Genomic DNA, 60,948 nt, shown 5'->3' with positions numbered 1-60,948 from the left:
CGATCCAATCTATAGCCGATCTCTTACCTTCCCTACCAGTGATCATGTAATCCAACCCTTTGGCTGAACAAGTATTAGGTTGAGGTGGCAGCGTCGCCTTATCCTCGGCCGCTCCAAAACCTGGTGAGCTTTAGATTGACACGTCAATAGCAGTTTTAGCACTCATGGTTGTGGTCAGGCCTGCTGATCGGCAAGTGGCTCGTAAAGTCCCAGCTCCAGGACGTGGTGAGGTGGTAGAAGACTTCCGTCTCCACTCACATGCCTGGATATGTTTTGTACACGTAAGCTTTTATTATTATTCAAACAAGGATGAGGATGAACTTGGCTTCAGCTATTCTGCTGCTGCAATTTAATATTGAAAAATTTCTCACATGGGAGGACCACATAATTTAAGCTTAACCTTGCCATATTCAAATCAAAGAATTTTAATCCAGCCAAAACCATCGATATACAATGCATAGAAGCTATATTCGTAAATGTGTAATGATCATGTAAACCTCTACAACGGCGATTCTCATACATTTCTGCCAATAAAGAATCATAATAAATTGCGTGGTCAAAATTATTATAATTTTAAAATATATATATTAAAAATATTTTATTAACAATAATTATATAGAAGATAGATAAACTTACAATGCAGTTATAGATCGAACACACTAGCTATTTGCAGCAACTAATAAGATATAAATATGTTTCAATCTAATGGTCACTGTGCTCATTCTTTTTTTTTTTTTTTTTTTGGCCATTCAACTAGAGTTGCCATTTGGTACTCTAGCTCTTTCCTAATTTTCATGCTATTAGAATGATGACAAAGGCTCAAGGAAATGAGGTACTAAGAGAAAAGTTTACAAAAAAGAAACATTCATTCAATCTTTTTCTTTTTAAATTTTTCTTACAGGAAACATCGATATTCTACATTTTAAACATTATTTAGACTAAGAAGTTCAATTTCTTGACCGTCACAACAGTTTACAACGGAGTTATTCTATCGGCGTTAGGTAATCTACGGTCCATAATTGAAGTCCCGGCATATCGAGCCAGCGGCCCCATAAATATTAATGAACGTTTCAAGCTTTCACCCTTTCTCTGTGCTCCCGAGGTGAGCTTCTTTGATTAAACGTCGCCGCGGAAAATGATAATTCACGCCCAAAACATCGCCGATTTTAAGCCCTTCCTCTCGCGCCCCTCCTCCCTTCCCCACGGCGGACCAAGAATCCAACTCTCCGACCATCCTTCGTCGGCGAGCCGCCCCACAAAGCCCCTCTGCGCTGGGCTCCCGAGAGATCCCGCCGCCGTAGATGCCGAGAGCCAGGCCGAGCCCCGCCAGATCCTCACCGGGAAGCGACGGGAGTTCCTTCTCCTCCCATCATTGGCTGCTGCGACGGGTCTCCTTCTTTCGATCCCCGCCGCCAGAGCGGAGCAGAGAGCCTCTGATTCCCCCGCCGCCGTCGCCGCCGCCGGAGCGGAGTCCGGGACCGCCACCGGAGGTGTGGAAAAGGAGAAGAAGGAGGAGGGGGAGGTGGCGATATCGTCCAGGGTTTATGACGCCACGGTGATCGGGGAGCCTCAGGCGGTGGGGAAGGACAAGAGCAGGGTGTGGGAGAAGTTGATGAGCGCTCGGGTTGTCTATTTAGGGGAGGCCGAGCAGGTTCCCGATCGAGACGATAGGGTTTTGGAGCTGGAGATTGTTAAAAATCTTAGAAGCCGATGCATTGAACGGCAGCGAACAATCTCTGTGGCTTTGGAAGCCTTCCCTTGCACTCTCCAAGAACAACTCAATCAGTTCATGGATGGAAGGTTTGCTTCACTGCATCGACCTTTTTTTTTTTCAATACTAACTCTTAAATGAATGCTTTTGAGAAATTATGATCATGATTCTTACTTTTGTGTTTGGATTCTGGTAATTTAATAGTGGATCTAATTAAGTATGTGGAATATCTTTGACGATATCATTGTTTAGATGTTTCATTGGAGACATAATTGATCAATGATATTGTATGAAGAAGTGTGCTGCTGAAGCCCTTTTTAGCTCTAAAATGGCTGGTTTGCTCACCTTTTTGTCAATGCGTCCTGTCCTTAGATTGTGATCAGATCTCAAAATAATCTTATCATAGAAAACAATTGTATTTAGTATCAATATCTTTAACAACTCAAGCTGATGAATTCTGTCAAGTAAAGGTACTTGGGAAATGCCTTGAGCAAATGCTTACTATGCTACAAGGTAATCATGGGATTTTGTTGGTGCCGTTGAAGAGTGCCTCTTTTGTCAAGGGGACGAGGATTTATTCTTTTAGTATGTCTTTACTAGGGGTGCAATCGAGCCGAGCCGAGCCGAGTCAAGTAGCTAAAAGCTTGAGCTTGACTTGACTCACGATTCTCGGACTCGAAACTCAGCTCGAGATCAACCGAGCCTTAATATCCTAAACTCGAGCTCGGTTTGATGAAAAATACGCAAAATTTGAGATCGACTCGATTCGAATATGAACCGAGGCATACTTGAGCTCGAATTTGAGCTCGAAATCGAGCCTTAGTCTACTAACCATATATATATTATAAATAAAAATAATATTATTAAAAATATATATAAATTTGAGTAGGTTTGCGAGCTTTCGGACCGAGTATCTTGCTACTCGAGCTTGACTCGAAAAACTATTCGAGCTAGTCGAGCTCAACTTGAGCTCAATAATAACTGAGTCGAGTTGAGCTTGGACTTGAGTCGAGCTCGAGTAGCTCGTGAGCGACTCGACTCGTTTGCACCACTAGTCCTTACATCACACATCATTTCAAAATCTTGTTGATAAGCTTGTAGGGCTTCTCTACTCTCATTGTTTGTGATTCTTTTCTGCTTTTTCGTCCCTCTTTTCCCCTGCTCTTTTTTCCTCCCTTAACTTCATGTTTAAAGTCACTAATCAAAGAAACACTTGATGCTTATTCGACACTCTAAATAGTTTTTTGGCAAGCTTTCAACCTTGTGGTAGCTTCATGCTTTATTTATGTTCTTAATCCATATTCTGTCTGTTAACAACTTTTCTCTGTTATTTTAAGAAACAAACTTAAATGGCTGATGATTAAGTGTTAAAGGACATGACAGCTCTTGGTCTTATAATATCTGATCTTTATGATCTTATAAACTCTCCAAGATATCTAGTTGGATTTAAAAGTTAAAACATTCAGCCAGTCCTGAGTCAGTTAATATGCTCATTATAAAAACAATATCTGATGACAGAATTGATGGCGGAGGCTTAAGATCTTATACCTCTCACTGGCCACCTCAGCGCTGGCAGGAATATGAACCTCTTTTAAATTACTGTCGTGATAATCAAATCAAGCTTGTTGCTTGTGGTACACCACTTGAGGTAATTCAAATACTTATTTGCCTTCATCAATATGTATATGAGAAAAATGTGGATGCTTATTGTCCATGCTACTCTTTCTTGTCTAAAAAATGTCGACCTCCACTGCTTTTTGATCTTTGATGATGTTATGGTGGCTATTTCTGAAACTAATCTTTCAATAATTATGCTATCTTAAGATGATTAGACAGTCCTAAAGAATAAAATTAAGGTAAATTGTGTCATTTTCTAGCATTTCATTCACTTATTAATTGACCTGTCTTTGTCTGATTTCATACCATGTCTTAAATAATAATACAACTTGATGGACAGCATTACAAAAGGGCATCTGGACAAGAAAACTAAGATAGCTATGGCGACAAAAGTAGTAGTTTAGCAGCTAGTCTGGTCCATGACCATAGGCAACTAACTTATCAAAGACCAACATCCTGACACCTGTAACACAAACATAAGAATGATAACCAAAATATATAAAAGAAAATGAGATTCAACCATGGTTCGCCAAACCACCTCGAATTGGATCCAATTTGGGGCGTGCTGGGATGGTTCAGCATTTGAAACGAGAAATCTGGAGAAGGGGGAGAGGGAGAAGGAAAGAAAGGAAGAGAGAGAAGGGGAAGGAAAAAGAGGAAGAGGGAGAGGGAGAGAGGGCCTCTAGAGGTCGCTGGAAGACAGCCAAGCTCGCTACGCCGCTGTTGAGCTTGGCGGAACCCGAAGAAGGGGGGAGGGAGGGAGGGGGAAGAAGAGGAAGATGAGACTACCGGAGGGCCAGTGGAGGAAAAAAAATTATTATCTTCTGATTCAGTAAAAGGCAAAAAGGGGGCAATGCTGCCGTGCCTTCGCTATGCTGATGAAGATTGGGAGAGGGGTTTCATCCTCCTCCTGATCAAAACAGGAGTTTCGACTCCTATTTCGTATTTTCATTGGGTTTATTGTATGAAATTGAAAAGACAATTACCAACTTCATTGTTTTTCTTTTCTTTTTTTTTTTTTTTGATTTTCAGTTGCCGACTTCATATGATAACAACCCCCTCCCCTCCAAAAAAAGAAACGAAATAGGGGCCGAAGCCTCTGTTTCAATCGGAAGAAAGGTAGAGCCCTTCCCTCGGCCTTCACTGGCATAGCGGAGATGTGGAGGCATCATTGGCCCTTTGGAGGCCTTTTCTCCTTCTCCCTCTCTTTCCCTCCCTCCCTCTTCCTTCAGGTTCCACCGAGCTCGGCTACCCTCCGACAGCATCCAAAGACTCTCTCTCCCTCTTCTTCTCCCTCTCTCTTCCTCTCCCATTCTCCTTTTGTCTCTCTTTGTGTTGGTTCAGGCTTGGTACAGAACGGCATGGGGGCATACAGAACCATACTGCTGGCCGATTGGTCCGGGCTCCGATACTGGCACGGCGAATCTTGGATTCAACATATTACTCATAGTTTTTTAAGAGTTGTCAACATTCTTTTACCCGAGATTCAGAACAACATCAAGAATGATGGCTGCCTATTGAGTGCAATAGGTTATGTTGGTAACATAGGTAACTGCACAAAAAAAAAAAAAAAAAAACTCCAGACAATATATTAATATGATATGCTGTGTTTCTGACAAAAAATTCCAGTGAAGTAAATATAGGCACTTAGTTTGAGAAAGAAATTAAAATGAAGCCTTACAAGGTCTGGTTCATCTACTCAATGTTCTAGCATCTCTTTGTTTTTACGGTGATTATGTGTTTTCATAATAGAAAATCAGAAACTCTGTTGTTTTATATGAAAACATGGACTTCGAAACTGTATATAAACTTAATCTCATCAATGTGAACTTAGGATGCATTTTTGTATTGATTTATTTCTACATTATGTTTCATGTGAGGGCGGGCCTTGGTGCAAGGATAAGGTTGCTCTATTGTGACCTTGGTGATACATGTTCAAAACATGGAAACAGTCTCTCTGCATGCGGGTACATCTCACCCTCAACAAACCCTGCAGTGATGAGCCTTGTGCACTGAGATACTTTTCCTAAGATATATCCTGCTTTTAAGGTTGTTCTACTTCGCATTGGACCATGTTGACCACTATCACAAAAGCTACCACACAGATAGCGACGGAGTAAAAGGGGAAGAAGTATTGAGTAACTTGATAGATGAGGATGTCTCTTCAGAGACTTCTGTTAGAACTTCATGGATTGGGAGAACTTGTCTGTTGTCTCTTGAGAAGGAAACAGGTGGTTAACTAGTGCCTTTTGTTTTTGAGAAAGTTGGGCTGCCTGATTTGTTAGTGGACTTGAGAATTTTCTCATCCATAAAATAAATTCAAGTGAATTGTTTTGCAATTCAACTTTCTTGGTGGTTTATTATCTGCTGCTGCTGTTGTTATAATTCATCATCTTTCTGATTCAGAAAATAAATTCAAGTGAATTGGTTTGCACTTCTGCCTTCTCAGTGAATTATTGTTGTTGTTGTTGTTGTTATAATGCATCATCTGAACTTCTGCTGGCCGCTGCAGAAAGGAAATCCTATTTTTCTGTTTGATTAAGAATTTTGATGTTTACAAGGCAATAAGCATGCCGAGGAAAATTACCTGGTTCTGTATTAGCAAGAAGAGGATATTACTTTGAGCAGGAAACCATGATTCATTTCCTGTTGCATATTGTTTTCATTTGTATCTTTTGGACATTTTATTCCTCTTGAAGGCTTTTTAATTATTTAAAATAATTCTCCATATCTGGATGACGTGGTCATGTTATGTTCTTCATCTTCTTCCTAGCATCCTGCTTTTTGACTTCTGAATTTGAACAGAAAACCTGTTTTTACTTCAAGCTTGTGCAGTATTTTATACATTGAAACAACATAGACATCACATGTAACATAATGGTGCTCATGTTAACTCTTGTGATGCTTGCTATTGATTTTGTTTCCATTCATCTATTACCAGCTCTTGCAAAATCTTGATAGGTGCACACGATCTTTTGACATAGAAGACTAGTTAAGTGTATGTTTATTTATTTGGTTTACCATATGAGTCATGAGAGAGAAGATACTAGCAACAGGAGACCATGTCATTAAAGGGATCCACTTCCTTAGATGCATCTGGAGAATTCTTTCAGACTAGAAGAAGTTTATATAGGCAGATGGATGAAATGTTATGCAAGCTGGTAATGGTTGGTACAATTGTGTAGCTCATACACATTGAATGGTGAATCTAAAATATGACTGTGGTTCTGGAGTTTCAACTTTGTTCAATTTGTCTCATTGTCCAATAACAGCATGACCAAACATGGGAACTTTATGGCTCTTGGACATCCTTCTATTTCTTCTTCCATATTTTCTGGATCCCAGATGAACCTAAGTAGGCTGGTTGTTACATGTGAACATTCTTGCTCTTATACTGCTTTCCGGTCCTTTTGAATATACTCGCTCTTGCTAATTTGGCCATCAGGTTATATGCAATCTACTTGTAAGCAGCATTAACTACTCATGTTAGAAGAAAATGACTTGTTTTCCTTGATATTTATGTATATTTGACTTCTTAGCAAACTTTCCAGCTCTCTTTCTGTTCACTTTTTTCCTTAACTGATTAGGTGTTCAGAACTGTTCAAGCTGAAGGGATTCGAGGCCTTTCCAAGACAGAACGGAAGTTATATGCTCCTCCAGCTGGTTCAGGTTTCATTTCTGGCTTCACATCCGTCCCAGGCAGGTCACTGATAGACAAGATTTCATCAAATCAATCTGTTACGTTCGGTCCTAGTTCATATCTATCTGCACAGGCAAGAGTTGTTGATGATTACACAATGTCTCAGAATATCATGCAAGCAATAATTGAGCGAGGTTCTGCAGGCATGCTTGTAGTTGTAACAGGTGCAAGCCATGTCATTTATGGATCGAGAGGGATTGGGATTCCTGCTAGAATATCCAGGAAGCTGCAAAAGAAAAACCAAGCTATCATATTGCTTGATCCTGAAAGGCAACAGATACGCAGAGAGGGTGAAATCCCTATTGCTGATTTCTTGTGGTACTCTGCTGCTAAACCTTGCAGCAGAAATTGCTTTGATCGTGCTGAAATCTCTCGAGTAATGAATGCAGCTGGTCAGAGGCGAGAAGCTTTACCTCAGGTACTTGACACCTGATAGTGCTTGTTGTTTTGGAGCCTTAACTTTGCTTGCTTTAGGTATCTAGTTGGCACTGCCGGCCCTGGGGCGGGTCAAAGCGGGCGACCGCCCCAGGCCCCTATTTTTTTTTTTTGTCAGGCGCCTGTCTGTACCAGCCGGGGCTCATGGTTTCTGAAAATTTAGCAGTTCTTCCTGACAGTGGTGAGGCCTTGGGTACAGTGGTGAGGCCCTGGGTACAGACAGGCCCCAGGCCTAAAAAATATCAGGACCGGCCCTGCTAGTTGGTTTACTTTGTATGGTTTGTTGGCAGTGATGAAGTGAAAATTTTGGTATTTTGATTTGTCCTGAATGTGTTGGGTGGCCACAATTTAGCTGGTCCTTTTGTAGTGGCTTTCTTTAAAAAGAGTTGATGCCTATCCAGTAACTTCTATATTTTTGTGCTGTTTATTGCTATTTTTGTAATGGGATCTTGTATTTAATCTACTCACAGGACCTTCAGAAAGGACTGGATCTTGGTGTGGTATCACCTGAAATACTGCAGAACTTTTTCGACCTTGAGCAATATCCTCTTATTTCAGAACTTATTCACCAGTTCCAAGTAAGTGGCTGTGCTGGAAGTTTTATCTTATTTTTTCTTCACTCTTTGTTATATCTGTTAGTTATTTGTAACCATGGTCCATAAAAAGATGCGTTAAATTATTGAACAATTCTAAATTTGTGAAATTCATTATTTGGGAAACTATGGGTATATATTTACCAGAATAACTAATATAGCATGTTGTTGTAGTGAGAAAATGCTCATGTACTAGCATCTACTTTTGTCCACTTACAGGGTTTCCGGGAAAGATTACTAGCAGATCCCAAATTTCTGCATAGATTAGCCATAGAAGAGGCTATATCAATAACAACCACCCTCTTAGCACAATATGAAAGACGCAAAGGACGTTTTCTTGAAGAAATTGACTATGTTCTTACTGATACGATCAGAGGTTCGGTTGTTGATTTCTTCACTGTGTGGCTTCCTGCCCCTACCTTGTCATTCCTCTCTTACGCTGATGATAGCTCTCCCCCTGAGAACTTGGAATTACTGAGTGGTCTACTAAGATCTTTCCCAGACAATGCCTTTCAAAAAAACACTGTTGGAAAGGACTGGAATCTGACTCAGAGATTTGCATCAGTATTTATTGGTGGCCTCAAACTTTCTGGAGTGGGGTTTATCTCTAGTGTTGGGGCTGGAGCTGCTTCAGATGTTTTATATGCTATCCGCCGAATTCTGAGGCCTGCATTCACTGTGAATGAAAAACGCAAAAGGTCTCCCATATTCAAGTCTGCAATTATATATGGATGTTTTCTTGGAACGTCAGCTAATCTGCGGTATCAGGTATTGCATCTTGCAGCCTCAGCTGGCATAGATTAAACTAATGTTGGCAAGATTAGTCAATTTATTGGTAGCTCTGATTTGTTTGTGTTTTACGATATCAGTACTAGCCAATATCCTCTGCTCCCTTATCTCTTCTTTTCATCTTTTAGGTTGGAAAATTATGTAACAATTCTTATCAATGGCATGTAAGGTTGTGATAGTTAATGGTTTTTGCCATGGTAGCTCAGCTGTTGGTGTATATCCATATTTGACCGTGATATATGCACTTGTGTCTAGAAGATGCAAGAAATATATGCCTTTAATTTCATGAGATTGGTTTGCAATCTCGTATCCACCCATTGCAACATATTGTAATTCACCTATGTTTTCTTAATATTAACCGCTGATCCTTCTGGTAAGTACTGATTGCTCAATCAGCCATGGGTTAGCTTAATGCTACTCTGCACCTAATGGTCAATGCTAGTCCTGTTCCGTTTAATATCCACTGTCGATTTGATTTCTTAGTTTTGTTTGTTGTCTCTGGATTTTGCCTGATCGACATCAGGCCTGGTGATGTAAATCTTTCCAGATTTTTCATTATAAATGACTTTTCATGGCATAAATTTTTATAAGATTGTTTTGTGGTTAATGATATTGACTATAATATACAGGTTATTGCTGGAATAGTGGAGCATCGGCTTTCAGATGGATTATTATCTTATCAACCATTACTTGCAAATATCTTGTCTTTCATTGTTCGCACAGTCAACTCATACTGGGGAACACAGGTTGGTCTTTTGTCAACCTTTTGACTGGGTAGTCTGCTTGCTGCCACTGTTTAATGTTTGAGCTTGTTTTGCAACATAGATCATGAATGATTTAAAGGTGTAAGTAATGACATGCCTGATGGCTGAGGCTATCTGACATATTTTCTCTCTGCATGTTCCTTGTAAATCATTTTTTATATGGAAAGTACAGTCATGATTGTTTGCCCATCTGGGGAGATCCTAATAATGAACTTTAATAGAAGATAGCTACAATGATCAATACATGATTTGATTTGGTGAGTTTAATTGTCTGACTATCAAATGTTTTCAGTTGACCCTCTTTGGTCCCTTGATGAAATGCTGTTTGATCTCATCTTTATGGCTAGTTCCTTCCATCTACCTAACAGAAAGGACAGAAATGACTGATCCTTTCTGTCAGGATGAACAGACTTAATTGGAATAAACAGAAGGTTCAGTGTGCTACAGAGATTGCAATTGCGAAAAGCTTATTTGTTTGGTTAATGCCCATCCCATAAAATTCAAAATACTGGCTAGAAAACAGTGCCTTCAACGGTCCAAAAACATAACAACCAAGAGAAATATTGAAAGTCAAGCATTTAACCGATGTTTCTGATAATTATGCTTGAACAGATTGACATTGATCTTTTTTATTTTTCAGTCTTTCTGGTATAGTCATGAATACATTTATTTCAATATATATAAAAAACTTTTAATCCATCTTATATTGTATTCTCACAAATGATGAAATCATTCATAATTATATTTCCTGTCTTAATTTCCTATTTCTCATATTGTTGCAGCAATGGGTCGATCTTGCACGATTCACAGGATTACAACCACATAAGAAAGAAGTGATCTCTGATCAGGTTTCTGAGACGCCTGACAGCCCACTACTGGAATGCAGCCCTGCTGAGATAAACAGTGGAGATGAAGGCAGTAGTCGGTCAGGTGACAGCCCTACTTAACAGGACAAGCCATTTAGTGATGCATCATCATCATCATTAACAAAAGTTTTTGGGGATAATCTGCCAGAAACTGCTATATTTGAGGTTGATTTTCTGAGGCCATGGGATCTGAGTTTGGCCTGATACGGTGTGCGAATATTTTGGTCAGATAAGTTGACACATCTTCGTTTGCTTGATATAGAAGTCTAAAACATCCACAGATTTAATTCATCTTTCAAGGATGATGGAAAAGTTTTCCCACAGTGAAAAAACTATCCTTTGGAGATGGTCTTGCTGCTTAAAGAAAAGATGGCAATTCTCAACTTTGTTGTTCTGTTTGTATACATTGCATTCCATAGTTCAAGACCTACGAGCATATCGGCGCAGTGGCATAGGGACATAATGAAAAATGCAGTCTCTGTTGTGGATACAATATAACTAGTAATGAATTATTTTTGTCAGGCTCACATCCGGTTCCTTTTTTTTTTTCTTTCAACCTTTCAGCCCAAAGTTAATTCTGCTTGAGTAGATTGACAATTCAGTTCTAAAATGACAACTAAGCAATGGACACTGCTTTTCTATATCAATTTCAAACAGATCAAATTAGATCGGTTTATTGGTAAAAGATTATTATAGAGTTTGTTCTTATGTAGATGGAAAAAAATATATGCGCATGAAATAAATTCAATTGACATGGCAGCGCCACTTTCCAACATTGTCTGAAAGGTTCTGCAGTTGCTAGTTACTCGCTCATCATCTAGAGATGGCTCTCTGAAATTCTTATCATAGCTTGAAGAAAGATTCTGTTGCTTTGGGACATAATTATGCCTCTTTTCTTTTCCTCATTGGACTTCTGCTGATCATTACTTCAACTGGCAGATATTTGGGTATGTCAGTTATTACAAGGACGACAAATAGATCTGGAATATCGTCAGGTATGGCCTAAAAAAGGAACTATAGTCTTTTGTATTGATTTCAACATGCGGTGGTAATGGTAATCAGGTGAAATGGGGCTTCCCTGGTGGTCACACCTTGGCACACTGTGTAATTTAAGCGTGGATGGGTCTCCCCCTCATCTCTCTCTCAAAAAATAAAAAGGGATAAAATAATATGAATTATTAAAGAGATTCCAAATTTCTGGTTTGGTGTATGTCTTTATAGCTAATATATTGGAATAAGTCAAATGTATTCGTCTGAGATCACATTCATGTGAACTCATATAGATAAAGTTCCACGTTTTTTTTCTCTTTTTTAAAAAGGCAGCTATACTTTATATATTTCGGCTTGAGGGGGCCTACCACACCCTAGGCCTCGTTGCCCAACGATAAATTTCTGAAAAAATTTTTTGTACACCGTATCCGATATAAAAACAAAGCAATGCTTTATTTGAAAATTTTTTGTATACGGCATCCGGTATAGAAACAAAACAATACCCCATCTGATTGGATTATATAGCTGTTACTTTTTCATATATATTTAATATTCATAATTTTATTTTTTTATTTAAAATTTTAAATGATGAAAATATTTTTTTTAAAAAAAATTATAACATCATGTGCTGTATAGGAAGTTATAATTTGGTCACAGAATATCATAAAGAAATAATATTTTTATCATTTAAAAATTTTATAAATTTTCAATGACAAAATATGCTTTTCTCTTTATGATTTTTGAAAGAAAAATTATGGTATATTGTGTAAAAAGTCATAATTTGATCGCAGAATGTCATAATATGGTCATAAGATGTCATAATCTTTTTAAAAGAGGAAGAACATTTGCGTCATTCAAAATTTCAAACGAAAATGCAAAACTGTAAGCATTAAATGCATGTCGGAAAGCAACATAAATTTTTAATGATGAAAATATATATTTTTTTATAATTTTTAAAAGAAAAAATTATGATATTTTGTGCAGAAAGTCAGAATTTGATTGCATGATGTCATAATACGGTCACAGGATGTCATAATTTTTTCAGAAGAGGGGAGGCATTTTTGTCATTCAAAATTTCAAACGAAAAAGCTAGCAGAACTACAGGCATTAAATGCGTATTGCAAAGCAGTGGCTACATGGCTTGATCAGATGGGATGGTATTTTTTTCTACATTGGATGAGATGTGTAAAGAATTTTCGTAAGTTTCTGAATTTTGATAGATTATGAATTATATTCGGATTTAATCTGTTTCCATTGAATTTGGCCCGTGGGCTTTTTCGTCAATATCCACATGCACAAGATAGAAAAGAGAAGAATCTCCCATGCACGTGATTCGGCTGTGGATCGGTGGAAAGTAATTACCGATTCTCCAGATTTCTTCTCTATCACGTGCATGGGAGATTCTGCAGCCGAGATCGATCGGCACCTTGAACAGGCTGGAAACAGTGGCATCACTATGTACGACTTTTGAGAGGGCCGTTTCAGGTTCATTGAACTCTCCAAAGATGTAGTGACCAGCCCTCGATTAAGATGATGGGCCTAATACTGAGACTCCCATTATACTTGATGAGCAACCACACAAGCATGTGGGTTCTGGAGGATCAGGGTTGGTTACTGAAACAAATGTAATTATACCCTACGCCAGATTAATCTCTTGCCATGGCAGCAGAAGTTAAAGAGGATCAAGCACTCCGTCTGCTCTCTTGAGAAAATCAAATTCGTTTCAAAATAATGTGGCCGTCCACTTGTACCATAAATAAATAAAAGAAATAACGCCTCCGTCTCTCCCGACTTGGGACAAGCTGCTCATCCTGAACAAGCATAAAATAACTAACAAAACCAGTAATATATGAGTAATCAATTAACAAATATTGATGATTCTTATTCAAAAAAAAAAAAAAATATTGATGATATAACAACCATCAATCTACCGTATGCGTAGAAGGTAAAAGATATCCTTGCGAGATATTTCGATTTTGAAACACCGCGCCTCCGCCGATGGAGGAAGGTGTCAACCGCTCTGGCTAAGCCCCACCGCAAGTACCAACCCACGAGGAACGGTCTTCTCGCCTACAAAGAAGTCACACGTGTAAAGAGAGCTAGAGCAACTGGTCATCCCATGGTGTCATGAGATGACGATAGGTGGCATTCTCACACAGCTCCCCAGTCTCAGCTGCATGCATACGTGCCAGAGGATCTGCCTCCATAAGAGAACCAGCATGTTAAGCCAGTCTTTGTTATTCTCCAGACTCGGGGAGGGAGACGTAAAAAGGAGGAGAAAAAGAAGAAAGGATGGCACAAATACACCAGCTTCCGGCGCAAGGACGGGCGGATCACCAGTACTTCAAGCTGTTGAGTGGCCACACCATCCCCGCGGTGGGGCTTGGCACCTGGAAGTCTGGTTCCAAGGCCTCCGAAGCCGTCTCCACCGCCATCATCGAGGTCCTCTCTCTCTCTCTCTCTTTCAATTTGTCGATGCATCTGTTTGAATCCGTCCAGAACCCAGCTAAGAATATCGCACAATGGTTACATGAGAATAATATGTTTGCACTTTTAACATATATACACTTCTTATAAATTATCAGTTTTTTTTAAAAGAATACTTTGGGGGTATTGTCTATTAGGATTACCTAGATTACATAATCAGAAGACAGTCCCACCTAGATTTGAATTCAGATCTCCTGCATCCAATACGGAGGGGAGGGGGAGCATCAGTTGGCCAAAACTACTGGTAATATTTAGAACTCTTGTTATAGTTGGCAATGCCCCTCAAGTTCTCAACGAAGGTAACCTTGAAGTTAACTTAATTCTTTTTTTTTTTCCCGTGGCTTTATATGTGAATATCAAGGAGAAATGCAGGCTGCAATGCATTCTAGTATCCTAACTTGTGGGCTGTTTGTGAACTGTGCATGAGCTGACAAAATGAAAGAAATTTAATAAGGACAAGCTTAATAATTGAGAGGAATAAATCAGGCTTATGGTGTACCTATTAAATAAATTAAAAGCCTTTTTTCCTGTAATTTAATCATATCAAGCACATACTCATGCCTTCCCGGAAAAAAAAAAAAAAAAAAAATCAAGCACATACTCATGCCATGTATATATTCACTTGTGAGTACAGGCAGGATATAGACATGTGGATACAGCATCACAGTATGGAATTGAGAAAGAGGTAATTATCCAGTAACTCTCATGGCCATCAGGTTTCAGCTATCCACATAAGGACTTCCCTCAGGAACCAGCTGCCTGGGATTGCAGGTGGGACAAGGCCTCAGAGCTGCAATGCAGGCAGGGATAGAAAGAAAAGACCTGTTCATCACATCCAAGCTATGGTATGAATTCATCACAACTCCGCTCTCCTTTTTCCCCTCTTCCAAAAACGAAAAAGGGGTTAGTTTTTGTATATGTAAGTAGGCTATAAATAACTTAATGACAATTCCAAATAGAATGGGATTGATCAGCATGGTCAACAATCTACATGCTTTTTGACACAACTAAGGAATTTTCTTTATAGGCATTTTACAGTGGGTTTCATTCTGTGATCTTTCTTGAGAGAGCATCAGAGAGCAACTAAGCAAAAGCTTTGTACTGTGCAGGTGCACGGATTTGTCCCCTGATAGGGTCCGAGTCGCATTGAAGAATACACTCCAGGATCTACAACTTGATTACCTGGATCTTTACCTGGTATTAAAGCAGTCTTATAGATGAATAGGTTTAATTGTCCAACTAATCCATGTTTCTTATATAAGCTTAGGCAAAAAGAGACTACACTCCATTACACTTGCAAACCTAAGATTAGGGAACACTTCAGCAAGAGGCAAAGATCCGAAACACAGGAAAAAAAAAAAAAAAACATGGAGAATTCACCAAAATTGCAAGAGAAATTATGACAATTATCAGTCGTAAAAGAATTGACGGAAATACAGAATCTAATGATACATATTTTTAAGTATGAGACAACAAGAATGACAGGCGAATAATGAAAAAAAGCTGAAATCCAGTATATGTTTGTGAAGTATTGAAACATTTTACTGTGTAATTATGAGTAGTAGAAATACTCAGTCGATGGCAAATTATTCAAGAGTAGTCCAAGAGTTGTCCGATACTTCGGAAGACATTGTAAACATGTAATTAATCTGCATCAAGACTTGTAGGTTTGGATATATGGCTGAGTCATTGTTAGTGAAGCATCTTTATTGATTGCTTACGCTGGAATCCAATATATGGCTATCTGCTGCATTTGCATTAATTCCTACCATCATTTAGGTTACGTTTGGTAGCTGGCAATCTATCTAGATTGCTGGCAATTTAAAAAGGCCCCATCAGATTATCATATTTGGTATGCTTTTTAGATTGGTAATTCAGATTGTTAGATAATCCAGATTATCTGTCATAAGGTAATTTGGATTACCAAGAAGAGAAGTGGCTATCCAAATTACCTCCCATGAGGTAATCTTGTAATAATTTTTTTTGATAAAACTGCCCTCCTCTCCTCCCTCCTTCCCATGTGGCGTCACCCGTGCCTCCCCCTCCAACCCATGCCTCCCCCACAACCCCCCCAACTCCTCCGGCAGCCCCTGCCGCCTCTTACGCGGTCTTCATGGCCCTCGTCGAAGGTAGCGTGACGGGCGGCCGAGGGGTAGGAGGTGGTGGCTAGGGCAGCACGGGCGGTTGGGGTGCGGTTGGGGAGGGGTGGCAGTGCAACGAACAGTCGGACGGTCAAGGTGCAGTGGCCAGGACAGCGCAGGTGGTCGGGGGGTCGGGGAGGGGTGGCAGCGCAACAGGCGGCTAGAGGGCCGAGGTGCGGTGGTCAAGACAGTGCGGGTGGCAGGGGTGCGGTGTTGGAGGCATGACGGGCGGGGGGGAGGAGGGTCGAGGCATGGCGTGTGAGGAAAGGAGAAGAGAAAAAAATAAAAAAATAGTTTAAAAATAATAATTTTTATAAAAATAATAAAAAAATAATAAGTATTAAAAAATAATAATTTTTTTATATAATAATTTTTATCATTAAAAAAATTAAATAAATAGTTTAAAGATGTTAAACTAATAATTTGATTTAAAGATATTTTGAAAATTTGATGTTATATTACCAATAATTTGATTATCATACCAAATATGTTTCAGCAATTTTTCGATAATATTATTTATGTATACCAAACACAGTAATCAACATTACTGACAATCTATTTAGATTGTAGGTAATTCATATTATCACTGTTTGGCAATGTACCAAACGCAACCTTAGGCTCCAAATAATCTAGAATTTTTGCCAAGTTAATTTGAAGACACCTTGCACAACATAACAGCTTTATGATCATAAACCCTTTGATAAAATGGATTTAAGTGTTACAAACTATGTTACAGATCAATAATGATCAGAACAAGAAACAGGTATTCACTCCCAAAAAAAAAAAAGAATTAATAGAAAATAATAACCCATAAGAACGACTGTTAATAGTCGGGAAGTGTTGCTCTGTAGCTCTTAATGTGGCTTAGAAGCAAGTTTGGCAAGCGAAATCTGTATTTCATTCTAAAATGTGGATTATGAGAACTAAATATATTTTATTGTGGCAGATCCACTGGCCCTTTCGCTTGAAAGAAGGAGCACATAGGCCACCAGAAGCAGGAGAAGTACTAGACTTCGACATGGAAGGAGTGTGGAGAGAAATGGAACAGCTAGTGAAAGATGGACTTGTTAGGGATATTGGTGTTTGTAATTTCACACTCAAGAAGCTAGACAAGCTACTCCAAATTGCACAGACGAAGCCTTCAGTGTGCCAGGTACCCAGTCCTAATTTTTTGTGGATCCTTAAAGTGATGAGGCCCTTATCATGCTACTGGACTAATGTTATGTTTCCCTGGGCTTGAACACAGATGGAGATGCACCCTGGTTGGAGGAATGATAAAATGTTGGAGGCTTGTAAGAAGAATGGAATCCTAATCACTGTAAGTAAACTATGCATATAATATCCTGTTAAAATCAACAGACAACAAATAGAAACATAGAATGCCAGAAAAAGTAAAAAGAGTAGGAATCAAAGTTCAAGTTTCCAGCAGAGTCAAGAGTCACAAGTAAACAACATGGTCACATTCTTCTCAGGTAAGAGAGTTTTGACATGTATAGAACTAAAGTTTCCCACATGCAGGCTTACTCTCCGCTCGGATCACAGGATCATGGTCGTGATCTTATCCATGATCCTACTGTTACAAAGGTTTACCATCTCAGTCTGTGCTATTAGTAATCACGACATTAGTATATTTTGCTGCTTGAATGCTGCAAATTCTCTTGGTTCGATTTCTTACTCCCTCTACTACCATATGTAGGTAGCAAACAAGCTAAACAAGACCCAGGGGCAAATCCTGGTGAAATGGGCACTTCAGAGGGGGACCATTGTCATACCCAAATCAACAAATGCTGAAAGAATAAGGGGAAACATTCAGGTTTTCGGATGCGAAATCCCTGAAGTGGACTTTCGGGCTTTGAGCAGCATCAGGGATCAGGTCTATTTTTTGTAGTTGTAACATTGTTACCGTGGTGATTGAACTGATATAAGCTTTTTGGTGGTGCAGAGGAGGGTCTTGGATGGAGAAGATCTGTTTGTGAACAAGAGCCATGGTCCATACAGGAGCGCAGCTGACCTGTGGGACAATGAGGACTAGCTTGCTTGGTTTTCTTCTGTCTGAACGTTAAAGAATAAAATGCATGGTGCAGTGTGGATGTATAACATTTGTTTTATTTATTTATTTATTTTTTATTGTGATAACATTTATTATGTTATGTTATTTATTTCGTGCTTTGATATTATTATGTTAATGTGTGATCTTATAATATCTTTGAAATCTGGTGTTTTTTTTTCTTTTCTTTTTTTTTTTTTTTGATGTAATTGGAGGGATTAAAATTCCACCATTTCGTAAAAAGTTTGAGAATAACACAGGAGGATAGAAAGAAGGAGAAAGAAAGAAGAAGAAGGGGAAACAGGGAGAGGGTGGAGAGTTACCAAGAAGAGAGGAGGTTACTAAAACAACAACAAAGCCATCGTAACGGGGAAAATATGGTGCTTGTTATGGGTTGCCTAGGTGTATGATAGTTGAAATGCTGCAAAATCTCGCGGCAATGGACTACTAGATGATGCAACACAAAGTACAGATCCATAAGATTATTTCACTCAATTTAAGACATGAGATGTCACGCATTTTACAGTCTATATAATAGCCATGGCAAGACAAACTCAGGTAATATCAATCATATGGCCAAAAAAGTTAGAATGCTGGTAATTTGATGATATGATCATTAGGTCAATAATCTTATCAGCATGATGATCAGAGATATATGAGGTGAAACATTTCATGGAAAAAAATAATTGAATACTACAGAATTTTTGGCAGCAAAGCTGGTATTATGCAAGCATGAAATATAGGCTAGGAACTGTTACAAAGAAAAAAAAAACCAATACACTGCTGTTCTGCTGCATATCAACAATTACAAACTGAGATTATCTGCTGGCCTGGAGTGCCACACCAAGAATAAGATCATTTCAGAGGTTATCCATCTAGGTGCTACCTATCATCCTGCAGTCAGCCGTTGGTATGAAAGAACATCAAACTGGAATACTGGATAGAAGCAAAGGTGCACTCTTTTTGCAGCAAGAGATGAATAGTTTAACTCGGTTTATGTTTTGCTGGGCCCGGGAATCTAAATAAGTTGGGACAAATAAAAGAAAAAAAAAAAAGACACCACTTCTAGAAATAAATTATCATCAAGTAACAACTGCCGCCTTGCATGTGCCAGAAGGAATTTACAAATAAATTTTGCTTCACAGTATCTGTGGATGCATATTTTCGCTGGCAAGAGAATAGGATTCAAAACTCGCACAAACCAAGAGGTGGTTTAATTTTCAGTTTATTGATCAAGAGCACGCATGTAAAAGAATATAAAGAAGTGACATATTAGTTAAATCAAATAAGATTCTGAAAGGTAAAAACCTCGAGTGGCTGAGTCGGTTGTGAGGAGATAGATTGCTTGTGTCGTGGCACGGTGCAGCAAAAAGCTAGCAATGTGTAAAGAGAGCTCAAAGCTACGTGTCATGTCAAGGTTATAGGTGGCACTCTCCCAAAGCCCTCCATTCTCGGCAGCATGCATACGTAACGGTGCTGTCCATCTATAAGACATCGACGTTATCGAGCCAATCTTAAGTTTTTTTTTTTTTGTTGAGGGAGGAGGAGAAGGCAGGATGGCAGAAGCACAGCAGATCCCTGCGCAAGGCCAAGCGGATCTCCGGGGCTTCAGGCTGATAAGCGGGCACACCATTCCTTCAGTGGGGCTGGGTACCTGGAGGTCTGGTCCCAAGGCCTCTGATGCCGTCTTCATTGCCATCACCGAGGTTCTCCATCTCTCTCCTTCTGTACACCCTGTTGAATTTTTTTTGGTGTATCAGAAAAGAACCACACAGGAGCTAAGCTAAGAGTGTCTTATAGAGGTGACGTAAGCATGTGTTTGTTGCTCTTTTAACAAGCATTCCCTATGATTCAGCAATAAATTGGGATTTAGGCCTTGGCCCTCGTTTTGGATACATCAGACGTTGCATGGAAGGGATATTTGGGTGCTTCATTGCTAAAGCTGGGGAAGGTTCCTTCTCTATGTGCATTAAAAATGAAATAGTTGGGCATCCATATAGGCCCTTGAGATCTTTTCTTTTCTTGTTTCTTTTTAAAAGGAAAAAAGTTCCACTAGTTCAGGAGGAGGATGAAGTGTAATCACTCCCCCCCCCACCCCTCGCTTGTTCGTGAATAACAAGATGAAAAATAAGAAATCATGCATTCGAATATCCTCACTTTCGAGCTGCTAATGGACTGGACAACTGAAAAAAATGTGTGTGTCAGTAGGCACAAAGCATGAACAGGAATAAATCAAGCTTAGGCCTTATTACGAACGGTAACGGTTTTACTTCCCGTATGTTTATATCAGCAAATACTCATGCCTCTGTTGACGACTGCAGGCAGGATACAGACATGTTGATACAGCGGCAGAATATGGAGTTCAAGAAGAGGTAACAGTCCGGTTTACCTTTCCATTTTTTTTTTTTTTTTCCATTTTAACTGGTTATGCAGGATTGGATCCACAACAGGGCTCTTATTAAGAAATATCTACCTGGAATTTCAGGTGGGACATGGCCTCTCAGCTGCTATGCAAGCAGGGATAGACAGACAAGATCTATTCATCGCATCCAAGATATGGTATGGAATCATCCAATCACTCACTTTTAGGTGATTTTGTTTGTTTGTTAGTTTGTTTGGCTTTTTCTAATGTTTAGATGTCTATGACGGTTTTAAGTAAATGGCTAATCCAAGTGGCAACAGACTGAATAGCATCGCCAACAATGTACTTTCCAATGGATACGAAGCTCTTTATGGGATTTTTTTTTTTTGGCTTTCTATTGGTGACCTTTATTATCACAGCATCAGAAAGCAATTAAACAGGAAGCTTTATTCTATGCAGGTGCTCAGATTTGGCTCCTGACAGAGTCCGAACTGCACTAAAGACCACACTCCAGGATTTACAACTTGATTACCTGGATCTCTATCTGGTACGAGAACCGTCTTTCGAATGAATGAGGCTTTTTTGTCAAATATCCACATTATTTCTGTTAGCCTAAGGCAAGAAAAACTATGTTCTACTGCGGGCACAAATTTAGCCATTGGGGAGAAGTTCAGCTAGAGGCAAAGATTCCAGATTCTGATTTTTTTTTTTTTTTTAAATGTGAAGAATTCTCAGAAAGCTCAAGAGAAATTCAGATGATCAGCAGTTAGAAAAGAATGATAAGAACAAAGAATCTAAGCAGTTGATATGTTTTTATACTCATGAGAAAACAAACACGGAAGAGACAAAAATGACAAACAATAGCTAAAACACCACCATCACCGGCAACGAATAGCATCATTAATTTGCTTTTTTGAAATGTTTCTTGAGTTACTTGTGATCTACTTCAAATTATTTTTTTTTGAAAGTAAATTAGATTACCTATAATTTAGTCTCTCTCTCAGTCAAGAGGAAAAAATTCATCAAGAGTATTTTTGAGAATTTTTCAATAATTCCGATAAACAAGACCAGCAGGTTTTAGAATATCTGTGGCCGTACTACCCTCCACATTATACCTCACATGAATATATAGTTTATACATTGATTCTACCAGCATCTGAGTTACAGATGTTTACAAATTGTGCCAAGCAAATTTGAAGAGACCTTGGTTGGGATAACAGTTTGGATGTGCATAAAGGATTGGTGAGATATAAGATAAAATAGATGAAAGTATTAAAAACAATGTAAGAGGTTAATACCGATAATATGTGTATAGTCCAAGGATAACAATAAAACTGAGAGCCTATCTGGATATTTTTATAGGATTGTGGTGAAAATCTTGTAGGATTTGTGGAATGGACCGTCTATTTAAGTATGTTCCTCTATCAACACTATATAGCCTAAATCCTATCGAAGGAAAATAAAGATCTCCATATATCCTTTTTTTTTGCTGCAGCATAAAGGTTAAGATCCAGACTGGATTTGGACAGACTTTTAGAACATGCAAAATAGATAGGCCAACAGGCTTGTCAGTCGTAGAAATATCCAAACAGGCCCTGGCTAGTTTGAAAGACCGATGGGAATTAATGTTCTGTAACAGCAGGGTAGTTAGTGCCGTATAGTTTCTTATCTTTGTTGATACTAATCTAATTTATGGTTTACAAGCCAAGGCTGACAAATGAACTCTACACTTCATTCCAAAATGTCATGATAACTAATTATATTTGGCGATGGCAGATCCACTGGCCCTTTCGCTTGAAAGAAGGAGCACATAAGCCACCAGAAGCAGGAGAAATACTAGACTTTGACATGGAAGCAGTGTGGAGAGAAATGGAACAGCTGGTGAAAGATGGACTTGTCAGGGATATTGGTGTCTGCAACTTCACACTCAAGAAGCTTGACAAGCTACTCCGAATTGCACAAACCATGCCCTCGGTGTGCCAGGTATATCATTATTATTGTTCCTTTTCAGGCTCTACAAGTGATGAAGCACTGATCTTACTACTGGACTAATGCCATTTTTCCATGGGCTTGAGCACAGATGGAGATGCACCCAGGTTGGAGGAACGATAAGATGTTGGAGGCTTGTAAGAAAAATGGGATCCATGTGACTGTAAGAAAATTACGCCTTTCTTCTTGAGAGGCACTAATATGTCTTATTAACGTCAAATACGATACAGGTAGAAATATATAGCTGCCAAGACAGGAATAACAACCAAAACAGAGGAGGAATCAAAGTCAAAGTGTCCAACAAAGTAGAATTAAAGTCAAAAGTGTCTAGACTATGGTTGCAAGAATTCCCAGGTATAGAATTTAGACATGTATAAAACTAGTAAGTCTTCCATTTGCAGGCTTACTCTCCACTTGGGTCTCAGGATGGCGGCCGTGATCTTATACATGATCCAACTGTTACAGAGGTTTGCATCTCCATCTATTCTAGTATCACCATCAAGTTTTGCCGCTTGGACTGCTGCAGATTATTTTGATCAGTCCTTGTTGTTGTTTTTTTTTTTTTTTTTTAACCACAATTACCACATTTAGGTAGCCAACAAGCTTAACAAGACCCCAGGGCAAGTCCTTGTGAGATGGGCACTCCAGAGGGGAACCAGTGTCATACCCAAATCAACAAATTCTGAAAGGATAAAGGAAAACATCCAGGTTTTTGGATGGGAAATCCCTGAAGAGGATTTCCGGGCTCTGAATAGCATCAGGGATCAGGTGAATATTGGTATTCTTTCTCTGGCTGTGACATAGCTTCTATGCCGATGGAACTCATGTAAGCTTTTTCGGTGTTGCAGAGGAGAGTCTTGGATGGAGAAGATATATTTGTGAACAAGATCCATGGTCCATATAGATGTGCAGCGGACCTGTGGGACAACGAGGACTAGCTTGCTCGCTTGGTTTTCTTAAGACCGTACCTCGAGAGTAAAGTGCAGTGTGTGTAGTTGTATGACTTCTACTTTACTTGGTTTTCTTAAGATCGTACCTAAAGAATAAAATGCAAAGTGTGCTGTAGTTGTATGACTTCTGCTCTACAAAATGTTATAGTTTCGTTCAGAGTTTTTGGCTTGTCAATGATCATATTTATTATCTATTTTTAATTCACAAAATAATTAGAAAATGAAATTATATGGATCATTTGTATAGGGAAGATATAATTTCATAATATTGTAATTATCAAAATAAAACATAAAAATGGTATTAGTCGTTAGTTTCAGTAAATTTAGTAGGGGAGGCGGAAATGCTTAATTATTTAACCTCTTTAACTTGTTTTAACTGGCTAAATCATGTATTTAAGCTGCTTAATCATGTATTTAACCTTTTCCATATCTTGTCCAACTCAACTTGATTGCCACCCTTGGCTTTAGGACTTACACCGAAACTAACTACCATCCAAAATCAAGGATCGATCTGTGTTGGGTTTCCGACCAAAAAGATCAGTTTTGACAGAGATAGACTAGTTTTGACTGAAATTTAAAATCTTTGCACTAAACTATCCTAACTAATTGGATCAAGCATTTCACATGCTAGTCATTGCAAGACAAACCACGAAAATAATCATGGCCAAGAAAGTTGAACACAGGTCGTTTCGTCATATGTTTGTTCGGTTAAAATGATCTTGTTAAACATTTTGGAAACAAACTCAAACAAGCACTACAGAAATTTTGGCATGGCAGTTGGTATTGTATAAGCATAGAACATAGACATTCAACTGTTACAAAAAAAAAGTGCAACACTAATGGTTTTCCACATATCAATAGTTATAAACCGAGCTTATCTGCTGACATCGGAACCAGAAAATAAGTCTGGAGAGCCAAAAAATGAGAACCTTTGGTGCTATCGATCTGTTTGGAAACAGCCGGGGGCATGGATGAACATCAAAGTGCATGGAAGCTAAGCTGCATTGTTTTCTCTGCAAAAGATCAATACTTTAACGTGCTACATGTAACATCCCGGCCCAATTGGGCCCAGAATCAAGCCCAAAACCCAAAACCCATACAAAAAAAAAAAAAAAGAAAAGAAAAGAAACAGAACGGGAAGAAGACTCCTGATGGGAGTCTTTTTCTCCGATAAATCCCGGATGGAAAGGGAATCCTAGGACCATTGGAGCCCTAGGGACCTCTATAAATAAGCCTCTCTCTCTCTCAAGAACCTCCACCGACGATCTTCAAGCTTAATTCCTCATCTTTTTCCGTTGGAAGCCACGGCACCCTCTTCTTGTGTTCGTCGGAAATCGAAGATCGAAGAGGCCACCGGAGTTCAGGTGAGGGTTCAATCTTTCTTCCTCTCCCTCTTCTCTTTCTTCCCATGGTTTTAGACTCCTCGTCGGCCGTCGGGATCGCCGAAAATTTCATGAAATAGGAAACCCCTGTTCGGCCGGAACCCTTTCCTCTCTTTTTCGGCCATCGGTGCCGCCGGTTGCGGCGTCTCATCCCCGAGACCGGACCCTCATCTCTCTATCCCTTTTCCCTGAAGGTTTTGGCCGTCGGTGACCGGCCAATGACCGGAAAATAAAAAGAAACGGGGCGGATCCCCTGTTTTTCAAATTCTTTAAATCTCCTACCGGTCGAACCTCATCGCCGGCCATCTTTGGCTCCATCACCGTCTCCACCTGCTGCCGGACATTCGGCCATATTGTCATCCCTCGTCGGAGCCAAGCTGGAGCCCCCTCGTCCGTCCCCTGTTCGGCCCAAGGGAAGCCGTGGGAAGAAGAAGGAAAAAAAAAAAGAAAAAGAAGAAGGAAAAGAAAAAAAAAGGAAAAGAAAAGAAAAGAAAAAGAAAAAGAGAAAGAAAAAGAGAAAAAAAGAAAAATAGAAAAAAAACAAGAAAAGAGAGAATTTTCTCTCTCCTCTCTCTCCTTTCTCTTCCTCTTTCCTCTCTCCTCTCTCTACCTTCTCTCTCCAATTTCTCTCTCTAGATTCTCTCTCTATTTTCTCTCTCTAGATCTTTCTCTCTTTTTGTGGATTTTATCTCTCTAAGGTCTTTCTACTCTCTCTTTGATTGCATCACAGACCCTAAGATAAATTTGAAATAAAAATATGATGATTTGAGATTGCTCCAAAATTCGTGCGATAGATCTGATCCCAGTCAGATCCTATTCGAAATTTGTAACACTTGATTCATATTGAGTCACCCTGATAGGACCTCTGATGATCTCGACCATGATTACCTCATCGAAAGGATATGAAAATTCTCTCTCCACTTTCTCTCTCTACTTTCTCTCTCTAAAATTTTCTCTCTCTTCATGAATTTTCTCTCTCTAGAAGTCTTATGGATCAGTGGAGGATCCTGATACATAGACAAGTCCTAATTTTGATTAATCCTAAGAGAGGTCCTCGATCTGTATTATTAGGATCGATTATCGATAATTTTCTCTATATATGATTTTTATATTTGATCAGGATTATGAAGAGATGATTGTCTGCATATGATATCAAGTGGAATATTTTGTTAAAGAAATTCATAAATCAAAGAAGAACATTGATTTCTGTGTTTGGATCAGTCACCGATAAAGGTAAGAATCCCTGTACATGATCATTATTATATATGTTATTTTACCGTTGGTTTTATCTCATTGATTTTGCATCGTTGAATTTGAGATCGATGAATTTGTTATATCTGAGATACTGTTATTTATTTATGTGATTTTGAGCATGAGTATGTTATATTAATAATATGTATCAGCGATTGATGGCATGATTATATGGGTATGACATATTTATTACATTGTAAAATTTGAATTGATTAATGAAGTCAAATATTATAATTTCATGAAAATGAAAAGAAAGAGAAATATGGTTTGAACTGGCCTTATCATGTGGAATAGCCTGCCAGGAGCTTATGCCTGGGACAGCCCCCACAGGCTTATGTGTGGAAGAATCTGATCTGAGAAAGATCATGAATGATTTGATCCGAGAAAGATCATGGCCACTTTGATCCGAGAAAGATCATGAATATTTCGATTTGAGGAAGAATAAAAGATCGTTGCATGATCCTGGTAGTCCAAAGCCAAAGCCAAAAAGAAAGGATTAAAGACGATGTGATAATAGAAGAAAATAGAAAGATAAGACATGAAACAATCGTTGAATAAAATTGTTTCACTTATTAACATATGATAATGCATCTCTTTTGATAAAACAGATAATCTATAAATGTTTGCAGTATTCTGGACAGTGAACATCGACTTTTATGTGTTATTGCTTATCTTTATTTTCAGATTATATTATTATATTGGTGTGATATGAAAATTCTTATTGAGCTGTAAAACTCACATCCCTTCATTTTTTTTTCTTCTCAGAGTTATAGGATGCTTATGATTGGCTATGGCTTGGATTTACGGGTGAGCAGAAGGATAAATAAGAGTGTCATAGTATCTGATTAGATAATTGAAAAAATTTAAATTGTAATTATGCAAGGTTTTATGAATTATTATTGAAATAAATTATTCTGGTTGATAAGGTTGTAATAATTTAATTTGGCCTTGCATATTTTTTAGAGCTTGCTCTAAGGAGTGTGCGGCCATCACGTATCCGATCCGGGTGTTGGGTTCGAGGCGTGACACTACATGTTTATTGGGCCCAGGAATCTAAAATTATATGGAGAAAAACACTTCAAATCTGGAAGTAGTTTAGGAACGTTCAACTTAGACAAGCATCTTAGCTATTGTTTAGCTCATGCGGGCAGCAGCTAATATGTCCATACCAAAGTTGTCTGGAGTATAGCAGCAAATCAATATATAGTCAGCCACTTAGCAGCAAATCAATATATAGTCAGCCAATTATCCACATGCTATGGCTGACTTGTGTGAAGCCGGTACATGAGTTCCAAAGACGATAAACTCCAACTAGAAATAATTTAAAGATGTACAAGTGCTTGGAGTAAATTCCAGCTCTATAAAGTAATATCAGATAAGCATTACAGCAATAATTCAAATATCTTCCCAACGACTCAAGACTGTAGACTAGATAAAAGAATACAAAGATGTTTGGTTGATCCAGAAGTACAAAAGCATCAATTTATACCAACTACCAAGTCATGCAACTTTTAGGTTCAGTATATATTAGCATCAGGTTAGGCAAGATAAGAAAAGAGGGTGAAGCCGAACCTTTAGATACACCAGCTATGATCTTGTCCCTTAATAACTTCTTAATGCTTGCCGAGGGAGTGCACCACTGAAATCAAGATAAGGTTGTTTTCAAAAACACTGGACTATAGTCAAGGAAGCACAGCAATTTTACCTATACAATGGGCAGGCAGTAACAATTGGTCTGATTTCATCAAAAACTATTCACAGTCTGATCTCCAGATGGAGTGATGGATGCAATGAAGCAGAAAATTGATTATAGATTAGAAAGGGCATGGTTAGTTCCTGGCTTTAACCTTTCGTACTAGTGGTCAAGGCTTCACCAGCATTCCCTCTTGAAGTGGTCATATCTTGGACATAATACATGACAGCAAAGTGCAACCTGATGATGTATTAACACTATATGATAGATTTTGGTGATATTAGAAAAGATATTAGACAATTGCATACCCAGACTGGTATAGGGACTCCCAGTCAGCACTTTAACATCAAGTTACAACAGTCAATTTGTGTGCAGCAAAAGGAAATTATAAAGATCAAATTTGCTTCAGTATGCTTGCAAGTATGTCTTCATTACTGGTCACAGGTTAGGATTCAAAACTTACACAAATAAATTGAATTAAAAACTTAAAAAAATCAATATATAGTTGTTAGTTTATTGATCAACAACGAGCATGTAAAACAACATAAAGAATGTCAGATTAGTTAAATCAAATGGAACTGTAAAACCTTTGGTTGAGTCCAGAGCTGAAGGCTCACAGATCTATGACAGGTGATGTCATTCAAGATTGCTTCTTGTGACAAGGTGCCCCAAAAAGCTAGCAATGTACAGAGACAGCACCAAATTCATTTTTGCAGGATGAGTGTCTGAAGAAGAAATAATGATCCAGACTACAATATCCTCCTATCATTCACCATGCTCATACAGTAAGAGGACAGCAGCCCTAAAGCGGCCATGACCTGTCATAAGGAGTCCAGTTAGTAGGCTGCATGATTAGAACCACTCTCTCGATGCAGAGATACAGAGATGGTCTTGTGTGGCAGAATAATATCATATTAAAATAAGCCCTGCATTTTACTGCATATGGCAGATAGCCACTTTTGAAGCACCATAGATGATTCAACATCTTCCTAACCAAATACCATCTTGTTCTAAATCCAAGAGGTGATGGTAAATAACTGATGTCCTATTGCAATCAGAATTGGATATTTTTCTCAACCATTGCCAGCTAGATGGATTCAAGTAATCCATAAATAATATTCCCGAAGAACATAATGTACAGCTTGGAGAGACAAAATGCTGTATCTAAGCCCTCCAGTTTTTTAAAAAACTATATCTTTACCAAAACCTTGAGACAAGCAAACCCTTATTTCTTCAGTTTCTTTTACATCCAAATGCTCCAAGTGAGATATCTTAATGAAGACAGCACGATGCATTTTCATTTTTGAATACAAATATCCTTTATGTCTTCCCTCCAGTCTCATCTAGACACTCCAAATTCTGGACCACTGACTGGACACTTACACTCCTTCACACCTAAAATCGGTAAATTATTATGCCAAAACCAGTACACTTCAACTTTTGGCAATTCTAAGCAAAAGTCAAGTCTAACACAGCATTTTATGAAGACTTGATTAATTTTATGATCTATGAGACAATTTGTGCAATTAATTATACCTTATATTCATACATACACTTATTTTAAAGTTCACTGGACCAGGCTTCTCTAGACACTTGACATTTGTTCATGCGCCTGAGTTAGATTACTTAACTCCATCAACACCCATCAATCATTCTCCCAGTCAAATTGCAACACAACACCACATAAAAAATATCTCTATAGAGATGTGAAACTGTGATTTTTTTTTCCTTTTTTACCTCACTAGCAAAAGACCTAAAAGAATACCAGCTGCATGTACATGCAATCAAGCACAAACATATTGTAACTTCGTAAAAAAATAATAAAATGAAATAACAATGGAATTCACCTTATTTTTGAGATTGACAATGATGCTTGGCTGATGGTTCCTTTGAGTTCAAAATTGAAATCCTAAGCTGGAACGATACCCTGCAGATAACATCAATTTTGAGTTTAATTTTTACAAGAGATAACTGTATCAGACATACTGGAGAAAAAAAGCGAATGATTAAATTTCATATGACTGTTATTGATCTTGAAATTTCTTGGGAATATCACATGGCAGATAACAAAAAGTTGCTTTACTCACTCTAGTAAAAACTGATTCATTTTTGTGCATCTTATTAAAATCTTAACTCGAACTCTTATGGTGTTAAAGTTATAACTGTTCCTGTCGATTATAATATGGCTAAGTAGAATGTGTTTGATTATCATAACTGGTCAATAAAACAAAGGTGATTATATTGATGTGAACAAAGGTGATGCAAATTTATTACCTCTTTTCCTAATTATAGATGGAAAAGATAAGGATCACTTGCACAATTAGTAGATACTATATAGTATATGATGGAGGTTGGTTCATGCGTGTGTACCTGCTTTTCTAACATGGGAAGAGAATCAACATGTCTTAGTGAAGTTCTTAACTATTTCCTGCCACAATAAGGTAGTCTTCAGTGTATGGCTGACTGTGTTATAAATTTTGGTCAGTATATATATCTACATTTTCTTTTACACTTAAGATGGTTGCTATACAAATTCCTGTGTTTGAAACATACTGCATTTCAAACTTTACTAAAATATGAACCGTGCAACTTGGTGATGTAGAGGGTCCAAAACTTCAATTTTTTTTCCAGGCAAAACGAATCAATACATTGAAGATGAATCTCAAAAAACAAGTTGCATTTGATCAACTGCATTAACATTCTGTTGGTTCCATCCAACATTCAACCAACAGTCCAAATTTTAGTCTTGTGGAAGATAGGTTGGAATTGATCTTGTGATATCAGGACTACAAAAAAGTTTGCAAATCAATTAGAACGAATTGGTCAAAACCCTGATCTTTAATATAATCTTCCATTGCAAGAATTAGATACAAAATTCATAAAATCAGTCATAATGGAGAATGAAAAGGAAATATCATTAATAAAAGAAAACAGGGAAAAGAGGCATTGGTTTTCATACAACTTCAGGAAACCCACAAGTCTGATATACAATAGGAATATTGCCCAGTTGCAAAAGAAATAGCCATGTTTTTTTTCCCCAAAAACAATAGGTGGGCATGGAAACATACAGATCAAATAGGAATACAACTTGAAAGAATATATTAGGACAAGGATTCATCTAACGTGAGAGAAGTTTGATACCTCATATGTGCTATGTTTTCCAGCCTGTGCAATGAGTAACTTTCCATGTTTCTCCAGTAGGCTGCCTGCATCAAGGTAGATCACATGGAAAAGCATGAATGAAACAGCTATGCTTAGAAAGAAAGATGAGTATGGTACAAGATTATGTTAATATGATCAAATGCAAATATAGCCTTTAATTGAGTGGTGTAAAACCACAAACTACAAAAACCACAGTTAGCAAGATTCGAACCTGTCAGCCTTTAATCATCAGCCAGATATGAATGCCAGCCATTCTACCTTCATGAACACCATCAATGTCTACCTTCATGAACGCCATCTCCAAAATGGAAGGGGTGCTCAGTGCTTATGGCTGGTGAACATAAGCACAAGTTCGCCTTAGGATTGCAGTCCAAGGGAAACTCTCCACCGCATGTTGATGTATGCATTAGATGCATATAATTTCTTTTAAAGGTAGTTGTTCAACTTCAGTTGGCCATGAAGACAGCTTGACATGTTAAGGTCCAATTCCCTGGTTAATAATGCTTCCTTTAGATATGGAAGCAACTTCCTTTTGGCATCCAGTACTAGTTATTCCATGAACCAAAGTAGTGTAAGAAACCTCATCCAACACCGCACCTTTTTGGGTCATATAATCAGATATCTTAAAAGCCTCCTCCATTCTACCTTCCTTCGAAAAACCAGACATTAATGTGTTATAAGTGACAGCATCTGGAGCAATACCATTATCCAGCATTTCATCTAGAAGTTTAGCTGCTGCATCATAGTTTGCCATTTCACAGTACCCATGCATCAGGACAGTGTAAGTAACCTTATTCGGGGCTAACCCACTAGCATGCATTTCCTCAAGCACTTTGATAGCTTCATCCATTTGACCTATTCTACAATAACCACAAATAAGCGTAGTATAGGTTACAACATTCAATGCCAAACCATCCTCTCTCATTTTCAAAATCAAGTTCTTAGCCTCTTCTACATTACCAACATTGCACATACCATGCATAAGGGTAGAGTAAGTCACAGAAGTAGGTACAATTCCTTTATTTTTCATTTCATCAAGAAGATTGGAAGCCTCTGAAATTTTACCATCCCTACAGTAACCACCAATAAGTGAATTATAGATGACACTGTTTGGTTCTAAGCCCCAGCTAGCCAACTCGTTCAAATAGACTTTGGCTTTATGGACTTCCTTAGCCTTGCAATAACCATCTATCATTGTACTAAATGTGAAAAGATCCGGAACCAAACCCTCATTCTTAAGTTCATGCAGAAGCCCAATGGCCTCTTGCATCCTACCCAAATTGCATAATCCATGTATTAATGTATTATAGGTAATAATATCAGGATTAAACCCTCTTTTAATCATGTCCTCCCTAAGCTTATACCCTTCATCCATTTTCCCCACTTTACAACATCCTGAAATCAGAGTATTGTATGTCACCCTATCCAAAGCCAATCCTTTCTCAAGCATTGCCCTGAGAAGCCCAACTGCCTCTTTCATGTTTCCTGACACACATAGCCCATAAATCAAAGCATTGGAAGCCATGGTGTTCACACCAAAACCCTTCACTAGCAATTCTAACCAAATATCAATTGCCTCATGATGCTTCCCGTTCTCACATAGCTTCTTAACCATTGATGTCATTAAAGAATCATTCGGTCTTAAATTCCTCAACAACATCTCCCTCAAGAACCTCACTGCAGAGTCCAATCTTAGTTCATCTGTAACAAGGTAGAAAATGATCGAATTAAATAGCCCAACATTTATTTCCATTCCACCTGACAGCATCTCATCCAAGAGATACTCAGCCTGCTGCATCTCCCCTGCCACACACAAGCCATTGACAAGCACATTATAAGTAACTGAATTTTGCTGCAACCCTTTCACCACCATCTCATTTTTTAACCTCAAAGCCTCTGAACACTGCCCCATCCTACAATGCCCATCAATCAGAGTATTATAAATAAAATCATTTGGCGCAATACCTATCTCTTCCATCTCCTTTAGGACACACTCCACATCTCCAAACCTATTGGATTTAACCAAGCCATTGATGAGAACACTGAATGTGATAACGCTCGGATTCACCGAGCTCCTCATCATCTTCTCCTTGAACCGAAATGCCTCATCCAACATCCTCTTCTTGCAGAGCCCATCGATCAGCACATTGTAAGTAACGACAGTGGGACAAACTCCCGAGCTTTCCATATCCGAGAACAATTTGATCGCCTCCTCGACCTCGTGGTTCTTGCAGAGGACGTCAATGAGAGGAGTGTACGAGTAAGCATCTGGGAAAACAATCTGTCGCATTCCCTCAAACACCATGCACGCATTTTTGCAATCACTGGCCCTAGCTAGCGAGGACAGAAGGAAATTGCAGGTCTTGAGAGATGGGCAGAGCCCTCGATCGACGAGGATCTTGAATGCCACGACGGCCAGCTTCGGGCCGTCGAATCGAAACTGGGTGCAGCAAACGTGAACCAGGGTATCGAGCGCACCGGAGGGTGGCTCATCGGCTGACACGGTGTCGGCGACGGCGCGAACGATCTCGGCGAATCGGTGGCTGGGGTCGTCGAGGAGAAGAGGGAGGTTACTGCCGGTGCCGCCGCCAATGAGGCGGATGAGGAGGAGGCGGGCGGCGGCGACGTGGTTGGAGCGGAGGAGGGCGTGGACGAGGAGGGAGTAGGATCGGGGAGTGAAGCGGAAGCCGCAGCGGTCGGAGGCGAAGGAGAAGAAGCGGAGGGCGGGGCGGGGCTTGATCGCCGGACGGAGATCGAGGAGGAGGCGGTCGAGGCGGCCAGGGGAGAGGCGGGCGAGGGTCTCCCGGCAGAGGGTGGCGTCCAGGGAGGGCCGGGATAGAAGGAGGGCAAGGTTGCGGCGGAGGAGGGGGATGTCGTCGTCAGCGGAGGCAGCGGCGCCGGGCGGCGGAGGGGGGTGGTGTGGCCCCGGTGCGGCGGAGCTGGAGCAGGATAAGGCGCGGAAGCAAGACAAGGGCCGGCGGGGCTTTCTTCGGACGGGAGGAGGTGGTCTCATGGCGCGTCGTCGGGGGGAGAAGTGGGATGTGGTTTTGGACGGCGGGGAGGAGGGGAGGGAAAGGGAGATCGACGGCTGAGATTTGATCTGTATCCATCGCGGTGTGCCGGTACAGCGAGCGCAGTGTCGGCGGAACACATGATGAATTAGATTGCGGGTTGTATCTTTCGCGCGAGACTGATAGTTCTTCTTTGGAGATATCAAACGTTGGATGGTGCCTCGCACAGCTCTCAAAGCACTCCGAACTCCCCATTCATCAGCCTGCAGAGATCTGAAAGCGGGGGTATTGGGAGATCTAATGGTGGATTCGCGCGAAGGAAGGTGAATGCTTCCTTCGTGTGAGGATACGACCCAAATCCGATGAATTATGAGGAGAATGCGGCCACGTAGTTGCGAACGCGGCAAGGACGTGCTCGTTGCAGAAGCCATGACTCGTGCCAAAGTTGGCAAATTCTGAGCCTCATGCTGGTGGCTACAGCGTGCAGTTTTAACTGGGCCTGGATGGCTGGATCAACGATATTGGCAACGTGCAAGTTTCTAATCCTATGTGTGTGAGTTAGCAGTACAATTTGACATGGCCTAGATACAAAACATATGGAGAAGGCGGAATTCACTTGCATGCTTGTAAGCGAAATTTCCTTTTGCATGATGGTTTGTGATGTGGCTCAAATCTATCATTCAATAAAAAAATTTGGCACCAAAGAAAACATTTTAATTGGACTCAGATTTCTGAAATGATCTGGATTAAAATTAAAAAAAAAAGAGAATTTGCTCTCCACCTGACTTTAGATTCTGGAGTCCAATTCAAGTTAGACAAGAATTTTTCATCTATAAAAATAGGCTAAGGTGCTAGGTACATAGCATATATAGATGTTCTCTAGGTTCGTCTAATTTATAGGAAAAATTTTTCTTTCTAGAATGTTTTTTAGAGTTCAATTTTGAAAATATAACACTTAAAAAAATAGTTTCGATATGTTTGATTGGTATTGAAAAAAGTGACACATTTTGAAATAGGTCATATTTGATTGAGCATCTATTTTTTTGAAAAAATTATATAAAATACTTATTATATCTTTAATAAAAAAAATTTTATCTTATTTTATTCATGACTTTAAAGATATTTTTAGAAAAAAATCTCAATTTTCAGTCTATGAGAAAGCAAAAAATTTATGTCCCATATGATTTTTTTTTCTATGAAATATGAAAACTTGATTCTCAAAGAAATATTACTTTCTCATCTCTTTTTCTTTGAAAACTTCAATTAAATTAAATGATTTCTTTATTTTTTCATTGACCACATTTTTCCTCTCTTCCTGCAAATAAAATGAGTCCTTTACTCTCTCTTTATTTTATTCCAGATCTTCTTCTTTTTTTTCTTTTTGTTGTGCCTTAGAGTCCTTTTTAACTTAAACATCGATGGACTCCCAATCAGATTAGCTCCCAATCTTCAAACTTTTCTTTGTTCTCCATGTATAAGTCATCTAGTGTAGATCGGATCTTCTTCCTCTTGTGCGGATTCATAAGCAGCTTTCCATCTACTAGATCAGATTTTGGGAGCAACGGTTTGTCGCACTTTTACTTGATCAGATATTCAAATTTATGTGGAATTTTTCCGGGATCCATTTATGAGAGGATCTATATCATAGGGTAATTTATGGTTCACGTGCATGTGCATGCATGCAATGTCATATTTTATGGATCAGTCTGTGATGAAGTCAGGATACAATAGATGGAAAAGGTGATTCATTCTTTGCCCAGTGACCATATTTCGGATGCAACTATGAAAGTGTTTGAATTCACATGATACACCAAAGAATACACATACAGGCTCTATAACATAAATCAAAAAATTCACCATACGATGGAGGTGATCCATGTTCTTAGAGGAATGATTAAGTACAATTTGTAATGGCATCAGTTGGTTTCATTGGGTAGCGTGGTAAAAATGCAATTGGCTTAACGAGAAACTTACTTAGATCCCGGAGAAGAAATTACCACTTTAGTTAGTTTGTTCATGATAAAATCAAGTTTTCGAACTAACTTGGTGCTGAAATTAGGATAGCTAAATAGTTTAGGAGCTGGGTTGCCAAAAATATTTTCTAATTATATTAAATGCGTGATGGGTTTCATTAAGCTTGACCTAAAACCTCAGCAACACGAGTTAAGGCGGCATATGGTCCACTATGCTCCCTCTTCTTCTTGATAAAAGGTCAAGTAGATAATGGGCTATACAATAAACTAGCATAGTGGCCGGGTGATGCCTGGATCTATTGATTTTGCACAGTGTGTGAGATCTAACTTTTTTTTTTTTTTTTTCTATTGCTTTGTGATTCGTATGATGAGGTTGGGGCTACAAATTTTTTTTTTTTTACTCCTCGCTACCTCACGTGTACATCGCGTGTGATCTAAATTTTTTTTTGTTGCTTTGTAATTTGTGCGAAGAGGCCAGAGTGTCAATTTTTTTTCTTTTACTTTATGATTCGTGCATGAAAAATCAATAGAACCATACGATGAAAAATCAATGCTTTGCTTTTGCCACATCCATGCTTGTAACCGTATCCTCTTCACCTGCCCCACGTCCACTTCGGTGTCACGAGCATCCGAATGCACTCCTCCGAACCCAATTTGGCTGTGAACTGTAGGGCTGTCCGACTGTCTGCATCCTCCACGTCGGGGTCCCATTCGACGGACTCATTAGTAAGAAGTGTCCATAGGGTGGTGGCATCAGTCTTCCACATGGTAATCCACCAGGGGTCTGCCCGTCCTATGTAAAAATATTTTTTTCTTTTATTCCTTGCTACCTCACATACACAATGCGTGTAATCTAAAATTTTTTTTTCGTTGCTTTATGATTCATGCGAAGAGGTCAGAGCTTCAAATATATATATATATATATATATATATATATATATATATATATATATATATATATTTTACTTTATAATTTATGCATGAAAAATTAACAGAATCATGCGATGACAAATCTCTGCCTCCACCACACCCATGCTTGTGACCGTACCATCTTCGTCCACCCCACATCCGCTCCGACACCACTAGTAACCGGATGCACTCCTTCAAACCCTGTTCAGTCATGAAGTGTAGGGCCGTCTAGCCATCCACATCCTTCGCATTGGGGTCCCATTCGATGGACTTGTTGGCAAGGAGGCCCATAGGGCGGCGACATCTGTCTTTCAGGTGGCGGCCCACCAAGATTCTGCTCGCCCCACGTCCGCTCCAACGGTCGCTCGAAGCCTCCCAACCGATTGGAACTCGTGAGAATGGAAAATAGAAAAATAGAGAAATTAAAGAAAGAAATGAGGCAACTCGAGATAGGTTCGAAGAAAGAAAAGAGAAAATAATATACTACAGGATCAAAAAAAAAACACCATAAACGCTTCAAAACTTGAAATGTGGCATATTAGGAGTGTTGGATTTCAAAATTTGATGCATACATATGTATTTAAAAATTTTTATTTTCTAAACACCGTAGTGGAGAATAAGATTAAAATATTTTTAATCTGAATTTTGCATGCATAAAAACATAAAACCACATAGATCTATTTCATATGCTGAAATTTAAATTGTGATCAAATCACAAACTTGTTTCGCTATCTCTTTCTTCAAATCTGGATCTGGAAGAGACGAGGCTCTCTGTTAGCCACATAAGTGTTCGACCTCTACGAGTATCCACTCAAGATCAGTCTAGAACAGCCCTCTAAGATCTAAATTTTGATTCTTTAAAATTCAGCCTGCTGAATCCAAACGAAGCTTGAATCGCGATCAACACTTGATCTTTCTCCTTGATCTTCTTCTTCTCCTTTTCTCTAGAGTTTCTCCTTGCTATGTGCTGCTACCAGATGCTAGAAACCAGCAAGAAAGAGGCACTCAAACTCCTTTGAGTGTGGAACTCCTTGGGACGAGCGTCCCAAGGAAGGGATGTATAGAACACCTAAGAGAAGAGAAAGGGAGAGAAAGAGAGGGCATGGAGAGAGCCTTTGGGTGTGAGGGACTACTGGTTTTGATGCTCTAGGGATCTTAGGGGAAGTCTCTTTAAATAAGCATAAGGATTGAATCCTATTCAATCTCATAATACAAGTCCTATTTGCATTAGGATTCTTATTAACTTAAGTTATCCAACTTACATTTAGAAGTCCATTAGGCGCCAACAATTGAAGCCCTTGCATCCATAATTAGATACCCCAAAACACACCCAAGAGATGCCCCATATGAAAATAAAAGACTCTCTAATCAATGGACATGTCCAAATTGATCAAATTAAGGTGGCGCCCCATAATAACTATCAAGGAGATTTATAAGGGACTTGCTGTTGGGAATAGTGTCCCAAAACCAATCGTCAGCCTGTTGACGGTTGTACTCCTTTTGTATTAGTACATGAATTATAAATAAATAAAAATTATTTTGATATTTTTTCATCACAAATATTTCATCTTCTAATGAACTCTTGTGTTGTGGTGAAGTCCTTAGGACTATTTAGACTCGACAAAGGAGGATTTGTCACTTAGTCCTTAAACCTGTTCGCGACCAAATGATACGTTGTTACCAAGGACGACAACGTTTATCGAGCATAGGTCGTTGTGTGCCATATGGGTTGGTTGTCCTCATAACCAAGGAGTGTGGAGACACTGGTATGGCATACAGGTGAGATGTAATGGTACATCTGCACTGAACGTGACCGACTCCAGAGCTATTTCTGCTGTCAAGATTTACTCCGATGGGATATGGGTATAAATGTCCCTCCGATCTGAGACCGCCACGGTGACTTGCAAGTAACTCACTGCACTTAGGCACTGGACTACCTGAATTTCTAATTCAGTGACGGAAGGCTGCTGGGTGTAGTCAAGTACTTGACTTGTCGGTGCGTGTGTCAAGATGGGATTGACCACTCCAGTTTAGGAGCTATGTACAGTCGTGTTTCAATTTAGCAAAATCTTGATCAGGGTAGTCCTAGTGAGGAGTCACAGGACTAATTGAGTTGAACACGATTCGGATGATCTCATTAGGGTTGACAGTTTAATCCTGAGTCGTCCTAAACACAAGAGTCAAAAAGGATGAATTATACGGTAACCATATTCACGTAGGTTCTGAATGTTGCGATTGTGACTATTTGACCTATCCGATCATCGGGTACCATTGCTAGATGATCACTTCGATTAGTACAGGAATTGATTCCTGTGCTACCGGCTTAGGTTCGAATCTGTGGGGTCACACACATTAGAGGTTCCTTTTTGATCTGATGGCTGATTATGAGTCTTATGTATCTGGGACTCTATGATTGAGAATTAGGATTCTCTGATCATGAGTTCCACACATTTTGGGTACCGGGGTCAAAATTTTGAATTTTAAATTTTGAATTTGAAATTTGAACTCTTTGATCATGGTTTCATATCGATGGTCTCTGATGCCTAATTGCCCATCGAATTTGGACTCAATATTTATGAGAGGTTTAATTAGTGATTTGATCGCTAATTAACTCAATTTGATTCAGTAATTATTTTTAGATCAAGTCCAATTGAATTAGATTCAGTTTGGATTGACCCGATTAGGTTAAGTGTTGATCTAATCGCTAAGGTGGCTTAGTCCCTGATTTGATCAGGGGTTAGGTTTAGTTAATTTCTGATTTGATTAAAATTTTATTGAGCCTAATTAAGCCTAATTGTATTGGGTTTAATCTGATCTAATTGTGCTTAACCTATTTTAATTAGGTTGGCTCAATTTGAATCAAACCACTTTGTTTTAAATTTCCTGCGCCACCCAACTTCCTTGCACCCATTTGAATTCACGAAAAGAAATTTTCTCGTGAATTTTCTTCCACACAAAGCTCTTTCACGTCCATATTTCTGTGCACTAATTATTTGGATTAACTTGGTTTGTTATCCATCCAAATTCAAAGAGATTTTGAATTTGAATGGATAACCAAATAACCATGCGACAGCTTATCCTCTTTTGTGCGCCCCATATTCCACACAAGAAATAGTTTCTCGTGAAAGTCTCCACACACAAAAAAAAAGCCACGCCATCTCTTCTTTTTCGCACAAATGGATGAGGATAAAATTGGTTGACACTTGAATTTAAATTTGATTTGAATTTAAGTGAGCAACCACCTCTTCTTATCCACTCACACGCTTTCAACATCTCTTGTGATGTTTTATAAAATGAGAAAGGGAGGGGGCGTGGGAAAAGAAAGAAAGAAGAGAAAAGGGGCATGGGGAGGTTCTGAAAAAATTTTGAAGTGTTCAAAATTTATCGAGAGGAGAGAAAAGGAGAGAGAAGTGGGCGCAGGATTTTTGGTGTGTACCCTAGGATTTCTACCTAGGGTTCGAGAAGTGAGATTGGTATGCCATGAGCGTCGTGAGTCCACCAAATTTTAGAGAGAGATCCATCAGCCTCTCAACCAATCGTGCAGACGATCCGGAGCATCCGAAGAGTCGGCACACATCGATCGAAGAAGTTCGATCAACATCAGCCATCAAAAGGATGAAATCACGAACTAGCATTCGTGAGGAACCGATCAAACGGGAGCTTCGTGTGGATGATCCGCAGAGGCCAGACACTAGTATGGTTGCGATGTGATGATCAGAGTTCCCCGATGGTGATCAGATTGCGGTGATCGACTACCCGCAAAAGGTGATGTGTTCTGAACACAGTACAGTAAAAAGTTTACTGTTTCAAATTTGAATTTTAAATTTAGATGCATGCTGTTGTATCATATTTAGATTCTAGTGTAGAGTTAATTAGTATTAATTAATGAGATTAATTAATAATTTCATTATAAAATAATAATTTTAAAAAAGTTTTAAAATTACCATTTTGCCCCTGCACTGAATTTTTGCTTCAAATGGTATCAGAGCATGGTTCTAGAATATGATATACATATGCATGCGTAGATTAAGGTGTAATCTATAAGTTTAAATTTGAAATTCAAAATTCTAAATTTAAAATTCAAAATTTAAAATTTGAAATTTAAAATTTGTTAGAAGTTTCAAATTCAAAATTTGAAATTTGAATTTTAAAATTTGAATTTTGAAATTTAAAATTTATTTAAAATTTAAAATTTAAAATTTAAAATTCAAAATTTAAAATTTGAAATTCAAAATTCAAAAATTTAAAATTCAAAGATTGGAAATTCAAAATTTGAAACTTGGTTGAAATCTCAAATTTGAAATTTGAAATTTAAAATTTGAAATTTGAAATTTAAAATTTAAAATTTAAAATTTAAATTTTAAAATTGATATATTTAGATATACTTGATCCAAGTAACAAGTAATTTAATTGGGTTGGTTGCCATGGCCGTCCGGTCATAGGAGAAAAGTAGGATTTAAAGGCCCTCTCTTCCCATTCGATGGGGTCTCCTATGAAGCAGTGAAAGAACTTAATTATAAAATTTATCATGAATGTATTAGATTAGATCTAAAAAAAAATTCATGATTTATTTTGAGTTATTTTCTGTTATGAAATGAGCAATAGGATTACTGTTTATGAAATGTGCTGACCCTTTGTGAAATGAGTCCACACATTTGATGAACAGAAAATAAAATCTTTCAAAATTTAAAAATTATTTTCGAAATGTCAAATCCTGACCTATCAGTCCAAGTACTTAATTAAAAGAATTAAGTGTTGTCTAGTAGGTCTAGAATTATGAATTAAGACCTAAGACAATTGTATAAACTTGTGGGTCAATGGGTTAGATGAATTAGGTCCATAATTGGGTTAGACCTAAGGTTAGCTTAAAAATAGACTAAATGGAGTAATTGGTCAAATCTAATCAAAAGTTGAATTAGATTAGGTCAAGGATACTCTAGACTCAACTTCAATAGTTGTAGTTGAATGGGTCCATATCTTTAACTAGACCAAGATGGACTTAATTCATGGCTACGCGGTGGAGTCCTATTTACTAAGTTGATCAAAATTAAAACTAATGAACCGATTAGTGTCTAAGGTAAGTTCGGCAGTTTTGACCAGTGGTTCTTAAGTGGGAGCTACTCGCATTGATTCGATCATTGACGAGTTAATCGTAAATCCCCACCACTGATCTCACTTACCTGGCCAATCTGGTAAGTTAGATTTTGATTAGATCACTTGGTGATTAGAGCTCACCCATGTCATTAGGTAAATCAGTGTGACTGATTTAGATACTCCTAATGCCAACTTTAATTAAATCCTTTTTTAATCTGACTTGGTGAAGTCAGTGGGAGGATTGAAATTGGCTGGATAATTTCTTCTCTACTATCCTTTAATAAAATCCTTAAAAATTATTAGGTCCCTAAAATGATTAAGTTAAAATGATAACTAGGTCAATGCCTCCCATTAAGTGAGTGATAATGAGTCCATTAGTTCAATGATCATTGGAGGCCCAAAGGCCTGGTGCTCATTGGCTAATGGAATTATCATTCATAATATGATAATTTGGTTGAGTCTTTCTGATGGTGGTTAGGTTGGCCGGCCAAAGTCGGGCCTGATCATTTATTGATCTGATTCACCAAATTAAGTCATGTTAATGGTTGGACCTAACCAGATCTTTTCAGTGGAGGCCAAAGCCTACTGATTAGGTTCTGGGGCAAAATCAATTACTAGAAGTTGTTTAGAGAAACAACTGGTTAAGAACCTACCCATAGATGCACATGGGTTGACCAACCAAAGTTGGGCTCGTGTGTAGTCTGTGTAGATTCTAGTACTCATTAAGGAATTAAAGTAATTCCTCGAATTGGAGGTTAAGGCTACCAGTTTGTAAAAATATTGGAAAAAACTTTAGACTAAAGTCCAAGTCTTAAGTATTAATTTATGTACTAATTGAGGTCTGATTTTTCTTTATATAGCTATGGCCACTACCCTGTCACTCCGGTCATTATTAGATAATGATAAGCTCATGGGACCTAATTTTGATAGCTGGTATCAAAAATTGAAAATCGTCCTTAAGCATGAGCGGATCCTTTATGTAGTAACGGATCCAGCACCTGAGGAGCCAGCTCCGAATGCTAGTAAGGCGATCCGAGACACTTACCAAAAGTGGCTCAATGACCGCACCACCGTCTGATGTATTATGCTGGTAGTAATGAATGACGAGTTCAGCCACAGGTTTGAGAACGCCCAGCTACAGGAGATGCTTCAAATATTGAACGACTCCTTTGGCACGTCTGACGACGTTGAAAGGCACAAAACTAGTTGTGCCATTTTCAATGTTCGGATGAGGGATGGGGCCTCAGTCACTGATCATGTACTGTACATGATCGAGATGATTGAGCGCTTGAGCAAATTGGGTTTTCCTCTACACGAGCAGCTCGGTAAGGATGCGATCCTTAATTCTTTGTCCAAGTCCTTCCTCCCATTCCTTACTCATTTTCGAATGACAAAGCCTGCAGTAAACTACCACAGGTTGTTGGGGTTGTTGCAGAACTTTGAGAAGGATCACCAGCTCCATAAGGAGTCGGTAAATGTAGTGGGAGGGTCTTTTTCTCATCGTCGACCCTTTGAGAAGGGGAAGAAGAACAAGAAGAAGAAGAACAAGAAGGTGCAGCCTCATGCTGGGACGGTTGCACAGGGGCAGACCAAGAAGCGCAAGCCCGACCAGAGCCAGACGGAGTGCTTCTTTTGCAAGAAGCAGGGTAATTATATGATAACTCCTTACAACTTTTTCATTTGTGATACTACTACCTGGGTATTGGATACCAGAAGCCCTTATCATATTTGTAATTCGATGCAGGGTCTGCAGGTCAGTAGGAGATTTGATGAAAGCGAGAGGTTCCTGAACGTTGGAGATGGAAGCAAAGTTTCAGTTCTAGCTTTAGGAATCATGAGTCTTGTAATCAATTCTCGTAATGTAATTCTGAGTGAATGTCACTATTATCCAAACTTTTTATTAAATATTATTTCTGTAGGCCTTTTGACCATGTACGGTTATGATTTTTTAATAAAAAGAAATATTTGCAATATCATTTTGAATGGTGTTACAATGTTTGTTGGATAATTAAATAATAAAATTTACTTACTATCATAGCCTGTTAATGTGGTTCAAAAATTCGGTAAATATCCTAGAATAGATAATGTGTCAGAAGTCTACCTTTGGCACTGTAGGCTAGGTCATATCAATAAGAACAGGATAAACAGGTTGGCTCAAGAAGGAATTCTTGAACTTGGTGATTGTGAATCACTTCCAACCTGTGAGTCTTGTCTTCTTGGAAAGATGATCAAGTCACCTTTTACTGGAAAAGGTGAGCGAGCCAGTGAACTCTTGGGTCTAGTACATTCTGATGTATGTGGACCTATGAGCTCAAGTGCAAGAGGTGGATATTTCTACTTCATAACCTTCACAGACGACCTATCGAGGTATGGGTATGTCTACTTAATGAAGCATAAGTCGGAGTCATTTGAAATGTTCAAACTATTCCGAAATGAGGTAGAAAAATAAACTGAGAAGTGTATTAAAATTATTCGATCTGATCGAGGAGGTGAATACCTTTCCAATGAGTTTCTGACGTATCTAGGGGAGAATGAGATTCTCTCTCAGTGGACTCCTCCTGAAACACCATAGCATAATGGTGTGTCTGAAAGGAGGAATCGGATCTTATTGGACATGGTTCGATCCATGATGGGGTTTGCTGGTCTGCCGATCTTCCTCTGGAGATATGCGCTCGAATCGGCTTGTTACCTTCTAAATAGAGTTCCGAGTAAGTCTGTAGCCAAAATGCCATATGAGATATGGATAGGACGTAAGCCAGTACTCTCGCACCTTAGGGTTTGGGGGTGTTCGGCTTATGTTAAATGTTTAATTACAGACAAGCTTGGACCTAGATCTGACAAGTGTAATTTTATAAGGTACCCAAAAAAGATCAAAGGGTATTATTTCTACCTTGCTGATGAGCAAAAGGTGTTTGTCAGCCTTAAGGCAATCTTTTTAGAAAAGGAGTTCCTTAGTGAAGGAACTGTTGCCTCTAAGGTCGAACTTGACGAAGTTCGACAGGTGAAAAAATCGACACATGTTACTGAACCTGAACCGAATTTGATTAGATCAGATCCGAAGCCCATTGATTATGCACCCTTAAGGCGGTCTGGTAGAGTACCACATCAACCGGACAGATACTATGGTTTCTTGATCCGGATGGCGATCCTGTCGAACTTGATGAAAATGATGAGGATCCGATCACCTACATGGATGCAATGCAGAGACCTGACTCTGAGAAATGGCTAGAGGCCATGAAATCTGAAATGGAGTCCATGAAGGTCAACGATGTGTGGACATTGGTTGACTCACCCGAAGGAGTGAAACCCATCGGGTGTAAGTGGGTCTTCAAGAGGAAGAGGGGCGCAGACGGAAAGGTGGAGACCTATAAAGCTCATCTGGTTGCCAAGGTATATCGTCAACGTTATGGTATAGACTATGACGAGACGTTTTCTCCTGTGGCAATGCTCAAATCCATTCGGATTATGCTTGCGATAGCTGCCCATCTAGACTATGAAATCTGAAAGATGGAAGTGAAGATAGCTTTCCTAAATGGAGAGCTGGACGAAGAGGTGTATATGATACAACCTGAAGGGTTCACATCCACAGATGAGTCTAAGGTATGCAAGCTACAAAGGTTCATTTATGGACTTAAGCAGGTATCTCGGAGTTGGAACATACGTTTTGATAGGACGATCAAAACGTATGGCTTTGTTAAGAACGGAGAAGAGCCCTGCATTTATAAGTGGGCTAATGGTCCAGTAGTAGTATTTTTTATATTGTATGTGGATGACATTCTCTTAATTGGGAATGATGTCCCTGCATTACAGGAAATAAAGATTTGGCTATCATCACAGTTCTCCATGAAGGATCTGGAAGAAGCTTCCTACATCCTAGGGATGAGAATCTATAGGGATAGATCCAAAAGGTTGCTTGGCTTATCCCAATCCACATACATTGATACTATGCTGAAAAGGTTCAGCATGAAGAATTCCAAGAAAGGCTATCTACCGATAGGCCATGGAATTTCTCTCTCGAAAAGAGATTGTCCGACAACACCTCAAGAGAGAGAGCGTATGGGTAGGATTCCATATGCTTCGACAGTGGGATCTATCATGTACGCCATGACATGTACACGACCAGATGTGGCATACTCACTAGGGGTAGTGAGTAGATACCAATCTGATCCAGGAGAGAATCACTGGAAGGTTGTTAAAACTATCCTGAAGTATTTAAGAAATACTAAGGACCAGTGGCTTGTATATGGTGAATCGAACTTGAGACTTATAGGGTTTACAGACTCTAGTTTCCAGTCTGACAGCAAGAGTGTGTCAGGATTTATTTTTATCCTTAATGGTGGGGCTGTCTGTTGGAAGAGTTTCAAGCAGCACACTGTGGCTGATTCAGTATGCGAGGCGGAGTATATTGCTGCATCAGATGCTGCCAAAGAAGTGGTGTGGCTGAAGAAATTCATCACCAAGCTCGGAGTAGCACTCTCCCTTGTTGGTCCAGTTTTGCTCTACTGTGACAGCTCTGGAGTCATTGCTCAGGCGAAGGAACCGAAGGCACACCAGCAGACGAAGCATATTCTGCGCCACTACCATCTCATTCGGGAGATCGTGGATCGAGGTGACATCGACCTTCAGAAGATCGACGGGAAGGAGAACCTGGCCGACCCATTCACTAAAGCCATTGCGGTGAAGGAGTTCAACGACTACAAGATGAAGATGGGTATTAGATACTGCACCGATTGGCTTTAGGCCAAGTGGGAGATTATTGGGAATAGTATCCCAAAGTCAATCGTCAGCCTGTTGACGGTTGTGCTCCTTTTGTATTAGTACATGAATTATAAATAAATAAAAATTATTTTGGTATTTTTTCATCACAAATATTTCATCTTCTAAGAACTCCTGTGTTGTGGTGAAGTCCTTAGGACCATTTAGACTCGACAAAGGAGGATTTATCGCTTAGTCCTTAAACCTGTTCGCAACCAAATGATACGTTGTTACCAAGGACGATAACATTTATCGAGCATAGGTCATTGTGTGCCATATGGGTTGGTTGTCCTCGTAATCAAAGAGTGTGGAGACACTGGTATGGCATACAGATGAGATGTAATGGTACATCTGCACTGAACGTGACCGACTCTGGAGCTATTTCTGCTGTCAAGATTTGCTCCGATGGGATATGGGTATAAATGTTCCTCCGACCTGAGACCGCCACGATGACTTGGAAGCAACTCACTGTACTTAGGCACTGGACTACCTGAATTTCTAATTCAGTGATGGAAGGCTGCTGGGTGTAGTCAAGTACTTGACTTGTCGGTGCGTGTGTCAAGATGGGATTGACCACTCCAGTTTAGGAGCTGTGTACAGTTGTGTTTCAATTTAGCAAAACCTTGGCCAGGGTAGTCCTAGTGAGGAGTCACAGGATTAATTGAGTTGAGCACGATTCGGATGATCTCATCAGGATTGTCAGTTTAACCCTGAGTCGTCCTAAACACAGGGGTCAAAAGGGATGAATTATACGGTAACCATATTCATGTAGGTTCTGAATGTTGCGATTGCGACTATTCGACCTATCCGGTCGTCGGGTACCATTGTTAGATAGTCACTTCGATTAGTACAGGAATTGGTTCCTGTGCTACCGGCTTAGGTTTGAACCTGCGGGGTCACACACATTAGAGGTTCCTTTCTGATCTGATGGCTGATTATGAGTCTTATGTGTCTGAGACTCTATGATTGAGAATTAGGATTCTCTGATCATAAGTTCCACACATTTTGGGTACCGGGGTCAAAATTTTGAATTTCAAATTTTGAATTTGAAATTTAAACTCTTTGATCAGAGTTTCATATCGATGGTCTCTGATGCCTAATTGCCCATCGGATTTGGACTCAATATTTATGAGAGATTTAATTAGTGATTTGATCGCTAATTAACTCAATTTGATTGAGTAATTATTTTTAGATCAAGTCCAATTGAATTGGATTCAGTTTGGATTGACCCGATTAGGTTAAGTGTTGATCTAATCGCTAAGGTGGCTTAGTCCCTGATTTGATCAGGGGTTAGGTTTAGTTAATTCCTGATTTGATTAGGATTTTATTGAGCCTAATTAAGCCTAATTGTGTTGGATTTAATCTGGTCTAGTTATGCTTAACCTATTTTAATTAGGTTGGCTCAATTTGAATCAAACCACTTTGTTTTAAATTCCCTGCGCCACCCAACTTCCTTGCACCCATTTGAATTCATGAGAAGAAATTTTCTCGTGAATTTTCTCTCACACAAAGCTCTCTCACGCCTATATTTCTGTGCACCAATTATTTGGATTAACTTGGTTTGTTATCCATCCAAATTCAAAGGGGTTTTGAATTTGAATGGATAACCAAATAATCATGCGGCAGCTTATCCTCTTTTGTGCGCCCCATATTCCACACGAGAAATGGTTTCTCGTGAAAGTCTCCACACACAAAAAAAAGGCCATGCCATCTCTTCTTTCTCACACAAATGGATGAGGATAAGATTGGTTGACACTTGAATTCAAATTTGATTTGAATTTAAATGAGCAACCACCTCTTCTTATCCACTCACACACTTTTAACATCTCTTGCGATGTTTTATAAAATGAGAAAGGTAGGGGGCATGGGAAAAGAAAGAAAGAAGAGAAAAGGGGCGTGGGGAGGTTCTGAAAAAATTTTGAAGTGTTCAAAATTTACCGAGAGGAGAGAAAAAGGAGAGAGAAGTGGGCGTAGGGTTTTTGGTGTGTACCCTAGGGTTTCTACCTAGGGTTCGAAAAGTGAGATTGGTGTGCCACGAGTGTCGTGAGTCCACCAAATTTCAAGGAGAGATCCATCAGCCTCTCAACCAATCGTGCAGATGATCCGGAGCATCCAAGGAGTCGGTACACATCGATCGAAGAAGTTCGATCAACATCAGCCATCAAAAGGGTGAAATCACGAACTAGCATTCATGAGGAACCAATCAGACGGGAGCTTCGTGTGGATGATCCACAGAGATCAGATACTAGTGTGGCTGCAACATGACGATCAGAGTCCCCCGACGGTGATCAGATTGCGGTGATCGACTACCCGCAAAAGGTGATGTGTTCTGAACACAATACAGTAAAAAGTTTACTGTTTCAAATTTGAATTTCAAATTTAAATGCATGCTGTTGTATCATATTTAGATCCTAGTGTAGGGTTAATTAGTATTAATTAATGAGATTAATTAATAATTCTGCTGTAAAATAATAATTTTAAAAAAGTTTTAAAATTACCATTTTGCCCCTGCACTGAATTTTTGCTTCGCTTGCACCCTTAATTTATATGATCCATAACCTTAGACATCCAATAATTGAAGTTTCATGAATCTTATTCATGTAAGTTATTAGCAAGTAATTAAGTTAGAATTAACTTATCAAATAAGTAATCCCAACGGAAAGAGGAATTGGGTCTAACGATATGCTAGCAAAGTTACCATGAGCCCAATGGATTTCTCTAAACCCAATTGACATTTCATAAACTCAATTACTTATTCCAAGCCTAATCCTTTTATTATGTGACCTCATAGGTTCAATTCTATCTGGTAGTAAGACATACAATGATCTTTATTATCATATCATTGAAACTCTTTTCAATGGGTCAGAATAATTTCACTCTAACTCAATAAGAATTGTCGATCCAGAACAATCCTAGTAAGCTCTCACAATCCACTAGTGACACCTAGCAGTATGTAGTGGCAACCCAGTAAAATTGAAATGAACCTCTAGATATAGTTAACGTGTGATTCAGTCCCTCTATCGTGAGTCCCGACTAGATGGCAGGTCATGGATAAATCGTCAAACCTCAACATCGATCATATGATAAATTCAATCAGCTTAAGTCCATATGTGATTCTATAAAAACTCTTTTCCATCAATCACACTGCTATGGCCATAGACTTAAGGACCCAGCCTCTTAAATCTTATGGGACTATTTCCTTCTGCTAGGATCGATAGATCCCATTTTGATGCACACCCCACTCCTACAGTGGACCAATTATCGCCAACATCCATTACAAGGGCTTTTTGAGACCCATGTTGATGTGTCAGTCAAACTCCAGCAGCCTCACTGCGAGCAGTAGTGTTATCTCAGATCAAAGGACCAGTCATATAACTGCAGCATCGAGAAAGTCACTAACGAGTGAGCAGACATTAATATGACTTCTTGTATTGGTCACGCTCAATACTAGTTGTTCTCTAACAACCATCTGCATCCTCCTCCAGTGTCTCTACACTGCAGATTCGAGATCCATCTGTCCGAAAGAAGCGATCTGTGCTCTGATTTATCCGGATCAATCACCATTCTCATGATGATCCAACGACCAGAAAAAATTTAGGAATCAACCATTAATGACATATGCCTCAAATTCTCAACTCTTTGAGAATATGTGTAATCATCTTGTTAATCTCTTGGATGATACATGGATATATAGACATGAATGGTAATATAACTGTCCAATAAGTATAAAATCATATCCTAAAGATATGAAATATCTCAGCCAAGATTGACTTCTAGGACATACATCCAACAATCTCCCACTTGCACTAAAGTCAATCTATCATGTACCAAGTCCTATCTTCACAAGACAAGCTATAGTCTTAGGCTAGCCAAGTGACTTACCAGTGGATCATCCACATCACATATGAAGTTTGCTCTCTGCACTTCTATATATTTCTACTTGAGGCAGTCGCGTGTTTTGCTATTCTATGTGCTTGGATATCTGGTGAGACCCAGACTCCTTAGTAAGGGCTATGGTGCTATTGTCTTTGCAGTATAGTATCACGGCATCTGATGGTATGACAACTAATTCTGCAACTAACATTATAATTAGAATGCATCTTACACATCTACAGTGTACTCAGCTTCCATTGATCGATTATTTAGAATCCTTCCAAGATATCGACATAGGAACACATCCATGATGTAGGCATTATACCATCAACATCAGACATAAAGTCTGAATTGGTGTATCCTCCCACTCCTAGCTTTGATCCTTCTCCGAATATGTCCTCAGTTTTTTTTAAGAGCTTAAGGATGTTTTCATAGCAATCCAGCACTTACAGCCTGGATACAACTGATATCTACTTGTGATAATCACGATATAATCAATTCAAGTACTTTATGGCATATGACTATGTCCGAGAGGGTAGCAGATCTCTCTTCGAGATTTCTATGCTGAATGCTTTCAGCGTCCGATCTCTGTACTTTATCTGTAAAAATATAAGTATTCAATTGCATCTATCTCTATAGATCTTTAAAATGCTCACTTTGTATCTTTAATGGAGAAATCTATATTCAACCATATTTTAACCGATGTCAGTATTGGACACTCCCACTGACCCTTTTAAAATCCATAATTGCTCATATCTGATCAAATAATTTGATCTTATCATTGAAATGAATGTTCCAACTCCAAGGATATTGTGGTCTTTGTTGTCACCTATCATAAGAAGTAAAATCCATAGGCTATTCCATATAGAAATCTTCAAAAGATCTCTACTCAGGAAAGCTATTTCACATCCTTTCTTAGAGTCGATGTCTCACATCACCTTGTTATAGATTCTAAGATCATCTCTATATTCTCTATCTCTCATGAGAAATGATTTTCTCTATATCTTCTATTAAGCATACTCAAGTACCTTTCGAGAGGATTGAAGATTCTACTATGTGTACGAGATGGAGAAGGAATACACGTCTACTGGCTTATGATTAATATGTTCTTAAGGTCTCAAGGCTCCTTGCTCTTCAGAGATACTTTCTTAGAGCTTAACTTTCCTCCCACTGCTTCATCTTAGTTAAATAATTTTTCAAGAAGATAGCATCGAGTCACAATCATATTGTAATCTCATCAGAAATTAATATCTCAAACTCTTTTAGGAAGAGCTTTATAGACCTATCCTCTAACATATCCATCTGCTGTCCTAGACACAGGTTAGACATTTTTAAATCTCAAAATAATCAAGATTCAGTTCTCACCATGTCATATCTTATATAATATGGTAGGAACAGGTTTAGAAAGAACCCAATTTCATAGAAATAAAGCATGTCCCTAAAGAAATATAAATAAATCAGTGAATTTTATTATAGACCAGATCATATCTCATATAGTCCCATGACTCTTCTTGTCTCATTGAGCTGAGATTTACTAAGAGGGATCCAATATAAAGCAATACCATTTTAGGAGATAATCAAGAAATTTTTTTCAATGGTATTGTATCCTCAATCCGATCGAAGTACCTTCAAAATTTTTTCGATTTGTTTCTCTACTTACATCTAAATTCTTTGAATCTTTCAAAAATTTCAGATTTGTATCTTATGTATAAAGTAGAGACAACTCCTTGGTTAGCACATCACATGGGCTACACACATCAAATGTGTACAAGGATAAGTATCTCAGTGGTCTTTTTCTTCCTGTCCCACAAGAGTAGCTTTGTTATATTTTCTCAAAGAGATGATGCACAAACTAGATTTGACTCAACAGTCAATGAGCCCAAATTCATATTTTTTCAGTTTGTTAATCATTTCTTCTCTAATATGACTTAGCTATAGGTTCCACATATACTTTAAATTTATCTCAATTTTAGATTTCTCAAATCCAATGACATTCACTACTTGCTCAAGTAAGTTCACATATGCATCATCATGCAAATGATAGAGACTGTCTCTAAGAACTAAATTTAAATGATGATCTCAAAAGACAGATACCTATGACCGCAGCAGCAACTATTGCCCTATAGCCAATTCAAGGGTTACTTCCTCAGCCCTCTACCTTCCTATCGACTCTACACTAGAGTCTGTAGCTCAACTAAGAGAAGAAAAAATCGTAAGGACAGTATTGAGCAATTTCGACATACCTACTCTAGGTGTGTCTTTGTTTCTTTAGACTCTTCAGGTATTTACCTCTGAATTCTTTCAAGGTTCTTTTGTTATCAATACTTTGACCAATTCAGATAAAGTACAATGATGGTCTTTCATATGGTAGTTTACCATAAACTATCCATATAAACTAATCAGGGATCGCAGGATCAAATCCATAAGGAATTCCTTATGCATGGTTATGTCGAGCTTTTTGAGCTCTTTAATGTCCTCGATCATTATCAAATAATGATCATAGACTGACTGTCCATCATGCATCACATATGCTGTGTGACTCTGGTCACCTCACAACACTTGTGGATGAATCAACATGTCGTTGGCAGTGTACATGTCCTCATACATAGCACCTATCTTTATTGTCATTGTCCATCCACTCGTCAAGTATAGCTCGTTGATTATGGGTTGGATGGGTTGTTAACATTAGAATAATTTGGTAGAGAATATTACTTAATTTTTTAAAATTAAGAATAATTCTTAAGTTTGTAAGTCAGTCTATGTACTCGATTTCAATTAATCGATTGATATCTAGGATTCAAGCTAGAGGGTTGGAAGCTGACATAATAAACAGTAGAGAACAAAGATTTTAATTGGATGTTTATACTCATTTTATGATTTGCTCTAGAAATTTTTAGATGCAAAAAGAGACTCCCATTATTTTATCAGAACTCCTATACTCTCTGGGTGGAGAAATGAAAACTCTAACGTGACAATTAGATTTCTAGTGGGTGTTACGGTCCCACTGATGCCGTACACCTCACCTAACAGTTGTTGGTAACATAAATAAACATCGATGTATGGACAACTCTTTGCCCAGATACTTTTCTAAGCATATTGCAGCCATTTGGTCTCTAAGTCATGTAGACTCACCTAACAGTTATTGCCTGCACTTCTTAGTTAAGTCAGACCCACTATTCACAAGCAGATGTAAAGCCGTCATTGGGTCCCTCATCTAACAGTTATTGGGCCCAACCCCACCTTTACCTTGCAGCAACTCTTTGTTAATAGAGTGGTTGTGTGTTCCCGATGTAAATGAACCATTGTGACCCATCGAGAACAATCAACGCTGGTAGCACGCCCGCATATCTATAACGATAGAAAATCTTAGACTTAATATTTTATGAAGAGATTTGGATTTAGATTTTATCTAATCAGTCATCACATGACTGATATAATTGGCATGAGCTAAATCAAACCACCAAGCAACCATATTTGTGACTCAATCTTTCAAATTAGCCAGATAAGTAGAGATTGGTGGAGGTCCCCCCATTATTTTTCTTAAACATCAATAAATTGGTCAGGTAAGCAAACGAAACCAATTAAATAACTACCTTTCAATTACTTACCTTAGACATCAATTGGACAATTGATCAGAATTGGTTAGCTCAAGTGAATCAGGCTCAAATCAACAAGCCAAATTAGATCCTTAGGTTAATCGATTCTACATATGGGACTCAATCGATTTGATCAATAACAATTGTATGATCATTAATTTAATTGATCTAACTCAATTCAACACTTGACTCGATTTAACCAATTATTTAATTGAATTAGACCCATATGTCCCAAATCAAAAACCTTAGATGTAATCCTATTACATGACATAATTTTTGATTTTTTCATGACCAAAACCCTTATACACAAATACAAATTTTATATTCTAAAATCATATTTCAGATCTAAATACTTTGTATGAAAGTAAGTATTAAAATATAAAAATAATTTTTAAGTTCTAACATACAAACATATATCACATATATGCATGTAAAATCAAATCTTAAACAAAATTTCAGATCTAAATATGATATTATATGTCTCATATACTAATCATAGATTAGATTAAATTCAAATTTATGATTTAAATATATAATTATATATCATACATATGAATCAAAATTCAGTTCACAAAAAAATTTAAATTTCATGCATGTATCTATTTCACATGAACTAAAACTCTTTCTAAATTAATTTTCAGATCTATGCATGCATCAACATATCAACTATATATTCTAGAATTAAATCTAAAATTAAATTTTAGATTTGAAGATCCATCCATACATCTCATGTATCAAGAAAAAATTGATTTTAAATTTTTTTAAAAAATATGTATATTAAAATTTAGCATATGAAAATCTGTGGCTCTGATACCACTATTGGATTTCGAAGTTTGATGCATGTATATATATTTCAAAACTTATATATTAACACAGAATGTCACCCCCAATACCCATTTATCATTTTACTATTATCGTATAGATAGATATAGATAGATAGATAGATAATAATTTAAAATATTCTTTATTTTTATCATACTATTTATGATTTTATTTTTTATTTAAAAAATATAAAAATAAAAAAATAAAACTTTACACGTGACATTGCAGAAGATTGTCCTATAATCTTACGTGTCAATACGGAATGCCACCTCTAATATCCATTTATCATTTTATACTATTATTATATAGATTGATTTAAAATATTTTTTATTTTTATCATACTATTTATGATTTTATTTTTTATTTAAAAATATAAAAAAATAAAAAATAAAATTTGACATGTGACATTGTAGGAGATTATCCAATAATCTTACGTAAAAACATAAAATACCATCCCTAATACCCATGTATCGCTTTACTATTATTATATAAATAGATTTAAAATATTTTTTATTTTTTTATCATACTATTTATATGTTTATTTTTTATTTAAAAATATAAAAAATAAACTTGACATGTGGTATTGTGAGAGATTATCCTATGATCTTACATGTCAATAAGGAATGTCATCCCTAATATCCGTGTATCATTTTATTATTATTATATGGATACTTGTAACTTCTTAAACCTATCCCATTTCATCAAAAAAAAAATCTCAAATCTTGATGAAGCCATGATTTGATCCAAGACCATTTGGTCCAACTAGTAAGGACATACTAGCTTAGTAAACCTAGAGATAGGAGTTTTTGATTTTTGTATTTTACATGTCACCCTCCAAATCTAGGATATAACACGATTATGTTACCAAGGATGCTCTCTTCGATAGCATAAAGCTAATATACATAATCAACTAAAATCTATCATAAATAAAATATAATTAGATCAAATAATTATATTCAATTTTAATCATTTATTAAATAATTAAATCAAGATTGAATCAGAGCATCTATATCTAATATAAAATATCAAAATTTATATCTTATAATTCATAAATAATTGACTATAAATTCATAATAATTCAATAAACTAAGTTCAGCTATAAAATTTTTAAGGTTGCTAGTGCAGGCCTCTAAGTCTAGATCCTTCATCGTTCTTAGTTGTCTTATTCATTTAGGAAAAAATAAAAAAGATATGAGCTACATCGACTTAATAAGTAAAATTTATACTTTCTTTCTAAATCAAACATAAGTTTTTCTATGTTAGTACATTATTAAGAAAATAATAAATATTACTATTGCTGTAGAAATCTTTCTTGGATTGGATTGGCTGGAGTTGATCGACGACTGCAGGTTGCGATAGTAGGACGGTAGTGGCAAGACCTGCAAGATAAGTCCCCAACCAGAGTTGGCTCCTACAGAGATCTTTTGATGCTCAAGTCAGAATTATGAAACATATGGGAAGGAGTGAGCATGTCAGGAGAGAAGTGATTTCATTTGTTAAGGGTCCCCTATGGTCATTTATTTATAGCCAGAGACTGAAGAGCTATGAGAAAGAAGGAGAATTATACGGTTAGTCTTACTTATCGGACGTGATATGCCCATTTTTTTCTATTTTATCTGAAGAGATATATTTGTTATCTCTTATCTTATTGGGAATGCCAGCTCAAGAAGGAGAATCGATGGTTAGCCCTACTTTATTAAGCAAGATATTCTTGTTATTTTCTTTCTTATCTGCCTCAGGTAGGTTGTCATGTGGATTATGAGATTTTCTCCGGCTAGCATAAATCGGATACTATTGCTATAGAATTCTATCTTGGGTCAGCTCAGCTAGAGCTAGACGGTGACTGTAGGACGGTGATGGCAGAATGGCAATGGTAAGACCTACAAAATAAGTTTTTAATCAGAGTGGGCTCTGGTAGGGATCCTCCGACACTCAAATCAGAAGTCTGAAATAGATGAAAATGAGTGAGCATGTTAGGAGAGAAGTGGTACATTGGAATCTCTTGTGGATCTTAATTTATAGATAGAGACTGAAGAGCCATGAGAATTAAAAAGAATCACGCAGTTAGCCTAAACTTATCAGATAAGATATGCCCATTGTTTTCTATTTTATCTGGAGAGATATATTTGTTATCTTTTATCTTATCAGAAATATTGACTCAAAAAGGAGAATCGACTACTAGCCCTGTTTTATTGGATGAGATATTCTTGTTATCTTCTTCCTTATCTGTCCACTGTAGGTTATCATATGGATTCTAATATTTTCCCCAGCTGGTATAAATTAGACACAATATTTTTTCAAAATATTAGCAAACATCGGCTATCATCAAGATTGGATTGGGTTCAGCTTCCTTATGCATTGGGTTCATTTAAAAAAAGAATTTTCTATCCATAATAATTATAAAATAAAATATTTCATAGAACATATAATAAAATAAGTTATAAATCAGTCATACATACATAAATCATGAAAATTTTGTAAACATGATTCGTAAATCTTTCGTATCATGTATTCATATCATCGTTCAAAATGTTGTCCTCAGATATTTATGCTACGTTTAGTTTATACTTGTGACAAGGCTAGTGTTCTTAATTAACGGAGTTCTTATTTTCGTATACAAACTTAGTACCTGTTGACATGGCTTATATTCGTATAGATGCTAGTTTCGGATATTAATTTTTTTAATTATAGAGATTTATTCATAGCTATTTGAGAGTTTTTAAAATATTTATATATTTTTTTTAAAATATCATATATGTATATGTGAAAAACAACAAAATTCATGCTTAAAAAAATATACTATTTTTAAAAAATATGTTTATGGAATCACTTGTCATAATAAAACATGCACTTTCATATATCATATATTGATCTTTATTTTATCAAAAATATGATTTCATCATCAATAGATCATTTGCATAAAATATAAAATAATTTTAAAATAAATAAGGAATGTAAGATTTACTTATTTTATTCATCCTATATTTTCATATTTTATTAGAAAATCTGTTAATCCTATTTAAAATATCCAAAATATGATCAATTTTTATTTGATGAATTCAATAAAATTAGATCATAAGGAAAGAAGATTGATGATCGGATGATTGGTCTGATAGGTTGTCCAGACATTGAGGCAATTTGGGGTCTTCTAGTTGAGGGTTAGATCTAAGTGACTCGATCAGAAAATCATGAGATACGGATTGGATCAAGATTAAGATCGATCAACATAATTTATCAATAATAGATTTCAAAGATACTTGATATGGTTGAGATAATAGGTTCGACGGGCTATTTGAACACTAGGGCGGTTCACGGCCTTCTTATCGAGGGTCAACTCAGACTCATGGAGCAGGAAGATGGGACTCTGTCCTGAGATGCATAAGTATTTTTAGAGAGAAAAAGTGAATGAAGAGAGAGAAAGTAGAGAGGGATTGAGTCTTCTTCTTATTTCTTTTATTTTCTTATTTTTTAAGAGAGAGAAAGAGACGAAGGGTAGAGAGAAATCTAGAGAGAAAGAGAGAGAGAGAGATAACTCTTCTTTCTCTTTCCTTTTTTTTTGTCTTTCTTCTTCTTCTTTCTTTCCTTTTTCCCTTTTCCTTTTGGGCCGGACAAGGAGAAAGGTTGGGAGGGTGTCTAGAGGTCTGATAGCCATGGTGGGGCATGGTCAGCACAGGCAGCAATGGACGGTCAGTAGTAGTGACCACTCTCGATCAAGAAAATCATAGAAAAAATATAAAAAATGGAGGATCTAACCCCCCCCCCTTCTTGGATCTTCAGTCATTAGCCGCTTATTAATGGCCATGGCTTCATCAAGATAAGCTGTAGGGAGGCTAGGCAACCCAATCGACGGTCCAAGAAAAGCAAAAAAAAAGGTTGAAAAAATAAGGGATTTCTTCGTAGTGGGTTTTTGGTGAAGTTGGTGGCCGGTGGTGGTGGCTAGGGTCAGAAAAAAAGAAAAGAAAAAAAAAAGGAAGGATCGGGGTCTTACCTTGGCTTTGGTGGCATCTCGAAATCCAACTGGTGGGCACAAATCTAGGAAAATTAGCAAAATAGTGAAGGAAAAAAGAGAAAGAAGAGAGGATCAGTGCCGGTCTAGAGTGCTTTGGAAGGAGGAGAGGATAATCTATGGGGGATTTCCTTGGGTTTTGGTTCTTGAATAGAATAAAAAATCTATCGCAAATAAAATATAATAAAAGGTTCAATTCTAATCATTTATTAAATAATATAATTAAACCAAGACTGGTTCAAGCATCTAAATCCAATATCACATACCAAAGCCATATTTTATAATTCATAAATAATTGACTATAAAATTATAATAATCTAATAAATTAAGTTCATCTACAAAATTTTTAAGATTGCTAGTGTAGACCTCCAAGTCTCGATCTTTCATCATTCCTAGTAGTCTTATTAATTCTTTAGAAAAAAAAAGATAAAAAAAATATGAGCCACACCAGCTCAGTGAGTAAAATCTATATTTATTGGACAAACATAATTTTTTTTATGATAATACAGCATCAAAAATAATAAATATTATAAAATAAAATATTTTATAGAATATATAATAAAATAAGTTATAAACCAGTCATGCATGTATAAATCATGAAAATTTCATAAATATGATTCGTAAGTTATTCTTGTCATGTGTTCATATTATGGTTTGAAATATTGCTCTCAGGTATTCTTGTTACAGTTACTTTGTATCTGTGATAGGGCCAGTATTTTTAATCAATGAAGTTCTTTATTTTATATACCAACTTTATACCTGCTGGCAGGATCTGTGTTTGTATGGACCCTAGCTCTAGATATTGATTTTTTTTCAATGCTAAGGATTCATTCATAGTTATTTGAGAGTCTTTAAAATATTTATATATATTTTTTAAAATATACATATATATAAATATAAAAAAATAAAAATTATTTTTAAAAAATATATTATTTTTAAAAAATATATTTATGAAATTACTTATCATAATAAAACATACTTTTCATATCTCATATGCTAATCCTTATTTTATGAAAAATATTATTTCTTCAGCAATAATGCATTTGCATAAAAAATATGATAATTTAAAAATAAATAAGGAATATAAGATTTACTTATTTTGTTCATCCTATATCTTCAAATTTGGTTAGACAAATTTATTATTCTTATTTAAAATATCAAAAAATACATGATCAATTTCTATTCGATGAATATAATAAAATTAGATCATAAGAAAAAAAGATTGTTGACTGAGTGGTTGGTTTGACAGGCTATCAGGGCATTAGGGCAATTCAGAACCTCCTAGTTGAAGGTTAGATCTAAGTGACTCGATAAAAAAATCATGAAGTATTGATTAGATTAGGATTAAGATCAATCAATAGGGTTAATCAATAACAGATTTCAAAGATACTCGATATGGTTAGGATAATCGGTTCGATAGGTTACTCGGGCATCAGGGTGGTTCAAGGCCTTCTTGCGAGGGTCAAATTGGGCCCTTAGAGCAAAAAGATAGGACTAGCAACCTTTGTACTAAAGTCGATAAAGAAGCAATTAAGTGTCTATTAAGCCTCTCCTTCTTTAACCATTAGGGTGAGTGATTCTTGAGTAGCAAGCCCAAGCAGAAGTTAAGGTGATTGAGACCCGAGTGAAAATTAAAAATCAAGGCATAGATTAAAAAATATCTAGATTGGCTTGCTAATATAGTCGTTTTACATAGCAAATTAGCCTGGAACGGCAGTAAGTTATTCGAACATTGCCTATTGCCAACTTGGAATAGCATCTGCCGTCCTCCCTATAGTTGACTGAGGCTTCTGAAAAGAGTGAACAATAGCTAAAAGGGCATGATGATAAGGAGTAAATAAGTGAGATTCAATGAAATGAATAGGTTGAATGAAAAATGCAAGAAGATCTCATACCTGTGGCTTAGTTGGAGGATTGACAATTGGAGATGTCTGATTTGACGAGATAACAAATTGCTGCGAATGCCTATCAAAAATCGAT

At 37.8% G+C, this 60,948-nt stretch overlaps 4 protein-coding genes across 11 annotated transcripts; 3 read left to right on the top strand and 1 right to left on the bottom strand.

Moving 5' to 3' along the window:
* The first annotated feature begins 993 nt into the window (after nucleotides 1–993).
* On the top strand, nucleotides 994–11,002 carry LOC105045911 (protein RETICULATA-RELATED 5, chloroplastic). The gene is made up of 7 exons (XM_010924348.4): nucleotides 994–1,800; nucleotides 3,230–3,359; nucleotides 6,916–7,446; nucleotides 7,934–8,041; nucleotides 8,276–8,824; nucleotides 9,475–9,591; nucleotides 10,392–11,002. Exons 1-7 carry the CDS (start codon nucleotides 1,136–1,138, stop codon nucleotides 10,554–10,556), a joined length of 2,265 nt encoding a protein of 754 aa, XP_010922650.1. The 5' UTR covers nucleotides 994–1,135; the 3' UTR covers nucleotides 10,557–11,002.
* A 2,693-nt stretch (nucleotides 11,003–13,695) lies between these two features.
* Nucleotides 13,696–18,280, top strand: LOC105045912 (aldose reductase). Of its 3 annotated transcripts, XM_010924349.4 has the most exons (9): nucleotides 13,696–13,907; nucleotides 14,587–14,637; nucleotides 14,724–14,797; nucleotides 15,062–15,149; nucleotides 17,040–17,246; nucleotides 17,340–17,411; nucleotides 17,612–17,677; nucleotides 17,790–17,966; nucleotides 18,036–18,265. In XM_010924349.4, exons 1-9 carry the CDS (start codon nucleotides 13,758–13,760, stop codon nucleotides 18,123–18,125), a joined length of 975 nt encoding a protein of 324 aa, XP_010922651.1. In that variant the 5' UTR covers nucleotides 13,696–13,757; the 3' UTR covers nucleotides 18,126–18,265. The 3 variants fall into 3 exon arrangements, with proteins under 3 accessions (XP_010922651.1, XP_073114550.1, XP_073114551.1); XM_073258449.1 differs by lacking the exon at nucleotides 17,612–17,677 and having other exon boundaries at nucleotides 18,036–18,267; XM_073258450.1 differs by lacking the exons at nucleotides 14,587–14,637; nucleotides 15,062–15,149 and having other exon boundaries at nucleotides 14,669–14,797; nucleotides 18,036–18,280.
* Nucleotides 18,281–19,696: 1,416 nt separating this feature from the next.
* On the top strand, nucleotides 19,697–23,598 carry LOC105045914 (aldose reductase). The gene is made up of 9 exons (XM_010924356.4): nucleotides 19,697–19,846; nucleotides 20,462–20,512; nucleotides 20,626–20,699; nucleotides 20,962–21,049; nucleotides 22,279–22,485; nucleotides 22,583–22,654; nucleotides 22,893–22,958; nucleotides 23,083–23,259; nucleotides 23,340–23,598. The coding sequence occupies exons 1-9, from the start codon at nucleotides 19,697–19,699 to the stop codon at nucleotides 23,427–23,429; spliced, it is 975 nt and encodes a 324-aa protein (XP_010922658.1). The 3' UTR covers nucleotides 23,430–23,598.
* Nucleotides 23,599–27,646: 4,048 nt separating this feature from the next.
* Nucleotides 27,647–34,389, bottom strand: LOC105045913 (uncharacterized). 6 transcript variants are annotated; one of them, XM_073258445.1, is made up of 5 exons: nucleotides 31,141–34,389; nucleotides 30,909–30,973; nucleotides 29,615–29,694; nucleotides 27,922–28,585; nucleotides 27,647–27,713 (listed from the first exon to the last, which is right to left on the bottom strand). In XM_073258445.1, exon 1 carries the CDS (start codon nucleotides 34,369–34,371, stop codon nucleotides 31,405–31,407), a length of 2,967 nt encoding a protein of 988 aa, XP_073114546.1. In that variant the 5' UTR covers nucleotides 34,372–34,389; the 3' UTR covers nucleotides 27,647–27,713; nucleotides 27,922–28,585; nucleotides 29,615–29,694; nucleotides 30,909–30,973; nucleotides 31,141–31,404. The 6 variants fall into 6 exon arrangements, with proteins under 6 accessions (XP_073114546.1, XP_073114547.1, XP_073114548.1 ...); XM_073258446.1 differs by having other exon boundaries at nucleotides 28,355–28,585; XM_073258447.1 differs by having other exon boundaries at nucleotides 28,385–28,585.
* Nucleotides 34,390–60,948: the final 26,559 nt, after the last annotated feature.

This window comes from Elaeis guineensis, chromosome 5 (genome assembly GCF_000442705.2).
Source record: "Elaeis guineensis isolate ETL-2024a chromosome 5, EG11, whole genome shotgun sequence".
Taxonomy (NCBI): domain Eukaryota; kingdom Viridiplantae; phylum Streptophyta; class Magnoliopsida; order Arecales; family Arecaceae; genus Elaeis; species Elaeis guineensis.
This window is presented reverse-complemented; position numbering and strand designations above follow the sequence as displayed.

Bases quoted from the DNA above. Each gene is read 5' to 3' on its own strand.
- LOC105045914 (XM_010924356.4), top strand. From the start codon at position 19,697: ATGGCAGAAGCACAGCAGATCCCTGCGCAAGGCCAAGCGGATCTCCGG. The intron at 20,513-20,625 runs GTAACAGTCCGG...CTGGAATTTCAG, and splicing joins AATATGGAGTTCAAGAAGAG to GTGGGACATGGCCTCTCAGC. The intron at 23,260-23,339 runs GTGAATATTGGT...TCGGTGTTGCAG, and splicing joins TGAATAGCATCAGGGATCAG to AGGAGAGTCTTGGATGGAGA.
- LOC105045911 (XM_010924348.4), top strand. From the start codon at position 1,136: ATGATAATTCACGCCCAAAACATCGCCGATTTTAAGCCCTTCCTCTCG. The intron at 7,447-7,933 runs GTACTTGACACC...ATCTACTCACAG, and splicing joins GGCGAGAAGCTTTACCTCAG to GACCTTCAGAAAGGACTGGA. The intron at 9,592-10,391 runs GTTGGTCTTTTG...ATATTGTTGCAG, and splicing joins ACTCATACTGGGGAACACAG to CAATGGGTCGATCTTGCACG.
- LOC105045912 (XM_010924349.4), top strand. From the start codon at position 13,758: ATGGCACAAATACACCAGCTTCCGGCGCAAGGACGGGCGGATCACCAG. The intron at 14,638-14,723 runs GTAATTATCCAG...CTGGGATTGCAG, and splicing joins AGTATGGAATTGAGAAAGAG to GTGGGACAAGGCCTCAGAGC. The intron at 17,412-17,611 runs GTAAGTAAACTA...TCCCACATGCAG, and splicing joins AGAATGGAATCCTAATCACT to GCTTACTCTCCGCTCGGATC.
- LOC105045913 (XM_073258444.1), bottom strand. From the start codon at position 34,371: ATGGCTTCTGCAACGAGCACGTCCTTGCCGCGTTCGCAACTACGTGGC.